A 72,089-nucleotide genomic window follows, 5' to 3' on the forward strand; every position below is an offset into this window, starting at 1 on the left:
AAGAATATGTTAACAACGAAGACTCAGAGGAAGCAGGCTGGAATCAGGATGAAATGGCTTGGCATTTTACAGAGACTCGGTTTAAAAATAGAACTTTTTTTTGATTCTGCAAATACATAACATGTGGCTTCAAAAATGAAGATAAAGATGTGAATATTCTAAAGCAATTGTACAAGGACTGACCCCACCCCTCTAGCTTACTAAGTGATACAAAGCCAACCGCAGTTGTTCTGTCTGTAGAATGGCTTAATGATACCTTGTCTGCTCAAAACACCCACAGGTATTTTAAAGATAAAGATATAACGATAAAGGAATAGCTTTGAAGTTTTCAGAGATGCCAGTTCAAGGTATCATTACAGGGTAGTTTATGAAAAAATATGAGATTAGATGCTACTTGAAAATTTTGTTAAATTATATTTTACCCTTAAGAAGCTCCTATGCATTAAGAAGATTTTAGGATGAGACTTCATTTTTCCGAGTTTTAGGTAAGGTCATTTTTATAAGGAAAAATGAGCAGAAAATAACCTATCTTCTGCTTGAGAATAATAGATTTAATAGATCTGAATTACTTGTCAAAATGGGATGATAGCACTAATTCTATAATTCTTGTGACCCACAGGATGTTCCCTACAGGGTAGATGATAAAAGGTGAGTTCTTGGCTCCTGAGAACACATTTGCCCTGGCTGCTGTTAGACCTCCCTGTTGTCACCTGACTTTTATTTCAGATGCACAGGCTTCAAAGGCTGGTTAGGTAAGTGCTAAAGAGCTGATAATTAAAACAGTCCTGAACCTACAACTTTACCTCCCACCCACAACCGACCCACACCACAACTGCCTTTTATGATCTGTATTTCTTTTTTTTTTAAAGATTTATTTATTTATTTGAAAGTCAGAGTTACACACAGAGAGAAAGAGAGGCAGAGAGAGAGAGAGAGATAGAGAGAGAGAGAGAGAGAGAGAGGGAGAGGTCTTCCATCTGCTGGTTCACTCCCCAGATGGCTGCATCTGCCGGAGCAGTGCAGATCTGAAGCCAGGAGCCAGGATCTTCTTCTGGGTCTCCCATGCAGGTGCAGGGTTCCAAGGACTTGGACCATCTTCTACTGCTTTCCCAGGCCAAAGCAGAGAGCTGCATCAAATTGGAGCAGCTGGGACTCAAACCAGTGCCCATATGGGTTACTGGCAGTGCAGGTAGCAATTTTACCCACTACGCCACATCCCCAGCCCCAATCTGTATTTCTTTACCTTAGGGACTTGGTCTTGGCAGGCATTTAATATTTTATGATGGATTATTTTCCTGGTCACTATTGTTATTTTTCCAAATTATGTATCTTGGCATTTTTATCCAGAATTCAACTTTTTAGTTCATTTCATACACCAGCTCTGGTGCACTAGCAGCTCCCCCCCCCCCCCCCCATATATATTTGACTTGATTTTCTATGTCTTAGCACAAGGTGGAAATTGAGTAACAGGGAGGTCTCCTAAAAGGATTAATTAACTGCTGTAAGTTCATTAACTGTGAATAAATTACTGTTTTTACTTTGAGATAATAGGAAAAGTCATTGTTTTCTTGGAAAAAAATAGATAGAAAGGTGTTATTTGTTTGTTATTAATATGTCTATGTCCTATATTAGAGTGTTTAGGTTTGGGTGCTGGCTCTGGCCCTGATTTCAGCTTCTTGAAAATGCACACCCTGAGAGGACTGGTGATGGCTCAGGTGGTAGGGTCCATTACATAGGAGACTTGGGCTAAGATCCTGGCTCCTGGCTTTATCATATATGTGTATTGAGATATAGAGAGGAAGATGATAGCTTTAAATTTTCAGTGATGAACTGAAATTCTAGCAAGACATAAATACAGTAGTAAGGCTTTAGGAAAGTTATGAAATTGCTCTCATTTTTCTCATCTGCAGAATAAGAATAACAACATGGTTGTGAGAATGACTGAATCAATTCATGTAAATCACTTGGGCTGGCGCCACGGCTCAATAGGCTAATCCTCCACCTGCAGCGGTTGCACACCGGGTTCTAGACCCGGTCAGGGTGCCGAATTCTGTCCCAGTTGCCCCTCTTCCAGGCCAGCTCTCTTCTGTGGCCTGGGGGTGCAATGGAGGATGGCCCAAGTGCGTGGGCCCTGCACCCGTATGGGAGACCAGGAGAAGCACCTGACTCCTGGCTTCGGATCAGCGCAGTGTGCTGGCTGTAGCTGCCATTGGAGGGTGAACCAACGGAAAAGGAAGACCTTTCTCTCTGTCTCTCTCTCACTGTCCACTCTGCCTGTCCAAAAAAAAAAGTAAACTGCTTGGAACACTAACTTCACACTTAACAAATACTAAAAAAATATTAGGTACCATGCTATTTTTGTGACTACAAATGTTATTCTGTTTTCAGGTGAAATAATTACAAAATGCTGAGGTCAATATAAACAGAACAATTTAAGATTGAACAGTTTGTTATTTAAGACACTTTTAAAAATTATTTATTTATTTTAATTTTTTTTGATGGCATAGAAACAGAGAAAGAGAGACCAAGAGACTAGGAGAGATCTTCCATTCTCTGTTTCATTCCCCCAAATGCCCACAACAGCCAGGGCTGGGCCGTACTAAAGCCAGGAGTCTGGAACTCCATAGAGGTCTCTTATCTGGGTGACAGAAACCCAAGTGCTTCAATCATCATCTGCTCCCTCCTAGGATGTGCATTAGCAGGAAGCTAGTTCAGCAGTGGAGTAGCTGGGACTTGAATCAGGCACTCCAATATGAGATGTAGGTACCGTTGGACCAAATCCCTGCATTCCACAAACACATTCATGATAACACATATTGCTGCCTTATCCAGAGGTGCACTGTCTCTTAGTCGTCACACTTGGGAAATGCCCAACCTGGTCCACGTAGTGATATATATTTCTGGAATTTTTTTCCTATTAAAGAAACAATCAGTAATCTTGCTTGGGTTTAGGCTCTTATTCACAAGATTTTTAAATTTATAGGAATACCTAGGTCATATTTAAAACAGAAACACTTCAGAAGGATTATTCCATTGAGTATAGAGGTACTATCCAGTTTGCTTTTTATGTAAAGAACTATTCTTTGGTTTGGCAGACATACAGCAGGGTCCCAGCACACAATGGTTAGAGGTCTTAACCATTTTTTCCTAGTGCACTAAAACTCTGTAATAATGCCCTATTCATGAAATAATACATAGACACATTTCCTTTTGGAAACTCCTAAAAATATACATAAGAAAGGAATGAAAGGAAATAAAGAAGCTCTTTTAAGAATAGATTGTATCAGTTCGTTTCGCTAATTCACTTTTTTAAAAAGATTTATTTATTTGAAAGTTTGAGCCACAGACAGAGAAGGAGAGACATAGAGAGAGGTCTTCTATCTGCTGGTTCACTCCCCACATGGCCTCAGTAGGTAGAGCTAGGCCAGGTTGAAGCCAGGAGCCAGAAATACTTCCAAGTCTCCCAAATGGGTAGCAGGGGCTGAAGCACCTGGGTAGTGTTCCACTGCTTTCTCAGGTGCATTAGCAAGGACCTGGATTGGAAATGGAGCAGCTGGGACAGGAACCAGTGCCCATATAGGATGCCTGCATCGCAGGTGGCCACTTGAGCTGTTATGCCCCAGTGCCAGTCCCCCAGTTGTGTCTTATAAAAACATTGAAATGCATTAGAGAACTGGCACTGTGGCGAAGTAGGTTAAGCCTCCATCTGCAGCACCGGCATCCCACATGGCGGCCAGTTCAAGACCCAGCTGCTCCACTTCCAATCCAGCTCCCTTCTAAAAGGCTGGAAAAAGCACTGGAAGATGGAAGTGTTTGGGCCTCTGCTACCCATGTAGGAGATGTGGAAGAAGTTCCAGGCTCCTAACTTTGGACCAGCCAGAGCTGCTGCCATTTGGGGAGTGAAACAGCAGTTGGAAGACCTCCCTCTCTCTCCCTCTCTCTGTAACTCTAACTCTCAAATAAATAAATAAATCTTTACAGAAAATGCCATCATTGAATTGACAGTGCTCCAAGTCTGGGGGCAGGTTCATAATGCAGTATGTGTTTCTTAAGAATTTTTTGAGGGGCCGGCACCATGGTGCACTAGGTTAATCCTCCGCCTGCGGCGTCAGCATCCCATATGGGTGCCGGTTCTAGTCCCGGTTGCTCCTCTTCCAGTCCAGCTTTCTGCTATGGCCTGGGAGGGCAGTGGAGGATGTCCCAAGTGCTTGGGCCCTGCACCTACAAGGGAGACCAGGAGGAGGCTTCTGGCTCCTGGCTTCGGATCGGCGCAGCTCCAGCCTTTGTGGCCATCTGGGGAGTGAACCAACAGAAGAAAGCCCTTTCTCTCTGTCTCTCTCTCACTGTCTATAACTCTATCTGTCAAATAAATAAATAAATAAATAATCTTTAAAAATAAATAAAAAGAAGTAATGACAGTGATATTTAAAAAAAAAGAATTTTTGAGTTGGGAGTTTTTTTTTTTTTTCCGTGTTTCTCTGCTCCCTTTCTCTGCAAAGGAAGAGTTGCCATTTAATCTTCTAATAGTGCTGTTTCTACCTAAGATTACTAGGCTAAGGGAAAATCATTTTAAATTGCCTTATCTCAGCACTTGAAATGAATGGATACACTTTTTAAAGAAAGAGGCTTCCTGGATTGGAGAAATAATTTTCATTCGCCTGTGAATCTGGTCCTCCTGAATAGCCTTCTTATTCTCTTCTCTTTGTGTTATCTGCTCTACATCTGGTGTCCAATATGAGAGAGAAACAGCGTGTTACCAACCACACATACACAAAAACCCATATGGCTCTTAGAAACCTTGGATCTCATTTATTGTATTATTGAAGGCGTAACTCTGGAGTATCTGAAAAGCTTTAGGTGATTAAAAATGAAATATAAGAATGTGTTGTCCTAGGCAATTATGAAAGAAGAAAAGAAACCTTTTGTGCATTGCTGGGCTGTGGCTATCTCCAAGGACAGCTTGAAATAACAGCAGGAACAGTATGCTGTACACAAGGACTGATTATGTAGGATTGATACACTATTTGGTATTATTTCTTGTTCTAAAAGATTAAATAATGTAAATTTGACATAGTTAAGTATTCTGAACAAAAACACAGAAGCACATTGCTGTTCTGATGCAAACTTTTGAAAAGGGAAAGATTTTGAATAAGTTCCACAGAAATAATCTATGCTGACAAATTTTTAAAAAAATTTTAAAGATTCTATTATTTATTTATTTGAGACATAGAGTCACAAGCAGAGGGAGAGACAAAGAGAAAGTTCTTCTGATTTACTTCCCAAATGGCCGCAATAGCCAGAGTTGGGCTTATCGGAAGCCAGGAGCCAGGAGCTTCTTCTGGGTCTCCAACGTGGGCTCAGGGGGGTCCAAGCACTTAGGTCATCTTCCACTGCTTTCTCAGGCCATTAGCAGAGAGCTGGATTGGAAGAGGAACAGCTGGGACACGAACTGGTGCCCATATGGGATGCCAGAGCTGCAGGCGGAGGGCTAGCCTACCATATCACAGCGCCAGCCCAACAAAATCTAATTTTAAAAATGTGTGTATTTTTTTTTCCAGGATCAGACTAGAATCCTCTAGTGAGCTTTACTTCACACTGACCTCCTCTCATCTCTGTTTTCCTCCTGCTTGCTCTCCTCTTTCTCTTTCCCTAATTGCTACATCTCAGTGCTGTCCAGAAGTACAGGGAGAACCCTGCCATTTATCGCAGCCCCTGACTTAAACCTGCACACAGGGTCCTGGAGGGTTGTGGGGGGTGCCTTACCATGGAAACTTGGTGCCCTCCTTTGGCCAAGACATCCCAGAAAAAGGAAGGACCAGGAATGGGAAGAGTATATAGTTTGCTTGTGTGCTTTCCTGCCCATGCTTGCCACAGATTCACTACTGTGGTTCTTTTGCATTATTGAGGTTGTTTTCCCATATAAAAAGTTTTTTCTTATTTAATATAAAATTTCTTATTATTGTGGAGAAGTATCAGATCTTTGAGGAATAGTCTGCCATCAAGCTAAAATATGAAGGCAGATCCAAAGGTTCATAGAAAAATGGAATTAAAAGTTGTTTATTTTGTTGTGAAAAATTTGAAATCAGCACATATGAGAGGTCTTCAAGAAGTTCATAAAAAGTGTGTATTATGAAAAAACATTTTTGCACCAAAGTAAACTTATCCTTAAATTCCATGTTTCACCCCAGGTTCTAGTCCTAGTTGGGGTGTCGGATTCTGTCCCGGTTGCTCCTCTTCCAGTCCAGCTCTCTCCTGTGGCCCGGGAGTGCAGTGGAGGATGGCCCAAGCCCTTGGGCCCTGCACGCGCATGGGAGACCAGGAGAAGCACCTGGCTCCTGGCTTCGGATCGGTGCAGCGCGCGGGCCGTACCAGCCATTTGGGGGGTGAACCAACAGAAGGAAGACTTTTCTCTCTGTCTCTCTCTGTCTCTCTCTCTCTCACTGTGTAACTCTGCCTCTCAAAAAAAAAAAAATTCCATGTTTCTATGAACATTGAAAATTTTAATGAATTTTTTAATTGTTTGAGATGTAGAGTGATTGAGAGAGAGTTCTAAAATTTTTTAAAACAAAATTATTTCATATTATTTGAAAGACAGAGAGACACAGAGACAGAGACAATTGTCTTCCATCTGCAGGTTCATTCCCCAAATGCCCACAATAGTGAGGCCTGGGCCAAATCCTGTCCAGTAGTTTGGTATCTCGTCTCCCACATGGATGACACCTAATCACTTGATCTATCACTAGCTGCCTCCCAACTTGTACGTCAGTAGGAAGCTGCAATTTGGAGTGGAATTGTGATTTGAACTAGGCACTCTGATACAAAGTGTGGGCATCCCAGCAGTGTTTTAACCACTGAGTAAAACATCTACCCCTCCACCGACTTTTTAAAGTACCGTTGTATTATGGAGTACAGATAATATGCTTTTCCTCATATACTTTTTTAAAAAAGATTTATTTGAAAGACAGAGATACAGAGAGGCAGAGAGAGAGAGAGAGAAAGAGAGAGAGAGAGGGCCTCCATCTACTGATTCACTCCCCAAATAGCTGGAGCTGGGCCCATCCGAAATCAGGAGCCAAGAGCTTCTTCCGGGTCTCCCATATGGGTGCAGGGGCTCAAGGACTTGGGCTATCTTCTGCTTTCCCAGGCCATAGCAGTGAGCTGGATCACAAGTGGAGCTGCTAGTACTTGAACTAGTGCCCATATGAGATGTCGGCACTACAGGCAGTGGCTTTTTCCATTACGCCACAGCATTGGCCCCCTAATATGCTTAATAATAAAATCAGACAACGACAATAAAATTCTCATACATAGGAAGTACCTGCTGATTGAAACTAACAATATTGTCATTAAATATAAGCATACTGTAGAAGCCTAACTTCTTTTTCATTTGCCTGAAAAATATACTCCGAAACCCAAGCATAATCTCATCTTATGCTCTCTCTTCATATTAAGGAGAAAACAGTTTAAGGGCTGCTCACTCATTGTTTTGTTCATGATTTTTCTCTAAGTCAGTATTTCTCAAGGGTTAATTTTGCACCTCCTCCATGAGGACACATGATAATATTTGGAGAATTTTTGGTTGCCGACAGGGGAGGGCGTTGCAGGTGGATGGAGGCCAGCGATGCTGCTGAACATCCTACAGAGCACCCCTTCTTCCCTGCACTTTGCCCTCTGAGGCTCAATAAAGTCAAGAGTTCGCTACAGAATGCCAAGAGTGTGAGGTTGGGAAACCCTGCTCGCAATGTTGACTGCGTCCTGTTACACAGCTCGCCAGTCCCTGTGGGGCAATAGGGAAATGTGTCTGTGGGGCCTGATGCTGACTCACAGATGACAATTGCGCTACCTTTGGGAAAACTGGCTATGCTTGTTAGACTTGATGGGTGTTTATGTGTCTGTCTGACACTTGGTTTGTAATGAAAAGTGAAATGGAGTTTGTTAAGCAGAGACTGGGATGGAGCTCAGTCTATTTAAAGAACTCCAGACTGAGTCAGCTGCCTAGCTCTGCCTTAGCTGACTGTGTGGCCTGGACAAGTCACTTCACCGCTCTTACATTCCAGAAAAAGAGGCCACACTTTGCTGTTTTAATGTTGCTCTTTTGTGATATGTTTTTGTTTTTGTTTTTAGAAAACTGGTTGGCTGAGCCATTTGCTTTTTGGCTCATTTTGAAAGAGTGCTGTGCTGCTGTACCAGTCGTTCACCAGCATGGCTGTTGGCTAGTGCCCCCTTGAAAATGCAGTGTGGGTGGACTCAGGTCTAAGGAGGGCCATTGGCAACTGTGGCCTTATGAATCATGACCTCAGCCCTTACCCTACGCCATCCCTTCTCTGAAAACTTCCTGGGTAGATGGAGCCTTGGTCTGACTCATCATGACTGGAAAGGCTGTGAGAGGACAGGAGAAAAGGAAGCAAAATTCAATGGTTGCTGAATGCTGGACACACACTGTGAGCTTTACAACTGTCACCTGATTCAATCATTGTACACCTGGTGAGGTGGGTACTATTAATATCCCTCCGCTGATGAGAAATTGAGGCTCAAAAAAGCTGATTTATTCATAAGCGATAGAAAATCTGGATCTGGGGGCCCAAGTAGTTAAATGTATGTATCCAATCACATACATGGGAAGTCCTAAGTCCTGCCTCTAAGTTAGAGGCAGAAGTTGAGCTTGGTGCAAAGTTATATTAAATATAACAGTTGCCCCAATTTCTCTCTCTTTGTGTTTTCTGAAGTATAGGTGTTAGGTTTAGACAACATAGTGCCTCCCAGAACCTCTAGGCTCTTGCCCTCAGGAATTCATACCTCACTGATTCTAAGTAGGCTGTGGTTGTCACACAAGCCCCCAGATTCACTTGCTTTCTTTGGCTCCTTTTAAGTCCTATGCTTGTGAACCAATTAGCTTGTGTTGAGGGCAGTTGAGTTGATGGTGGGAAAAACTGATCTATCAGAACCCATTTCCACATGCTAGTGGGTCAAAGATACCAATTAGAAATGCATTGAATTTCTCTAGTTACTGTTGGTAACATAAATTCAAAGAACTAGATATTGAGGTGGAAGCTCAAAAGTCTAGCAATAGGTGAACGAACAAAAGTCTAGAATTTCCAGCACAAAAGTACTTTTTAAGTAAATGAAAACTAATCATTAAATTCAAACATCAAATAAACAGGAAGATCATTGCAAGAAGCTGAACTACTGATCCTTAATTCCCAATTGAATTCTAGAAAGTCTGGAGATACTATATTAGATTTAGAGTTTATTATAGAGTGGTATTTTAAAGTTGGTCTGTAGCTAATGCAAAGAGACTAAACAACAGTCCCACTAATTGTATTTTGTCCACTGTTTATTTTGCTGAACATATTTTTCTCATTGCCTAGTACATCCAAACCTTCCAAACCTCCTGACCATGTTGGAATGGGATAAAAAGAATGAATCTGAATGATTCTTGGGAATCTTGAAATCCATCATGGTATCTTTTTTTTTTAACATTTAACATCTCACCAATTTCCGAAGATGACTCTATTGGGGTTTAGCTGTGATTTATTTCTTCATGGTTAATAATATGACACTTTATATAAAACAATCTGAGTCAATTTCTTATGATTTTAAAACAGTACAACTTAATTTTTCAAAAAAAGGTATTATTGTGGCTGATAAAGATTTTTGTTCTATAATATAATATCCAAAGATCTAAAATAATTCACATGGGCTCAGGTAAATTGAGCAACAATTTAGCACTTACCCTGTAAAACAAAAAGTGTGGAATGTGGACATTAAGTATATTTGTTCTCAAGAATAAATGGATGTCAAAAAACAATATGAAATTATAGGATTTATTTTACTTGGACATTCTGGCATTTTCCTGTAGAAATACATATGAAGTAACAATAAAAACAGGTTCTGGGCAGGCACTGGGTGCACCAATTACAATGCCACTTGAGATGATCTCATCTGATATGGGAAGGGCTGGGTTTGAGTCTGCTTCTGATTCCAGTTTCCTCCTAATGTATGTATCCTGGGAAGCAGCAGGTGATGATTCAAGTATGCCAATCACTACCACCCATGTAGGAGAGCTGACTGAGTTCCAGGCCCTTGCTTCAGCTTCGTTCAGACCCAGCTGTTCATAGTCATTTGGAGAGCGCACCAGTGGGTAAAAGATCTCTGTCTCTCTGTGTATCTGTCTCTGTCTCTACATCTTTCATTTAAATATAAATAAAAATAATTTTAAAAGGTTTCTTTCTATGATATAGCTATCAATTTATGAAAACAGTCTTTCTTTATCTACAGCCCATCTGGACAGAGAATGTATTGCCCTTTAAAAAATTGCTTATTTGGAGTGGGTGTTTGGTACAGCGATTAATGCTGCTTGGGACTCTGGTGTTACACATTAAGAGACAGTCAGGAAACAGAACGAGCCTGAGCAAACATGTTACCATACCCTCTCCCAGGGCTGCTTCTAAAACTCCTCCTGTGGCAGCAACCCTAAATCACTGCTGTAGCAAACCTGCCAGCTGGCATGAGCACTGGCTGAAAAATCCAACATGGCTGCTGACAACGTCCCCAAGATGACCTGCAGCCCATTATAATTTCATTATAATAACATTGTCATGCTGACACTCCCATTCCCACTCCCATCATGCATCTGATGCCATAACACTTTCAAGACTTCCTAAAAAGGCCAGAAATGAGCTGTCACCAAGTTCCTGGAAGTTCCCAACTTTCCCAAACTCCAGCTAAACCATTATCTCTTTTCCCTCCAGTTCACATAAAGGGATGACCCCGATCTCAAGAATTGTAGCTCCCACTAGAGCTTGCCTGAACTCCCCTTTGAGTGCATACTTTTTTTGTTTTAAAGATTGATTTATTTATTTGAAGGTCAGAGTTACACAGAGAGAGGAGAGGCAGAGAGAGAGAGAGAGAGAGAGAGAGAGAGAGAGAGGTCTTCTATACGATGGTTCACTCCCCAGTTGGCCGCAATGGCTGGAGCTGCACCAATCTGAAGCCAGGAGCTAGGAGCTTCTTCCGGGTCTCCCACACAGGTGCAGGATGAGCCATCTTCTGCTTTCCCAGGCCATACCAGGGAGCTGGATTGGAAGCGGAGCAGCCGGGTCTTGAACTGGCGCCCATATGGGATGCCAGCACTTCAAGCCAGGGTGTTAACCTGCTGAGCCACAGTGCCGGCCCCTTGAGTGCATACTTTGAATTTGCCAATAAATCTTATTCCTCTGCTAGCCTTTATCAATGTTTTGTCCTCATCCACAAATTCCTTTGTGCTTGCGAGATAAAAACCTGGCTTCAATCCTCTCCACGGGGAGTACCCGAGTTCAAGTCCTGGCTACACTTTCGATTCCAGCTTCTTCCTGGCATGAACTCTGATAACAACAGGTTATAACTCAAGTAGTTTGGTCCCTTACACCTACATAGTTGACCTGGATTGTGTTCTGGGCTCTTGGTTTCAGCCTGGCCCAGCCCTTGCTGCTGCAGATATTTAAAGAGTGAACCAGCAGATACAATATCTCTGTCTCTCTTTGTCTCTCTGATTTTCAAAGTAAATAAACAATTAATTATTTGTTTTGCTAGTTCAAAAAATCTCATGTTGAACAAAATACGGCTTGTGAAGAAATTAGCACAATCATTTCAAATATTAATTTTCAATTTACCTCAGGCTTTTAGACCCTAAAGGTAGAAATAATTAAAAGCAAAATAAAACAACTCCTTCCTAGCATCATCTTTTAAATCAGAAAGCAGCCCATAGCACTTGCATTGATGAGTAGGCGTGGTAGTCGTTCTTGGAAACACCTGTGAGAGTGGAGGACCTGGGCCAGCCTTAGCCTCCTGCTGCTTAGTCTCATCGTGGGCAGAGTGGTTCAAGGAAATCCAAATCAGAGTGACCAAGACATGGAAGGCACATTCAGAGAAGAGTGACTTCGCTGGTTGTAAGACATCGGAATGTCACTTTGTGAGGGATGGCCCTCAGCCATGGGAAGGTGCCCTGCCGTCTGAGCTTGTTGAAAGCGCTTGGGCGTTTAGCGTAGAAATGACATTTCCAGGTGTGTCAAAAGGTTAACTTGACCTTAGAAAAAACCAGAAGACCTTAGGAAAACCAGAAGTGATGGACAGCGGTGACAGGAATGTGAAATTTAGATCACTTTTAGGAAGACTTTTCAAACAATGAGACGGCTCATGAGAGCGGCTAAGGATACAAATTATAGAGTTGAAAAGTCGTGGGTTTAAAAACATGCTCCACCATGTACTAATTGTGTAAGTTTGGCAAGATGTTTAACCGCTCAGAGCCTCAATTTCCCTGTCTGATAAGTAGGGAAAATAATATCTAATTTTCCAGGTTATTATAACCATCAAATGAGTCAACACATGCCAAGTGCTAAGTGTAGGGCTGGTGTTAACAAGGATTCCACAAATGGATTCTCAATAGTTGTTTCGTAGATCATCATCATACTGTTACTATTATTGTCGGAAGTATTCCATGATAAAAACTCCTGCTTTGGAAATAGTAATTTCAGTCATCATTTGAGGCTTTTGGGTGATGACTTTTTTTTTTTTAAGATTTATTTATTTTACTTGAAAGGTGAACTTACAGAGAGGGAGAGGCAAAGGGGGAGAGAGAGAGAGAGAGAGACAGAGAGACAGAGACAGACAGACAGAAAGGTCTTCTATCCCTTAGTTTACTCCTCAATTGGCTGCAACAGCAGGAGCTGTGCTGATCCTAAGCCAAGAGCCAAGAGCTTCTTCCGGGTCTACCATGTGGGTGCAGGGGCCCAAGCACTTGGGCCATCCTCCACTGCTTTCCCAGGCACATTAGCAGGGAGCTGTATCAGCAGTGGAGCAGCTGGGACTTGAACTGGTGCCCACATGAGATGCTGGTGCTGCAGTTGGCTGCTTAACCCAGTAAGTCACGGCAGTGGCTTCTTTTGTATGGCTTCTTAAGGTGTAAGGAGTATGGGTTTGCAGTCATCTAGTCCGGATTCAGATTTTAGTTCGGACACTTAGCAGCTCTGTTACCTTAGGATTATATCATTCAAAATAAAAATAAATTTATTTTATTTTGAATAATAAATAACATAATCTAAACAGGATTATAATTTCTTGGGCAACTCTTGAGTAGTTAGCACGGCTTTAAATGCTTTACATGGGTTAAAACAATACTTACGATCACATCAGGGGCAGATGTCACTATTATCCCCATTTTACTGATAGGTAAACCAACACAACAAAATCAAATCACGTTTTTAGGGTCACAAATGAGGAAACATGAGACAGGAAGCCTGGCTCCTGGAGCTGTCCTCATGAGCCTACAGTGCAGTACTTGATGTTAAACATGCATTTACTCTTTCCTTCCCCATGCACAGGAAGACCACTTAACCAAGATATGGGGATGATTAAACAAAGGTTCACATTACCATGAGTTCAAACTTATCTGCCTTGAATGCCAATCCAGGAATGAGGGACAAATTGCTGGCATTTAAATGAAAGATCTCTTTGAGAAGTACAGAGTCCAGGGCTCACCTTTGGAAATTATGAATCACTAATCTGAGTTGGAGCCTAGAAATTTGTAGCTTTTCAGGGATCCTGTTGCCCAGCAGGAGCTCATAATATAAACTGTACAAAAATCGATCTTTCAGCTAGAAGCTTCTATGTTCTAGGGAATTTTCAGAATAAAACCAGGCTCCTGAATGGTCTTTTTTTTTTTAAGATTTTATTTATTTTACTTGAAAGTCAGAGTTACACAGAGAAAGAAGGAGAGGCAGAGAGAAAGAGAGAGAGAGAGAGAGAGAGAGAGAGAGAGAGAGAGGTCTTCCATCTGCTGGTTCACTCTCCAAATGGCCACAATGGCTGGAGCTGTGCCAATCAGAAGCCAGGAGCCAGGAGCTTCTTCAGTGTCTCCCATGCAGGTGCAGGGGCCCAAGGACTTGGGCCGTCTTCTACTGCTTTCCCAGGCCAACAACAGAGCTCCAACAAGGTCTCCCACATGGGTGCATGGGCCCATGCACTTGGGCGGTCTTCCACTGCTTTCCAAGGTGCATTAGCTGGAAGAGAGAGAGACATGCAACAACCAAGTGAACAAGTAGCAGAGAGCTGGATTGGAAGTGGAGCAGCCAGGTCTCAAACTGGCGCCCATATGGGATGCTGGTGCTTCAGGCAAGGGCATTAACCCACTGTGCCACAGGCACTGGCCCTGGCTCCTGATTGGTCTTAAGATGTCCAGTTGATAGTCATGGAGACATCCTCCCTCCAGTTGATTAGGGAAGGAGGCTCAAGATAGTGGAATCTGTACCTCTGTTTGCTCTATGGAAAAGCTTCAGGTACCCTTTCCAGAGGGCATGTCTTCCTCGAGCATTGTAGTCTCCTTGCTGGTTACCTGAGATCTTCCTTAGTAGCTGGAAGAGAGAGACATGCAACAACCAAGTGAACAAGTAGCAAACTTGAGGGCAAGTCATTCACTTAGCCTCCGCAGGACAGAATGGGTAACACAAGTTAAAGTAAAAAGGAGCTTAAGCTGTCAAGTATAATGCATTTATCCAGTAATTGGGTGTGGAAAGTCTACCTCCACCTCTGGCCTGCAACACTGTGCTATTTGGAAAGAGCAGGTAGGACAACAACTGGGTCCAAGGAAGGCATTGTCTGTGAGAAACATCATAATTATAGTTCATGTGCAGTAGGAAAAGCAGGAGTTTTCACCCCGGGGCAAATCCTCAGGAAAGTAAAACAACTGCTTAGGAAAATGGACCAGACCCTGATACAAGTTCTTTGCAGCCAGAAGAATATATAGCTCAGTTTCTACATTTGGAACTCTGTGATATTGGGTGTGTATGTGTGTGTGTGTGTGTGTGTGACATAATAGGGTGTTTGTATGACTTAATGTAAAATGGAATTGAAAGATTATTGTGTTGTGGCCGGCGCCTCTGCTCAATAGGCTAATCCTCCGCCTGTGGTGCCGGCACCCTGGGTTCGAGTCCCGGTCGGGGTGCCAGATTCTGTCCCGGTTGCTCCTCTTCCAGTCCAGCTCTCTGCTGTGGCCCGGGAGTGCAGTGGAGGATGGCCCAAGTGCTTGGGCCCTGCACCTGCTTGGGGGACCAGGAGAAGCACCTGGCTCCTGGCTTCTGGCTCCTGGCTCTTGGCTCTTGGCTCGTGGCTTCGGATCAGCGCGGTGCACCGGCCGCAGCGGCCATTGGAGGGTGAACCAACGGCAAAGGAAGACCTTTCTCTCTGTCTCTCTCTCTCACTGTCCACTCTGCTTGTCAAAACAAACAAACAAACAAAAAACATGTATTTGAAAGAGGAAGACAGAGAGGGAGAGAAGGCTTGATCTTCTGTTTGCTGGTTCACTACCCAAATGGCCACAACAGCAAGGGCTGGATCAGGTGAAAGCCAGGAGCCAGGAGCTCCAACAAGGTCTCCTGCATGGGTGCACTGGCCCATGCACTTGGGCGGTCTTCCACTGCTTTCCAAGGTGCATTAGCGTAGAGTCGCATTGGAAGCACCACAGCTTAGCAGGCAGCTTAACCTCCTGAGCCACAATGCTGGCTCCAACTTATCTTTTATTTCCATTTTCCAGGAATTTTTTGAAGTAGGCTTATATGGATATATGTACTCATATAGGAATACACATCTGCTTACTTTCACACACATGAACACATGCATATTTTAGGATTATGCTGAAAAAATAACTTCAATAAATCATCAGTATATTACGTCTCAATTTCTTATGTGAACAGAGGTGTTTTCTCAAGTCGTAGTACAGAATAAGGGGGGAGATGGGTAATGTTTGTTATTCTTTAGTTGGAATTTGACTCACAGCCAAAATAAGTTCTGAGTTTTTCTCCTTTCCAAAACAGAGCTTGGAAAATGACAAATCTTTTTCCATGAAAGCATGCGCACATATTTTGGTTCCCTAGACTTTCTCATGGCATAAACATCTAAAGGAGATAGAAATGTTGTGAAATTCCAAAGTAGCTGGCAGGCAGAGTGCCAAGGGAGAGTTTTCAGGACACATTTTTGACAGCAAGTGGTGGCAGGATGCTGAGCAGGGAGTGCAGGGATGACATTTAGCTAATTCTCCAAGGAAGGGAATGGGTCAAGTGTTTTTTAAAACAGCACGGCAGTGCATGTATCAGAATCAGGAAAGAGCAAGATAAATAATCGTTGTGGAAAGGAATAGAAAACTGACCTATAGTGAAGGAAAGGCCTTCACAAAGTTTTAGTGGGTCTGAAACGACTATTTTTAACACTTCTTGTGAGATTCGAGTGATAATGAAAAATGTCTGTATATATTTGCCCAAATGGATAAATAGAAACCTAGCAGAGTGCAGGGACCTTGGCCCTTCCACACCATGGAGAGCTATTATAGTAGATTCTGTGGGCGCCATCTAGTGATCTAGCAGAGGTAGGCAACTAAAAGATTTAATTTGTTTTTCTTCCATAAGGAAATTTAAAATGAAACAGTGGACTGTCAGAGATAGGGCATTAGTTTAAAACTTATTGAGGAAATCAATATTTATTGTTTTAAGCAAGGTTACTTGGAGAAAGCATGGACTTTTGCCACTCAGTTTTTGTTCAATCTCCAATATTTGCAATGACAACTTTTTGGTGTATAAATTTCATGTGAGCTTGTTTGAAACAAAAGGACACCCTGAAGACAAAAATTAGTTTTTTTGTGAATACTATACCCATACATGTGTGTAAATGTATATATGTGAGTATATCGCATCGCTTTATATTTTTAATAAGATGGTGCAATTTTACAAATCATTTTATTTAAGAAAATTAGAATTCTTCAAACTAAAGTGTTGCCATTACTTCAGATTCCTCAAAGTCATGTTAAGAATTCTTTGCAGAGCTTGAAACAGAATGTCAGTTCTAGGACATTTAAGCTCTAAAATTTCCATTGTTGTGCTTTATCTGCATATTTATTTATTTGTTGTTCACATTTGCAGAGAAAGAGGGTGTATTAAAATATATTGCATCCCCTGACATGCTAGGTCCATTGTTAAAGATTTTATACCTTTGCTGTTAATATGCAATGCTTGTACAATTTCAAGGAGTACAGTGCAATACTTCAACACGTGAACACAGAACAAACTGATGAAATCAGGCAATTAGCATTTCCATTCCCTTATCTTTTCCTTATTTTCGGAGCCTTCCTGCTCCTTTCTTCTGCTCCTTTATACAGTGTATAACAACTTACTGTGAAGCTAGTGCATTATTTATATAATTATATATTAATTTATGTAATCTTCACAAGGAAGATGATTGGATGGCTTATAAAAAAGACCCTAACTAATGCTCAGATGTTTGGTTCATATAGTCATAAAATCCAACGACGCTTTCTGATTTTAAATCCCATAATCATCAGGCATGTATGAGTGTTTTCTTTTTATTTGTGTCTTTTCTATGGTCTAATGTGGCCCATCCATTTTTCATATGGCTCTTTGCCTAAGCTTGTTATTTATTACCATTGCTTGGGATCAAGGTATTGATAGGGTTGGACATATAACCCAATAATGGCCAATGAGACAAAGAAGAAGTCTTTTAGAAAAGTTTCTTCTTCTGAATAAAAAAGAACAAAAGGAAGAAATGCCCCCCTTTCCTTCCTCTTGACATTTGTGTTTGAAAATGTGATATCTAGAACTCTTGCAGCCATCTTGTGAATATGAGGTGAATGATGACAAAGGATGACAAAGTAAACACATGGGAAGATGAGCATTCATGACATTGTTGGAAGATAAAATCAACCAACCATAGCTTCTCAACCTTGGATTTTTAAATCATATACATATATATATATATATATATATATAAAAGAAAAGCTTTCTTTTTCAAAGTCATCTGGTGGTGCTGGGATTATGGTGTAGTGAGTTAAGCTTCTGCCTGCAGTGCTGGCAACCCATATGGGTGCTGGATCGAGTCCCGGCTGCTCCACTTCCAATCCAGCTCCCTACTACTATATCTGGGAAAGCAGTACAGCATGGCCCAAATCTTTGGGCCTATGCCCCACAATGGGAGACCCAGAAGAAGATCCAGGCTCCTGGCTTCTGCCTGACCCAGCCACAGCCATTGCAGCCATTTGGAGAGTGAGACAACAGATGGAAGACTCTCTCCCTCTCTCTCTCTGTCCCTCTGTTTCTCTCTGTAACTCTGTCTTTCAAATAAATAAAAGAAATATTTTTTAAAAAGTTGTTTAGGCTCACTTGGCTAATCCTCTGCCTGTGGCACCAGCACCCTGGGTTCTAGTCCCGGTTGGGGCACCGGATTCTGTCCCGGTTGCTCCTCTTCTAGTCCAGCTCTCTGCTGTGGCCCGGGAAGGCAGTGGAGGATGACCCAAGACCTTGGGCCCTGCACCCGCATGGGAGACCAGGAGAAGCACCTGGCTCCTGGCTTCGGATGAGTGCAGTGCGCTGGCAGCAGCATGCCTGCCATAACGGCCATTTGGGGGGTGAACCAAGGGAAAAGGAAGATCTTTCTCTCTGCCTCTCTCTCTCTCACTGTCCACTCTGCCTGTCAAAAAAAAAAAAAAAAAAAGTCGTTTAGTCATGATGCTTCTGAAAAAGTCAACTAAAACATGTAATTGGAATATAAGAAATAATCAGAAATATTTGCTTAATACACTATTAGGAAAAAGAATTGAATCTGGAAATGAGTCTTTTTTTCTTAAAGAAATAAAATAAGTAACTGCATTTTATTAAATCAACAAATGACATTGGAAAAAAGTCTGAGAAAATGTGTTTGGTCAACTTTAAATTGAAAAAAGGAGGAGCTTAATTCCATAGGCTGAGAAGAAAATTGAAATTCTGCTTATCATTCATGAGCAGCATAATTTAATAGACTCTTAGAAAACAAGCTATAATAACTTTTCCAAATGCTTTATTATGCAAATGGAAAACAGGTAAGCTGAATTTCAGCACACAGGGTCTATGTTGGACAGAACTCACTGGCTACCACAAGTGGTACTCTTATAAATTCAAATCACAGGAGCCTGTGTAGTGTTGCAGCCAGTTATACTGACACTGGCAAAGCAGGGATACTACACTGGACACTGGAGATGCTCCATTTCTGAGCCAATTCCCTGATCATGCACCTGGGAAGGCAGCAGAAGATGGCCCAAGTGCTCGAATCCCTGTGACCCATGGAGGAGACCTGGAGGGAGTTCTGGACTGCTGTCTGGTTTGGCCCAGCCTGGGGCTCCTTGTGGACATTTTGGGAGTGAATCAGTGGAAAGATCTCTCTGTCTCTTCCTTTCTCTTTCTGACACTCTGCCTTTCAAACAAATAAAATGAATAAAAAATTTTTAAAAAGATTTACAAAATCAAATTACGAAGCATGTTTCACTTACAAAATATATGAATCTGCATTTTCTCTTCATAATTTCTGGAAACAGAATAAGAAGTAAACACGAAACTTCAGAGGCAGAATTTGGTCTAACACTTAAGCTGTCAGTTAAGATGCTCTTTACCACATTGGAGTACCTGGCTTTGATTCCTGGTTCTGTCTCCTGGCCACAGCTTCCTGCTAATGTAGACCCTGGGGGGAAATGGTGATGCTTCGAGTAATTGGGTTCCCCCTCTCACTCATGTGGGAGGCCTGGGATTGAGTTCCTGGGCTCCTGGCTTTAGCTGCCTCCCACTCCCAACCTTGCTGTTCCTCCCAGGGCTTGGCAGGTATTTGGGGAGTGAACCAGATATTAGGAACTCTGTATCTGTCTCTATGTCTTTCAAGAAAATTTAAAGAAATATGTAAATGAAGTATACAACTCAGTGTTTTTAAAAAACTTAATATTGAAGCAGAAACTTGAAATAGCTCATCTTTACAAATTCAAAGAAAAGATGGAAAATAATGGAAACATTTTCAAACTTAGAGGTTGAACCCTAGCTATGAAGTTATTCAGATTAAATTTACATAGCAAGTCTTGGAACTTGTAGCTTTTTGCATTGTATTATTTTTAGTATACACTCGGCAAAATAAGCAGAAATGACAGCTCCAATTACAATTCTGATCACTACTATTTATTCTGCAATGATGGTTTTTGATTAAAGTTTTAAAAACAACCACTTTATTCTTCTCTTTGCCTTTCTTTATAGGTATTAATTGATGGAGGGGAGTTGATCAACTGATAACACTATTAGTTGTTGTATTATCTTTCATTGCTTCCCTTCCATCATCAGTGTCCATCCATTCAGCTCTTTTTTAATCTCCTCCCTCCCTCCCTCCCTTCCTTCCTTCCTTCCTTTCCTTCTTTCTTTTTCTTTCTTTCTGAAAGGCAGACAGACAGAAATAGGACAGACACAGAGAGATCCTCTTTCTGCTAGTTGAATCCCCAAATGTCTGCAATAGCCAGGGCTATTAATTAGCTCATTAAAAACATAGGGCTGGCATTGAGGTGTCGTGGTTAAGCCATCTCTTTTGATGGCAGTAATATATATTAGAAGATTGGTTAAAGTCTTGGCTGTTCTACTTCTGGTCCAGATTCCTGTTAATGTGCCTGGAAAGGCAGTGGAAGACGGCCCAAGTACTGGGCTCTCATGTGGGAGACTTGGATGGACCTGGCCATTGCAACCATCCAAGAGTGAACCAGCTCATGGAAGATCTTCCTCTCCCTCCCTCTCTCTTACCTCCCTCTGTCTGCCTGCTTTTCAAACCAATCAATAAATCTTAAAAAATATATTTCAGAATGGATTACTCAGGGCTTTCTGATGGGAAAACCAATGGCAGAGCCATTCTAGCAAATAATTTAGAAATTTATCATTAACTTATACATGCAGTTACCATATAGCCAGTGTGAAAACTCATGTTCATGCAAAAGCCTGTAAATCGATTCTTATAGCGACTTTATTTATAATAGCCCCAACTTGGAAACAACCCGGAAATTCTTCAACAGGTAATGGTTTAAAAGAACTGGCACATTCATACCCTGGAAAACTACACAGCATAAAAAGGAATGACTTGTTCACACACACGACAACTCGGATAGATCACAAAGGAAGTATGTTGAGTGATAAAAGCTGTTCCTAAACATCAGGTTCTGTTTTCAGTTGCAGCACACAGTTGAGTTGATGAAACTATAAAGTAGGGAACAGATTAGTGACTGTCCACGGTAAGGGGTGAGGTAACTGGGCAGGAAGACAGTAGATGTGCTTATGAAAGCACAAAAGCAAAGATTTTCATGGTGATCCTGATGTTCTGTTTCACTCCTGTGCTGAGGGACTCACACACCCACACCTGGGAGGGATTAAAAGGAGCTCAATGCTCGCCCAGCTCACTGTGAGCAAAGCTGGGGAAATCTGGTGCACAGGCATGGAGTGCATCAGTGAGGATGTCCTGCTGATGAGACTGCAGCATGTTTTTGCAAGATGTCCTATTTGTAGGGAAAGCACCTTAGAGTCCAGGGGATCCCTCTGTGTTCTATCTTCCATCTGCACCTGAATCTACCATTATCTCAAAATAAAATGTTTCCCTAAAAATTCTTGTAGGTAATGCTGTTATACTCATGAATCATAGTTATTTTTATATGTATTCAGAAAATGTGGGCTAAAATTTCTGTACGTATTTTCAGACATAAAGTAAGATTCAAAAATAAGACTTCATTCACCAAATTAAGCACCCCCCACCTCATCCGCTGGGGCAGTGTTTTCATTGTTAGTAGTGCAGCGACTAACAAGTGATTCCATGTTCCTGTGTCTTTGTGCTACATGGACATGCATTATGCAATGGTTTTTCCAAGTGTGGAAAGAAACCCCTTACCAGTACAGCTTTCTTCTTGTGTTAATTTATTACTTGAGCCTGTGCAGATACTCTTGTTTTCTTTTTCATTGTAGGGTTATTGTCAAAGAAATTGATTTATTAAAATATTTTCTCATTTATCAAGCTCACTGATTTATAAAATATACCGAGGCTGTTTATTTTTCCTTTTAAAAAAGGCATAATGGTTTGTTCTGCCTTTGATTTGAATAGGAAGGAAAGGAAATATCTTTGGGGAAAAAATTAGATTTGAAACTGATTTTTTCAAGCACAATACTAATGAGCCAAGGCTCAGTTACACAGCTTCTGGTTTGGGCTGTCATTTTTTTTACTCTCTCCAAATTCCCCCACCTTCTGCTCCCCAGACATTTTTGTTCAACCTGTCCCAGCTGTTGCTGTTGATATAATACACACAAAGCAAGATTTGCCTTTATGGTTTCCATGGAGATGCTGCTTATTAAAAAAAAAAGGCCTCCTGAAAGGAATGATCACATTATGCATTTGGCCGGGTCTGTAAGCGAGTTTTCTACATTCTGAACTTGAACATTTAATAAAGTAATCATGCTGAAAAATTAATCTCTGAGATTTATCGTCTCTTCCAGAGACTTTGCACCATTTCCCAAGATACACTAGTGTTCTTAAAAAAGTTTGTGGAAAATAGAATGAAAAGATAAGTATGTTTTGGTACAAATTTTTTTTGAAACACTTGCATCTTCAAAAAGTGCATGGAAAATGCATATTATGAAAAAAAATGATACATGGATAGGTGGTTGTAATTTTATCTCCTGCGATCTAAGAAGATTGGGAGACCAGAAATCATAGGATGAAATAAAGGCATGGGGTGGGGCAGAAAGAATCTTCAACCTTTGAAAGGAAGGAAGAAAAAAAGCCTTGACCAGCATCTGGAGTTATAGTCAGACAGAGTTACCAATTTAAGAGGAATTGTCTTGCACCCATGGCTTATGTTAATTTTCTCAATGATACAGTGCTTGGACCTGCATTTATCTTCGATAGTATCCTTGGGTAAGCTCAGAGTCACCTGCACTCTAATGTTTGGGGACCTCTACAGCAGCAGGACTACCAGGGACAACCGCTCTCTCTCTGCTGCTTTCCTGTTTTACAGCGGTCAGCTTTTATCAGACAACAGCCAGTAGATCCACTTCCTCTTTGGAAAAAAGAAAGTCACAGCTGTCAGGGTTCTAAGGATGGGATAGGGGATCATACAGGACAGACAGTTCCCGGGTAGGGTGCTACTCTCAGAGGCAGCAGGTGAAAAGATGTCCTATGTGAGATATGCAGGCCAGCCTGACTTAGCTCTAAATTGGGGTCTCCCCTGGTCCAGCTGTGCATCCCTTGAGAAGGCAAGTATGAAGAAAGAACACACACACACTCACATAAAGAAAAGAAAAAGAATCCAATTAACTAAACAAACAAAACAAGCAAAAAACATGGAAGTAAATAACTTCCCATAAAATTATCCTGAAAATCAAAATTCCAAAGTACATCCAAAATATTATAATTGAAAAGATAACCAAGAAAATTAAACACTGGGAAATTCAATTGCTTTGGATAAAATGGAAAAAATAAGCTACCTGAAAGCATTAGAAGAAATGTGCTTAATATTTTAACAAGATTTTGCAGAGAGATAACATAAAGAAAATATGTTCCAAGAATATAAAGAATATGAAAAATAAACACAATAGCAGTGAAAAGGAATCAAGTAAAATGTTAGAAAGTAAAAACTATTATTATTGAAGAGATAAGCAGGATTAATTTAAGACTAAGTACAATTGAAGAGAAATTTGAAACTATAAGGAAAAAGGTAATGAAAAAATATATGGAATCAAGCACAAGGAGGTAAACGCTTCAAAATTCATCATGAAATATTAGTTTACAGACATGAATCTATGACTGAATGAATGCTCTGAAATTTCCTTACTGGTTTTCTGAAAAAGAAAATGGAAGAGCTGAGAAGCAACAAAAACTCTAATAGTTTAGAATTAAACAGAAATGAAAAGATTAAAATTTCACACTGAAAATAATATGCTTAATACAGAGTAGGATATATTTAAAAATAAATCTATTATTTATTCTAATGTGAAGATTCTCCTAAAAAACTTTTTGTTTATTGCAAAAGTGTGAACTTTTTTGTTTATTCCAAAAGTGTGAACTCTAAGGTTGTGTATGAAGCAGTGAATTGGTAAAATTTAATCTAATAGATATTACTTTAGTCACCCCATGTTTAAATTACATATGATCTAAATATAGTAATTTAGAAATATTATCTTTCCCCAACTACACTTAAGAAAATTATTCATCCTCTTTGATGCATCTTTGACATCAACCTCTTTAGCATCACTTTGTCAGTGTTGTCCAAGTTACAGCACTTTGGGATTATGCATGTTGTTGACACTGGAGGCTACCACTGACATATATTGGTACAACTTATTGTCACTTTTATATTTCCTCTAGGTTTATAATCCTAATGCTAATATTGTAATCTCTGTTGATAATGGTCTCCAACACTTGGAAATGGGATTGGAAAACCAAGGAATAAGCCTAAACTTGTCAACCTTTTTTGCCTTCTTTTATATTAACTTTAGCAGATGATGTTTACAAACACCAAAATGAGTATCAATTCGAATAAAAACAGACTGTGGGTTAATTTCTGGCTAATGCTATCCTAGGCTGCATTTGATGGCTTACAAAAGTTACTCATAAGCCATGAGAGATTTTGAAGGATTCTGACATTCCTTTTATAGGAATTTTTCCCCAATAAAACTTTTATTTAAGAAATACAAACTTCATGCATTTCATAAGTACAACTTTAGGAATATAGTGATTCTTCCTACAATACTTGCCCTCCCACCCACACTCCCAGCCCCATTCTCCATAAGAGCCATTTTCAATTAACTTTATAGACAGAAGACCAACTCCATACTAAGCAAAGTTCAAGAATTTGCACACACACACGCACACACACAAAATTGTTTCTCAACAGTCAAGACAAGGGCTGTTCAAAGTCATTGCATCGCAAAGTTAATTTTATTTCTTTTTTCTTAAGAAACCTAATTAACTTTAAAGAATCCAAAATACTGTTAGATATTAAATTCATGGTCTTTCCAGAAAACTTTGCTTTATTTCCTTAAATTTACATTATCTAGTTTCAGATAATGGAGACACTTCTATTACTTTCTGACTTACTCAATAGCAATTCATTAACTTCTCAATTTCTCCCTTACAGTCTATTCATGTTAGTCTTAGAATTGTCTTTTTTTCCTACACTATGACTGAAAAAAAACACATGTATCCATTAATGCTACTTTCATTTATTTTGGTTCCTTACAGACTTTCATATATTTACATTTGAAATTTTCTCACAGTACTTCCTATAAAACATGATTTTGCAATCAACTGCATCTTTTTAAAGTGCAGAAGATAAAAAGGCATTAAGTAGCAATTTGTTAAGTTTTCTTTTAGCCTCAAAAGTAGGTCTTTGATAAAATGTTTTCAAGCCTGGGATATCAGAATGAGTTGATACCAAATAACTCACAGGCATTTTAAATTGTGTTTGAAAGTATAACCATTGTATCATCCAAGTATACCAGTAAGGATGGACAATAAAGTTTTCATGGAAAAACATTTAAGGAACAACTTAGATAATTACAAGTGCAGTACACACACACACACACATGCCGTTGTGTGCTGCCTGGAGCAAGGCCAAGCAGCTGCTGGGGTGGGTGGAATCAGACAGCTGAAGATGCCTTTCTGTCTCCTAGAACAGCCGGTGGTGGGAGACACACTGGCAGGGATGCAGGTGAGGAATCCAGTTCCTGCTGCCAGGCTTTATCCTGAAAATAGTGACAACACCCACTATGTTCCGCTTAAATGTTACGAAAATGGCGACTACAGAAAGAGAAACCATGACACTTGGGCCAGGTCTAAAGTAAGGTGAGTGAGATATCTAGGATGCAAAACATAAGGTGACGTTCACTCTCAGCTGTTGACTATGCACTTCCATCACCTTGAGAGTGAGTGCCACTTTAAAAAGGCATTATTCCTTGCTTGTCTCATGTGAGCCCCTGCTGCAGTTCTGCAAGTTTTAATACCTGTCAGCCACCTCTAAACAGAAAAAAACCAGGTGACAAAGAAATACCACTGAGAAAGCCTGGGTGGTTTTCTTCCATTTAAAGCATCTGGGAGAATAGTAGATTTTATATTAGACTAGCACAAGTAGAGAGTTTTAAATACAGGGTTGTTCTAGGTTAATGAACTTTTTTTTAAAAAAAATTACTTATTTATTTTAAAGGGGAGTTAGAGAAAGGGAGGGAAAGAGAGAGTGATCAAGAGATCTTCTATCTGCTGATTCACTTCCCAATTGGCAGCAATACCTATGGCTGGGCCAGGCTGAAATCAGGAGCTGAGGACTCCATCTAGGTCTTCCATATGGGTGCAAGGGTCCAAGTACTTGGACCATCTTCCCCTACTTTTCTAGGTGCATTAGAAAGGAGAAAGATAGAAAGTGGAGCAGCCGGGACTCCAACCGGTGCCCACTTTGGGTAATGGCACTGCAGGCTGAGGCTTAACCCACTGTACTGCAACATGGGACACAGGATGGCCCAAGTGCTTGGGCCTCTGCCACCCACCTGGGAGACCCATATGGAGTCCCTGTTGCCTGGCCCCAGCCTGGCGGGGCCCTGCCTTTTGCAGCCATTTGGAGAGTTAACCAATGGATGGAAGATTCTCTCTCTCTCTCTCTCTCTCTCTCTCTCTAACTCTGCCTTTGAAATAAATAAAATGAATCTTTTTTTTTAAAGAGTCAAATAAAAATGAAAACTTGGAGCCAAAAAGAAACATTTTCACAGTTGGGCTAAAAGTCCATACAGGAGGTAAGCTGGTATAAGTCAGAAGCTTTCCCCGGGAAGACAGAAGTAGCAAAACTTCAATTTCTTGGAGAAACAAACACTAAAAATCAACTCCCAACAAGCCTGCGAGGAGGATTTAAGTGTGGTGTCGGAGTCTCACTTACGCCTTCAGGAGAGATCAATGAAAAAAGATCTTTTACCACAATTAAGGGTTGTGACATTTTAAACTGAAAAGAAAATTGCCAGGGTAAACAAAGGTGACACTGAGGCAGGAGAAATGCTGAATAAATGGAAGGTTCTGCTAGACTCATACCATTCCACATTAACTGCTAAATAAATTTAACTGAATCACTTGGAGTCTTGAGCTGTGAATGCAAACATCATAGGCGAATTGTTGAAAGCCCTATACATTTCATTTACTTTGAAAAGTAAAACTCAAAAGCTGAAATGTTCTGCAATAAATCTTTTAAATGAAAATTTTTAAAAAATCACTCCTTCATTCCAACATTTCCTAATGAAAAGTCATGGTATTATGTATAAATTACTAGCTAGTATATGAACTGAAATATATAAGGGCCAAAGGCACAATTTCAGAAAAATTACATGATCAAGTGAATGCCAACCATGATTAAATTATCCTTAGTTTGACGTCTGATTATATTCTTCAATTAAAATTGCACCTGCCTTTAACCAGGACATGGGCAGAAAAATGGAAAACAATGAAGAAGGATTTGTCTTGGAGGGCCATATTTCTGGGTAATATGAAAACCCAATTGCTCTCAAGATAGAACTTGAAAAACAGCTCTTCCTCAAAGGTGATTACTTGATAAATGATAGAAATGGTCTGGAGCCACCTTGTGGCCATTGTCTGTAATTGGTCATGATTTTTAAAGAATGGTTTAAACAGATTTTAAAATAAAGGAAAGATGTTTTGTAGCTGTAAAATGATCTTATTTCTTGCAGAACACTAACTATGCAAACATAAATAACATATGTATGCAGCAGAAGTTCCAGATGAAAATATTTGTAACTGAAAGTACTAATAATGCTGATAATAATAATTGGTTCAGTGCTTTCTGTGGCCTGGCACTGGACTTTGAGTTTAGTGTGCATTCGGTTCCTGGATGCAGAACACTCTGGAGAAACCAGCACACACTAATTCAGTCTGTTGCCTATGGCCAAAAAGATTTAGTAAGGATTGGACCTGGGATTTAAAAGCCAGATCTAAATACAGAACCATAGTAAGTACTACCCTTTATAAAATACCTATTATATATAAACATATACATGTATATATAATGTAAGATATATATTTCTATATTACAAGAATCTCATTAAGTACTTTATATTTCTTACATAATCATGAAATATTAGTGCATCCATTATACAAATGAGAAGACTCAGAAGGAGTACATAACTTGCCCAGAGTTACTTAGCTGCAACTGACAAAGCTTGAACTTGAAACTAGGAATAATTAACCCTAAAGTCCACACTCCTGTGCAATCATTCATTCATTCACTCACTCATTTATTCATCACACACACAGTAGGGGGTGCTGGGGTAAAAGAGAGGGAGCTGTTAAGACACCGTCTGTTAAACTTGAGGCTCAAAAGTCCAACTGATAAGTTCTAGGAATATTTTGTTTTATTCTGACTGGAAAATCAGTTTAATGTGGCTTTAAACTATTTTTGAAGAAAGAATAAACACAAATTTCTTATATATATATATATATATATATATATATATATGGAGGGTCTTCAAAGAGTTTATGAAAAATGTGAATTATCTTTTAGTTTTTTCAATTTAATTTTTTTATAAATTTATTTTCATTTTATTTGAAAGAGAATGAGGGAGAGTGGGAGAGAGAGAGAGAGAGAGAGAGAAAGAGAGAGAGAGATGTTCCATCTACTGGTTTATTCTCCAAATGCCTGCAAGAGCCAGGGGCTGGATCTGTCTCCCGTGTATGTTGCAGAGGCATAAGTACTCGATCCATCACCTGCTATCTCCTGGGGTGCACATTAGCTGGTACCTGGACTTGGAAGCGGAACCAGGCGATCTAAAATGAGACGTGGGCGTCCTAAGCACTTTACCTGCTGCACCAAACACCCATCTCCATTTTTCCCGTTTTTTGATGTACTCTCATATAAATGTTTTAAAAAATTATTTCATATATTTGAAAGGAAGAATGATTTAGAGAAGGAGAGACAGACGGACAGAGAGACAAATCTTCCATCCACTGGCTCAATCCCCAAATGCCTGCATCAGCCAGGTGTAGGCCAGGCTGAAGCCAGAAGCCATGAACTCCATCCAGGTCTTTGACGTGGGTGGAAGGGGCCCAAGCAGTAAGGAATCTTAAGCGGTTTTCCCAGGTGCATTAGCAGGGAACTGGAACAGAGAGCAGCCAGGACTCCAACCGGCTCTCCAACTGCACTCCAATATGGGAAGCTACTCTGACAAGCAGCTGCTGGACCGGCTGTGCCACAGTGCTGACCCATAAAGCTGGTTATTTCAAAGAGTGCTAGTCTCAGTTTCTAGTACGCAGACACACACCCTGGGCCTCAGTATAATTTTTCCTTCAACTGGGATATTCTCTTCTTCTTCCATTGGATACTTCTTATTCTTTTCTCATCAATCAACCTGGAATATCAATTGCCTGAGAAACTTCTTTCCTGATCTCTGTCTCTGGACCAAGTGCCCAAGTAGCTTGCTTGCTTGCTTTCTTTCTCCTCCTCCTCCTCCTCCCCCTTCTTCTTTTTCTTTTTCTGCTTCTTTTTAAGATTTATTTATTTATGTGAAAGTCAGAGACACACAGAGAGAGGAGAAGCAGAGAGAGGGAGAGGTCTTCCATCTGATGGTTCACTCCCCAATTGGCCGCCATGGCCGGAGCTGGGCCAATCTGAAGCCAGGACCTTGGAGCTTCTTCAGGGTCTCCCATGCAGGTGCAGGGGCCTGAGCACTTGGGCCTGCTGGATCAGAAGTATAACAGCCAGGACCTGAACCGGCATCCGTATCATATCCTGGCACTGCAGGCAGCAACTTTTCCTGCTACCCAACAGTGTGGGTCCCCAAGTAGCTTTCACAAGACTGATTTCTTTGCCTTTCACAGCACCTAGCACACTTCCCTGGGGTTGCATTTTCTTGTGTCTTTGCTAGACTCCAAACTCCTTGGATCTCCACACTTGTTCCTCCATCAGGGGATCTCCTCTAGCATTCCATCCAAACTGATTCCTGATAAACTAAGATGTTACTCAAAATTACAATCTAGGTCACCAAGATAATATTTTAAGTACCGCAAGTGCAAGACTCCAAGGACAAAAAGGCAATTTTATCTGAGGAAGAAAAGGGTGGACTTTTTAAAGCAGACAGTATTTGATCTGTGGAGGAGTAGATGGAAAGGAGAGAGGGATCATCCTAAGAAATGGGATGTGGCCTTGAAATATTAATGCACATGAAAAATAACTCACACAGAGAATTTGTTAAAATGCAAATTCTTGGGCCAAATGCCTAGGCATTACACTTCAGTGCAAACCTGGAGTTGAAATTTCTAAAAATCTCTCCTGCCAATGCCAAGGCAGATGGGTTAGACCGTGTTTTCAGGAAACCAGAAATCATGAAAAAGCAAAATCAGGCAAGAAGGCCAAGGTGGCTGGAGATTTGAGAAGCAGGGGAAGTGTTGGAAGCTGTGACTTGGAAGTCAGTGGAGACCAGATTATGGAGAGACTTGTATGTCCGGTCAAAGAATTTAACTCCTTTTCTGTAATACAATGGAGTTAATAATGATTTAAAAGTAGAGAAGTAATAGAATCAGATATGATTTGATTTCACTACAGAGTATGGAATTCATGTGACAGATGGTACACCCACCAAACCTGCCCATCCTCCTCTCATGCATTGCCTTAACACATATAATCAGTGTTTTGCAAATCCCTCAAGTATCCTGACATATGAAGGCACTTCCAAAAGCTCATGGAAAAATAAAAACAAAGCACGGGCTTATTTTGATAAAAAAAAATTGACATCCATGAACAATTTTCTCATAATATGGATTTTCCACAAACTTTTTATATTCTTATGCTCTGTATGTTCTCTCTAGCATGTGTTTTCATGTCTATGATAGTTGTAGATAAATGCTCTTTTCCCAAGTCATTCATTGGTTGCTTAATAACCAAAACTGCTGTAAATGTTCTACTGTTTGCCTTTGTGCTTCTCTTGGCATTAAGTCTGTGGGAACCAGCCAGGCAGCTGAATGTGGCAGGAGAGAGCATGGATGCTAGTTCCAGGCTGTATGGATTTAAATCCCACCTGCCAGTAACTGGGTGAATACTTTCAGGCACGTCAGACACGTCTGGTGCTCAGTTTTCTTTCCTATACAACAGAGACGGTAGCAGTACCACAAAGGGACATTGTGAGGACTAAATAGGATGTTGCCAATGTTGGGGATAGAAGAATGTGTGGTCCAGGGTGAGGACTGCATGAGTCTCAGTGGCATTCTGTTAGAAGCCTCTCCCGAGCCACCAGGCTTTGCATCACTGCCATATTCACCGTGACTTCAGCAACTGCCTCACACAGCCACCAACTACTTCCAAAGTATAAGCCATGTGTCGCGAGGCTTGCTGACATGGGTTACTCAAGAGTTTGCTTTACCACAACACTGTTAGAGCAGGAGCCCCTCAAGGTCGTGACAGAGTTTGTGGCTCAGATTCCGATGTAGAGGGCACACACATTTCTATCTTGACTTTGTTTACATGACAGACTTCCCAGTGTCATTCATGGCTCCACGGTGGACACAAGGTGGAGCTAGTTAAGGTACCAAATGTTATCATCCTCTTCCCTGGATCTGAAGACTCCAGATGTTTCCTTTATTGTCTCTGCTCCCATATCTGGGGATGGTGGAAATTTGTAGGATAAGGAACTTGGGCAGCTGAGATTTTGTGAGGGTGAGAATGTGTCAGAGGTTAAGTATCATGGATTTGAACAGACACTTGGAAAAATGCTCAGGACCACTAGCCATCAGGGAAATGCAAATCAAAACCACAGTGAGGTTTCACCTCACCCCAGTTAGAATGGCTCTCATACAGAAATCAACAAACAGCAAATGGTGGCAAGGATGTGGGGAAAAAGATACCTAATCCACTGCTGGTAGGAATGTAAACTGATCCAGCCACTGTGGAAGACAGTGTGGAGCTACCTCAGAAATCTGAATATAGACCTACCATATGATCCAGTCATCCTGCTCCGGGGAATTTATCCAAACCAACAGAAATCAGCATATTTAAGAGTTATCTGTACTCCCATGCTCATTGCAGCTCAATTCACAATAGCTAAGATATGGAATCAACCCAGATATCCATCAATTGTTGACTAGATAAAGAAATTATGGTATATATACACTATGGAGTACTACTCAGCTGTAAAAAAAATAAAATGAAATCCTGTCTTTTGCAACAAAATGAATGCAACTGAAAACCATTATACTTAGTGAAACAAGCCAGTTCCAAAAAGACAGATATCATGTGTTTCCCCTGATCAGTGGTAACTAATGTTACTTAAATGTAATGTATTGGAGTAAAATGGACGTTTTGAGATTCGATGATTGTTTATAGCCTCATCTCTTCTGTTAAGGAGCAGTTTTGTTTTCCTCCATACTATTTTTTGAACTCTTTTACTTAGTGTAAACCTTAAGTAAACTGAAAGTATATGTCTAAAAATTAAGAGTAGGAATGGGAGTGAGAGGAGGAAGAAGGGAAGTATCACTATGTTCCTAAATCTGTATATATGAAATACATGAAACTTGTATAACTTAAATAAAATTTTAAAAATACACACATAAGGCCGGTGTCGTGGCTTAACAGGCTAATCCTCCGCCTTGCGGTGCCAGCACACCGGGTTCTAGTCCCAGTCGGGGTGCCGGATTCTATCCCGGTTGCCCCTCTTCCAGGCTAGCTCTCTGCTATGGCCCAGGAAGGCAGTGGAGGATGGCCCAAGTGCTTGGGCCCTGCACCCCATGGGAGACCAGGAGAAGCACCTGGCTCCTGGCTTCGGATCAGATGGTAGTAAGTAATAGCACTGTGTGTCAATAAGACATTACTAAAGGTTATGTACATTCCCACTAAAGATCTAAAGAGGCCGGCGCTGTGGCTCACTAGGCTAATCCTCCACCTGAGGTGCCGGCACCCTGGGTTCTAGTCCCGGTTGGGGCACCAGATTCTGTCCTGGTTGCTCCTCTTCCAGTCCAGCTCTCTGCTGTGGCCCAAGAGTGCAGTGGAGGATGACCCAAGTCCTTGGGCCCTGCACCCGCATGGGAGACCAGGAGAAGCACCTAGCTCCTGGCTTCGGATCAGCGAGATGCGCCTGCCGCAGCGGCCACTGGAGGGTGAACCAACGGCAAAAAGGAAGACCTTTCTCTCTGTCTCTCTCTCACTATCCACTCTGCCTGTCAAAAAATTTAAAACACACACACACACACATAAAAGGAAAATAAAGAAAAGAAGTCTAAGCACAAAAAAAAAATTCATCTCCATAAATATTTGCTAAATCTGTTTTCTCACCCTGTCTAAACAAGGATGTTAGTGTCCAAATAAACATTTTATATTTCAAATGTAAAAAAAAAAAATAGATTGAGTCTCTGTCTTAAAAGAATTGCTGGTCTCTCGTGTCCACTCTGTCCGGTCCAGCCACTTAATCCTATGGGCTACTTAGAAGGGTATAGAGCAGATGTGTTGTATGGAATTCTTGAACCAACATGGAATGACAAGAAAAACACATTGTTATTAGCCAACCAAATACACATAAAATCATGAAGAATGTTCTACTGGTATGATACTCTGTGATCAAAGGTATGTAATAACTTATTCTGAATTCTCCTGGTGACAAAGGATCAGGATTGGTTTCTTTGTCTTCTTCAGTTCACTCCTGGCCAGAAGCTTTAGCCTTGGATTTGTGGCACATTCTTCAGAGCCTGCCCTTCATTGTCACGTCAGCAGGAGGCGTCTCTCCAGGACACTCTTCCCTCCTCCTGGCTTCCTCCAAAGTCTCATTTTTTTCCAAAAAAAAAAAAAAATTACTTATCTGAAGGGGAGGGAAAACAAGAGAGAAAGGAAGAATGGGACATCGATAATTCATCTAATGGTTCATTCCCAAAGACCTGCAACAATTAGGCTTGGGCCCAGCTGAAGTTAGGAGCTAGGAACTCAATACAGGTCCCTCATATGGCAGGGGTTGGGGATAGACTAACAACTTGCGCTATTACCTACTGTCTCCTAGGGTACACTTTAACAGGAAGCTAGAATGGAAAGCAGAGTGGGGACACAAACCCAGGCACTCTGATATGGGATGCAGATGCTCCACGTGATATCTTATTTATTTTTTTTTTTATAGGCAGAGTGGACAGTGTGAGAGAGAGACAGAGAGAAAGGTCTTTCTTTTCCATTGATTCACCCCACAATGGCCGCTGCGGCCAGTGCAATGTGCTGATCTGAAGCCAGGAGCCAGGAGCCAGGAGCCAGGTGCTTCTCCTGGTCTCCCATGTGGGTGCAGGACCCAAGGACTTGGGCCATCCTCCACGTACTTTCGGGCCACAGCAGAGAGCTGGACTGGAAGAGGGGCAACCGGGACAGAATCCGGCGCCCCGACTGGGACTAGAACCCGGTGTGCCGGCACCACAGGTGGAGGATTAGCCTAGTGAGCCGCGGCACCGGCCGCCACATGATATCTTAATCTATTCCGAATGCAGCTTCTCCTGGTTTTGTTGGGTAGGACAGGACTCACTGAGGACCTGCCTAAAAATCTGCTGTATTTCTTGCCTGTGTGTGTTGGTGTCAGTGGTCCAGGGTTGAAGTTGCCCTTTATATAAGTGGTACTCACGTCCAGTGACACCTTTCAAACTGGCTGAAATCTTCCCCATTTCACAGCCAAATTTTAGGTTCTCATCACAGTTCTCTTATAATTTCCTACAACACTAACATTCTATGAGGGAGAGGGAGACTTCATTCTGAGGTTTTTATTATTATTTGTTTAATCCTAGTTTCAGATGCAGGGAGGTGGTATTTTTATAATTAAAAATTTGTTAAAAAATTCCTAAGTTTTTGTGTCATTTTTTACCCCCTTATAACCAAAACAGTGAAAAGCCTCTGTGGCTCTTGGCCAAATGTCAAAAAATAAGAACTGGTAGGGGGTTATCAATTGTAAGGCCTAGGAAGTCAATTTATTTTTTTAGTTCCATTGCCGTTTCAACTCTGGTGTAGAGTTCCCAGCAATTTCTACTTAGTCTCCTTGGTGGGAACTTCCTTGAGAGTGATAACTCTTTTGTTCTTTAACTGAAATGCACTGTGGAGCAACTAGGTTCCCAGATTTTTTCCTTTGATGGGCTCAAGCGTGACAACTCAGGTGTTCTAGTCCCCATGGACTGACTTTGAAGTAGGACCCAACCAGAGCATTCGCCACAGGCAGGCTGTTTAGATCAAGACTCTCTGGTAGTAGTCACATTCTAGAGATTTGCTAGTTTCTGTGAGCTTCTGTCATACTACCACTGCGGGAAATATTTCCCACTGAGCACCTCAGTCATGTCTGGTTAGTGTAGCAGAGTTGAGAGTGGGATTTGGGGAAGTTTCCATGCTTAATTCTGGTCCTAAGCCTACTGGCTACTCTTTAGGAATCTAAAACATCTTGACTCTAAGTCACATTGCTTATCAGAGTCTAATAATTTACATGTCTCCTGATTTTCTAAATTTCTATTCTAGTATCATGGTAAGTCATCACATGGAACACAAATAAATCTCCAGTAAGAAGAAATTTATTGTGATCTCTTGAATCGTTATGTGCTTTGAAAGAGCTAGCCTTCTGGAATGCTTCTGTGAAAATCGGCATTCCTGAAAAACCATTTTCTGCTATTTTTCTGTGTCCAGTTTTATTTTGTTCCTTTCTCTCCTAGATTACAGCATTTGTTTTCTATATTCTTCCACTCTCCATGCAGTTCAGTTGAGGTGAGTCAGCTGCACTTGTTTCCCTTGTATGTTCTCTCTGATGGAGAATACTCATCATAGGTCCTGTCCTTGGAGCTGCAACAGGTAAGAGGAATTAAATGCTTAGAAGAGACTAGGGTGATGCTGACTAGCATAGCTGCTCCAGCTTAACACTTGAGGTCTGAACTGATCCCCACAGCACTGCTTACAATCTCTACCCCACACCCTCCTCTAGAAGTCACTGACTCAACATGTTACAACTGAAGACACTCCCAGCACCTAAGACTGGGAGACCTAAACTCAGGCCCTCTTAGGGCATGGGCTAGAAATCTTTCAGCTTTGAAAGGAAGTGGCCAAGTGGCCTTCCATTACTGTGTAACGTGGTTCTCCATCTATCTTCTTTGCCCATGAATTAACATCTTCAGAGGAGTGGCCTGGTGTTAATAAATGGACATTTAACAAAAGAATTTGTTTATTTAAGAAGGAGAGAGAGAGAAAGAGAGAGAGAGAGAGATAGAGAGATCCGTTGGTTCACTCCTCAAATACCCTCAATGGCCAGGACTAGGACTTATCAAAGCCAGAAGCTAGGGGCAAAATCCAGGTCTCCCACACAGAGGGTAGGGATGCAATTATTTGAAACTTTATTGCTGCTCCCTGGGCTCTGCATTGGCAGCAAGCCAGAATCAAAAGCAGGAACTCCTAGTGTGAAATACAGAAATTAGGACTGTTGTTTTAACTAGGCCAAATGCCTGCCCCAGTGAGTAGCCATTATTGAGAAGAGTCTAGAAGAATGAATAAAGTTGAACCTAATAACAGAAGGGCATTACTGGTCCAACCTATGGATCGGAACACTTTATTCCTCTGGTTTAGAATTTTCTCCTGTAAGAAGAATATTGCTTACTTATAGGGTTTATCTTACACCAAGCCCTGTTCTAAGTTTTTACATACATAACCTCAAGCATCTTAATGTCCACACTAAAAATAGATTTATGAGGGCACAAAATTTCAGTTCCAGAATCCTATGAATCATAGAATTTAAAAAATCCCGAGTCAAGGTATGTAGGGTAATACACCAGTTTCAATTGCTTATTTCTCTTGGCATTTTTATAAGACAATTCTTGTCCAAACTAGCTCCATAAGTAGCCCAGATCTGGTGTTGATTGAATGGTGACTGTTGTAGTCCTGGGCACCTCTCTCATGTCCTCTTTCCCTTACAGAGTGTCTTGTACAATTTACCATTCATGTTGTTGTGTGCACCTGTTGTAGTACCATCAGCTATGGTTGGGCACCGTAATAGAACATTAATTACCTCTGAACTACATAAACCACACAATTCATGTAAAACAGAACATTATCAAAAATAGCTCAACAGTTGCAAAGAGTAACTTTTCAAAAATGTAACTACACTTCACTAAATGAAACTTAGGGGAAAAATGGCCTACCTCCTTTCCTATTTTTGAATGATGTTACAAAATTCATTTTCTATTACTTTTAAACTCATTTTAAAAATCCTCTGCAATCAATTCAAATAAATCCATGACAATATATCCCAGGAAGTCTTCTGTCCCACATACCCAGCAGTGTGGATGCCATTTTAAGCTCAGCTGGTATTCTGCATCTACAGACACGTTCAGCAGTTAGTTGAAGGAGAATAGTGATGTGTGTAGAAGTGAAACAGTTCCTCCCTTTGATTAGGTATCCTATAGCTTACTTAAGATGTAGCATTGCTTTTCTTGCCCTCTTTGTCCTTATCAACATGAACATTTTTGTGTTTATTCATGCAAGCAGTCTAGAATCTGTGGATTTCAACACACAAGGAATATTTCTCTTACTAAACAATACATATTTTGTCTTTGTTTCTTTTGAAGATGCAATACAATTCCATCATTTCTTCAGCTAGGCTGCTTTTACACCAGTTAATAGAAAACTTGGACTAGGTTAAGCAGTAAAGATGATTTAATGGTTCATATAAAATAAAATAAAAAATTTGCTTGAGCCCTAGATAAGACTTGATCCAGCAGCTCAGCGATGTAATGTGTGATTTGTTGCTTCTTTATCCTAAAGTGTTACTAATGGTTTATGAACATTTCCACTGGCCAACCTTACACCATTTCAGTTAGACAAAATTACTCTGTGTATTTTTGGCCAAAGGAAGACCTGTCCCCAAAAGATCCCAGCATACATTTTCATGTGAAATCCATGTGCAACTGAGCTACACACTCCTCTCCAGGCAATCAGTTTTGGTTAATGGATGGTATATTTGCTGATTAGCTTCGTCAAAAGACACAGTTACCTCAAATTTAAATAAAGATTGTTGGCTTTTGATTCTAGAAGCAGGCAACACCTTAGTCTCTAAAATAAAGGAGAACATATGGTCTTATAAGCTGAGGTGAGGTGTTTGGCTTTATAGGTAGAAAAAAAGGCAGAAGGAAATAGAACAAAAAGCATATTTGTCATTCAAAGACATTTTCCTTATAGAGTTAAAACAGAAGAGCCTTTACCTGCTGGCTTGGGAAAAGTTAGCCTTTTCTGATTGGTTGAGGATCTCCTGACTATAGAAAACAGATCTTTTTCAGAGCTCAGTTGATTACATGGCACTTAGCACAGATGACACTGACGTGGTTTAATCCTGTCTGCTGGGCCTAGTGCAGGATCTCAGTTCAAAATAATGGGCTCCGATAAATGCGGTTTAAAAGCTTGCTCTGATCAGGGTCCACTTCTGGAGATGGGGCTGCCCTCGGTTTGGTCAGTCACAGAGGCTGCATTGAGAGCAGTACATTCACCAGCAGGAGGGAAGAGTTGAATTTATCAAACTACCTGCAAATAACCACATTTCTATCATTAATCTTATCTCACTAATACCCAAGGAAGCCTGTAGAGTGTTATTTATGAACTTCAGTAACTCCTGTTTCAAATGTATTTTGTTCATTTCCCATGTTCTTTGCATTGATATGCACTGATAGCTGAGGCCTTAAGCATTCTTTGTGGGTCCCTTCTCAATCATGTTGTGTGAAAAACTGGATCCTGAACCAAAGGGCTTTCCATCCTTAAGTGTTAGAATTTCACAAGAGCCCTATGCAGTTGGTGCCATCAGCTTCTTCTGCAAAAAAGGTTGACTAATTAGTTAAGTGACAGACCAAGGATCTGAACCATGGTAGTCTCTTTTTAAAGTCTGTAGTTTGAAGAACCGTATCATAACAACATTCTTCTCCCTGGGGAGCTGGGACTTAGCAAAAGAGCTAGGACATTCACTTGCACTATTTTAGTCATGTGCAAGAAATTGAGAAAGCAAGTTATAATCCATTTCTTAGAACAAATAATTCAGTGTTCGGAAATGACAAAGAGAAAGTAGAACTCTGTTATTTTTACATTGCTTTTCATCTTTTCTGTCACGAAGAGCAATCATAAGCTTGAAAGATTGGCTCGGCTGCTAGCAGTAGGGAACAGACTTTGAAGATAGGTACAGATATCATGGGAGAACACCTAGCCACTACCTTGAGTTTATGTCCTTTTGCCCAGATGAAAGAAATGCTAGGAATTGAGAGCAGCTGTGATTGATTCAGTCTGCTGGAGCAATGACAGTGACCTGTGACAATGGGAACTATTCCTGAAGGTTGGAAAGTGTAATAGAAAAATAAAGAAGAAAGAAAGCAATAGCAGTTTCATGACTATCTAAATATTTGTACCAAAGACTGAGGAGGTTCCTGTTGATTATGGGCAAGCTTCAAAGTAGCTTACAAAAAATATAATTCACTAGTGTTTAGAAAAGGAAACAGGCCTGCTAAGTAAAAATGGTCAACTGAAAATAGATGTTTATAAGATTCAAATGCATAAACTGCATGTATAAAGGGACCTATAGTGTTGAAGTTAAGATATAATGCAGGGGCTGGTGCTATGGCATAGCAGGTAAAGCCACCGCCTGCAGAGCTGGAATTCCATATGGGGCCTGTTTGAGTCTCTGCTGCTCCACTTCTGATCCAGCTCTCTGCTATTGCCTGGGAAAGCAATAGAAGAATGCACAAGTCCTTGGGCCCCGGCACCCATGTGGGAGACTGGAAGAAGCTCCTGGCTCCTGGCTTCAGATGGGCTCATCTCTGGCCATTGCAGCTATCTTAGGGAACCAGTGGATGGAAGACATCTTTCTCTTTTTCTCTGCCTCTACCTCTCCCTGTAACTCCGTCTTTCAAATAAATGAAATAAAAATCTTAACAAAAAAGATGTATTATATGTATGGCCACTGAGCTACAAACCACATACGCTACAATAAAGCTTGTAATAGAACAGGGATATCAAAAAGAAATAAGTCATCCAGCATAAACCTGAGAAAGCTTGGGGAAAGGATGCCTGGGCAGAGGCAATTTCCAAGCATCAGGAGCTTAGGTACAAGTTTTGAGGGATCCTTTTTCCTGCTCAGATTATAAACCATGGTATCCAACCCCACAGCAACCTAACTTCAACAATCCATGATAGTGAAGTATTCTCTGGACAAGATGACCTCTTCCAGAGAAAAGACTGCTGGTAATGACAATCAGAGATCTCAAATTTAAATGATCATCCTGGATGAATGCCTGCCACTTGGCAAGGAGCTTCACCTTCAACCCAAAGATCATCCAGACAGCTCTCTTTTCTTCCATTTTTTAAAAATTTATTTTTTAGGCCAGCGCCGCGGCTCACCAGGCTAATCCTCCGCCTTGCAGCGCCGGCACACCGGGTTCTAGTCCCAGTTGGGGCACCGATCCTGTCCCGGTTGCCCCTCTTCCAGGTCAGCTCTCTGCTGTGGCCAGGGAGTGCAGTGGAGGATGGCCCAAATCCTTGGGCCCTGTACCCCATGGGAGACCAGGATAAGCACCTGGCTCCTGCCATCGGATCAGTGCGGTGTGCCGGCCGCAGCGCGCTACCGCGGCGGCCATTGGAGGGTGAACCAACGGCAAAAAGGAAGACCTTTCTCTCTGTCTCTCTCTCACTGTCCACTCTGCCTGTCAAAAAAATTATTTTTTAAGGAATAAAAATTTCAATAGTACAATTTTAGTTATTTTTCCCACCACACCTACCCTCCCACCCACTCCCAACCCTCCTCCTTCTCCCTCTCCCCTGCCAGTCCCATTCTCCATTAAGATTCATTTTCAATTAACTTTGTACACAGAAAACCAACTCTATACTAAGTAAAGATTTCAATAATTTGCACACACACACACAAACTGTTTGAGAACTAGTTTTGCAGTTGACTCTCCTAATACATTGAGGACAGAGGTCCTGCATGGGAAGTTAGTGCTCAGTGACTCTTGTTAATTTAACAATTAACACTCTTATATATGACTTCAGTGACCACCTGAGGCACTTGACATGAACTTTCTAGGCTATGGAAGCTTTTTGAGTCCACAAACTCCATCAGTATTTGGGCAAAGCCATAAGCATAGTGGAAGTTCTCTCCTCCTTTAGAGAAAAGTAGATCCTTTTTTGATGGTCCCTTCCTTCCACTAGGGTCTCACTCACAGAGATCCTTCATGTAGAACATTTTTTGCCACAGTGTCTTGGTTTTCCATGCCTGAAATGCTCTCATGGGCTTTTCAACCAGACCAGGAAGCCTTAAGGGCTGATTCTGAGGCCAGAGTATTACTAAAAGCAATCAGACAGTTCTCTTAACGCCCCCCTCCCCCCCCTCCAGTAAGTAAAGCTGTTACATGATGTCCTTTCTGTCACCCCCATTATCTGGAATGTCCTCACCTTTCATGTCTGTTTGGTGGACTCCTCTTCATTCTATAGGACTCAGCCAGCTCTTTATTTGATAAGATGAGCATTTTTACTATCTGACTTCAAAAAATTCTCTTTGAAACCTGAGGTGCTATGGCTAGAAAACAAAAATGTAATTTCTTAAGAAATTATGAAGTATGTATACAATGGAATGTGACCTATTTCAGAAAATGGGACTCAATCATGAATGGCACTGGTATAAATCTAATATAGCTGCTGGCTTTGTGGCACAGCAGGTGAAACTGTCACTAGAGTAGTTTTGAATTCCTTTTTCAAGTCCCTTTTTCAAGCAGCTACTCTGCTTCTGATCCAGATTCCTGCTAACACAGAAGGGAAACAGCAGATTATGGCTCAACTACTTGATTCCCTCACACCCATGTGAGAGATGTGAGTGGAGTTCTTGGCTCCTGGTTTGAGCCTAGACTAGTTCGGGTTGCTGTTGGCATTTGTGGTGTGAAACAGCGGATGGAAGATCTTTCCCTCTCTCTCTCTCTCTCACTCTGCCTTTCAAATGAATGAATTAATTAATAATAAATAATCTGCAGAAAATCCAGTATAGGAATACCTGAAGAAAATATTCTGTCACTTCCTTGAAATTTTTTATTACTTGTTCTCCATTACTGTGATTTTTTCCCTCTTTTCTCCACGCTGTTCACTACTTCCTTCCCACTTAGAGGTTGTATGATTCTGTTCTGTACATATGTTGGGTATTATGCATTATCTATGACTCTCAGTTCTTTACAAACCACAGGTTAACCACTCCTTGTATTTAGGGTTGGAGACTTTTCATTGGATAGGTTTTGTGACGAACTTTAGGGAACTGTTAAGATATATTGAACCATGTTTCTGTAGTTTGCTTTCTAACACACAGAGGGCTTGCTGTATGTTACAGTAGAGGTGAAACTCTTTTTATTTATTATGGTGGATGAAACTGCAAAATAGAACTTGATATCTACGCAATCCCATATACTTGTCTGGATAATTATGTTGATTTTGGAGACAATACCACAATATTACAAGACTTTTGAAAAGAAGCAATTACAAATAACACATTTTTTTAAATGGAAATTTTATGAGGGCATGAAAGGAGTCTATCAGGTAACTTACTTCATCTCTAATATCTACTACAAAACAGTAACATGTAGTAAATGACCAGCAATATTTGTTAAATAAATGAAATATATAATAATAATAATCTTTCATTATATCCTTAGGTATAATTTCTATGATTCTGTTCTAATTGTTGAACAAAATCAAATATTTTTATGAGCTTCATCATGATAAAAAATTTGCTTCCTATGAGGCCAAGCTTACAGTTAACACAATATTTAGCATAATTTAACATAATAAAATGGTACAATTTTGAAAAGTATAGATAAAATTATGCAATTGGAGTGTCATACAGTCTACTTCATAAATAATTACAATTACCAAGTGTCAATAAATAATTTTAAAAATTAAAAAATAACAGTGATGTTTGAGAACAACCTGAATTTGAGTGTTTCTACTCTAAGACTGGTTATAGTTTTGAGTGAAGACTGATTTATTTTTTCTATTCATATTTTCTTCTAAAATTTTATTTACCTCTTTATTTGAAGGGGTAAGAGAGAGAGGGAGAGAGGTAGAAAGAGCCAGAGACAGACAGACTGACAGAAACAGAAATTTTCCATCTTCTGATTTATTTCTAAAATGCCCTGAATGGTCCTGGCTGGGCTAGGTTAAAGCTGGGAGCCGAGAATTCAGTCCAGGTCTCATATGTGGGTGTAAGGAGCACAGCCACTTTAGCCATCACCTCCTGTCTCCCAGGATACACATTAGCAGGAAGCTGGAGTCAGGTGTTGAGGCTGAGACTTGAACCTGGTCTTTTTAATGACTATGGAGATATTTATGTAATTTTTTGTTCTTAGAGATAATAATATAGAGAATTATATTACTTATGTCATACACTTCTTTTGGGCCCAATATATTTTTCTTGCTGAGTTGGTGGATTCTAGTTTGTAACATTTTCTTTAAAAATAAAATTATTTATTTATTTGAAAAACATAGCAACAGAGAAAAAGGGGGAGAGAGAGGGATTGAGATCTTCCATCTGCTGGTTCATTCCACAAATGGCTACAACAGCTAGGGTTGGGCTAGGCTAAAGCTGGGAGCCAGAAACCTCATCCTGGTCTCCCACATGGGTGCAGGGGCCCAGGTACTTGGAGCACCTTCTGCTGCTGTCCCAGGTTCATTAGCAGGGAGTTGGATTAGAATTGAAATAATTGGGAATTGAATCAATGTTCTGATGTGAAATGCCAGTGTCACAAGTGGCAGCTTTACTGCTACACCACAGCACTGGCCCCTGTGATATATTCTTTAGGATCTTTGCATTGCTATTCTTAGTGGGATAAATTTGTAGTCCCTTCTTTCTTTTTTCCTTCCTTCACTCCTTCCTTCTACATTTCTGAATTTCTTCCTTCCTATTCTCTCTCTTCTTGCTTCTTTGCTTCCTCCTTAAATATTTTTCTAGCTTAGATTTGAATCTGATTTATCAAAAATAATTGCAGAACATTCCTTCCTTTTTGTTGCTATAGGAATTTATTTTTTTCTTTAAAATTTAGATAAGACAGATATTTGGCACAGCAGTTAGCTCCCAGTTAACATCCAAGATACCACTTGGATTGCCTGTATCCGTATCCCACATTGGAATGCCCGAGTTCCTGTCCTGGCCACTCCATTTCTGAGTCTGCTTCCTGATAACGCATTAACTTGGAAAACAGCAGATGATAGCTAAAGCACTTGGTCCCTGTTTCTCAAGTGGGAAACCCAGATTGAGTTCTGGGTTCCTGGCCTGCTCTGACTCAAACTTGGCCATTGCAGTCATTTAGGAAGTGAACTAGCAGATGGAAGATCTCTCTCCGCCATATTAAACCATATTTTCGTATTGTATTAATTTTAAAACATTATACATTGGATACATTATATATTATAAGTCAAATATAAAATTGTTGTACTCTTTCAGTCCTGAGCTCCTAATTTGCTAGAGATAATAAATATATATAATGTTAACTTGGATAAATTATGGGTATGAGTAAATGACAAATTAATCCTGACTAGGGAATTAAAAGAGACTCATTGAGGAAATGTGGATGGGGAAGAGAAGTTACTTGAGAAGCAGACTCAAGGGCAAGGTCTCTTAAGAGATCCTTGAGTTTGGGGTCTGTTGAGAGTCTGGTGAGCAGCTAGCATGGCCAGCAGGCAGAACTTGAGGTGGAGTTGTGTAGCATGAGTGAAGCCATGATTAGCAGACTTAAGATTTTTGAACTTTTTGAAAATGAAGAAACTGAGGGCAAGAGAAGTTAACTGATTCCCCTAATATCTCAGAATTATTGAAGACTGTGCTAGGACTCAAACCATGGACTCCTAACTCTTGTGTCAGTGCTTTCCCAATCCATGCTCTTCTTTGAGAAGGCAACAGTCAAAAAGATGGCCTTGAACGCCAGGGAAGAAAAGTAGAAAGGAACCAGGAAAAATCCATCAGCTATTTGAATATATTTGATGGGGAAGGAGATACAAGAAAGGAGACTAATCAGGCCAAATCTGGGTTTTCTTAGGAAACGTCTACATTAACATTTTGAGGTCTCACAATACCCTGGACAACTAGAATGTTTGCCTAAATATTTATCCACCACTCAAGTTTAGGAAAAAGTCTATAGCTATGCAGGGAAACAAAAGTGATTTTATCTGTGCTTGGTCTTTTGGGGCATTTGCACAAATAACAGAATGGACACAGGCGTATCTAGCATGTGGGTTCAGCTTTGCCTTCTGGAGTCATTCCGGCAATGTCACTTATATTATCCCTTCTCTTTGAATACTAGTCCAAAAGGTCACTCCTCCCAAGATGTCCCCTTGGAAACGGAACAGCAATCGAAAGCAAATGAGTACTTTATACAGACATAACACTAACACATGTAATTTACTAATCAGATTGAAAGTCGTTGCTGTGGGCTTCATTCAATATCAGAACATAAACACAGCCTTTCATATTTATAACTTTTTTCTCCCCCATCAAGAGTTGAATATGTTTCAGGTTCATCTTTTGTCTAAGAAATCAATTCTCAGGAAAACTGGCTGTCAAGCCTACAGCTTGAAGAAAATAAAGAGAAGACTATCAATAAGCTTCCCGCTGCTATGTCCTTTATAAGTAGTCAGTTATGCCTTGGAAGCCTGCTACCTATTTTCTGAAGCTAGGAATTTTGCCTCCAGAAGGGAAAAAAGCCCAGGAATCATCTACTTTACAAATCTTGGCATTTATCTCTGGGACTAGCTAATTGTTTTTTTGGGTTTTCTCATTTGAATGAAATTCAAATTAGAATTTCAACAGTATGACCATGTTCAATGGCTTTATGTTTCTGATTTTGTTAAGGCTTAAGTCTTGTTTGATGTATTGACTTCAAGCTGAACAGCCAACAAGTGGGATGCACAGCTGACAGGATAGAGTGATTATGCGAATACAACTACTTCATAATTGTGTTTTTATATTCACTGCTAATTACCATGTACCACAAGGGTTACAGTTAGAAAATAATTAATATTATGTCCACAGTTAGGAGGTTTTCAATTAAATGTGGATAAAATTTTCTACCAGTTGCAGCTATGTGTTGATTCCAGTCACAGTGAGTTTAGTGATAATTAACATAACTTTGCATTATAGTCAAATAATTACCTTTGAGATCTGATTCAAAACTATAATCCAGTCGGTTTTCGTCATGCTCTAAGTAAAAACCACTCACATGCTTTTGAAACAAACAAAAAAATGTACTTTCATTGAGAGATCAAAATTTTAAGGCTTCAGAAAACATAGGATCTGGTCAAGCCCTAATCTGAAAATAAACTGAATCCTTTTGAATTTCAAAGTTTGGTGAAACTGAAAAATGTGAACTCCACTAATTGATTGACTTCCCAGTAAATTGAATAAAAGAAAAGAGATCATAGTGACTACATTATCTTCATTCAGACAGTTTAAAACAGTATGCAAATCAGATAGTTCTATAGCAGCTGCTTTTTGTAATGGATCAATCATTGAAGAAAGTTATGGAAATGTGCATAATAATAAATTGAGAGAGTTAAAGAAAATGTCATCTTCAAAGGCTTTAGAAAATCAAATACTTTTTCATAAGTATTCATTCGAACCAAGAAAATCATAGGTGACTCTAAGAAGGTAGATTCTGATTAGGAAGAGCAATCAAAGCCATGTGATTAATTCTCTCTAGTTCTCTGGTATACCCTTCATTGCTTAAACTCTGCATCAACTTGAATAAGTGATTCAGTTTTCCAAGTCTAAATCTACCTTTCTTTCTTTTTTTTTTTTTGACAGGCAGAGTGGACAGTGAGAGAGAGACAGAGAGAAAGGTCTTCCTTTTTTTTGCCGTTGGTTCACCCTCCAATGGCCGCCGCGGTAGTGCGCTGCGGCCGGCGCACCGCGCTGATCCGATGGCAGGAGCCAGGTGCTTCTCCTGGTCTCCCATGGGGTGCAGGGCCCAAGCACTTGGGCCATCCTCCACTGCCTTCCCGGGCCACAGCAGAGAGCTGGCCTGGAAGAGGGGCAACCGGGACAGGATCGGTGCCCCGACCAGGACTAGAACCCGGTGTGCCGGCGCCGCAAGGCGGAGGATTAGCCTAGTGAGCCGCGGCGCCGGCCCTAAATCTACCTTTCTACATGAGGAGGCAATAAAACGGCTTAGGTACAGGAGGAAACCCAGGGTACAGTGGGTAGCTCAGAAGACCGCTGTGTTTGTGTTAAAGGTAAGTTTAAGGTCCCAGGTGTGGGCCCCTGACAAAGCAGAAACAAGTGGCCTGCTGCTGCCCTCCGAGTAAGTCTCATGCTTCATAGTTGAGAATCACAACTTTGGGGGTGGATAGTGAACATTAGCCAATCAGAAATCTTATTCTACAAAACAAAAATAAACATCCTCCAGAAATAGTGCTTTAGCACTGAGTGACTTTATCACTGAAAGATTGATGAAATTGTGCCTAAAATGTTTGAATTATTATTTTGAAAGAAAGACTATATTCTCCATTCTATTTTCATCTTGTTTGTTCATTTACAACTTGACATATTGCACTAATTCAGTGACTGCGACCTATGATTAAAACTGCCATTTCAGGCCGGCACCGCGGCTCACTTGGTTAATCATCTGCCTGCAGCGCCAGCATCCCATATGGGCGCCGGGTTCTAGTCCTGGTTGCTCCTCTTCCAGTCCAGCTCTCTGCTGCGGCCCGGGAAGGTAGTATAAGATGGCCCAAGTGCTTGGGCCCCTGCACCCGCATGGGAGACCAGGAATGGCTTCAGATTGGCGTAGCTCCGGCCGTAGCGGCCATTTGAGGAGTGAACCAACGGAAGTAAGACTTTTCTGTCTCTCTCTCTCACTGTCTAACTCTATCTGTCAAATAAAACAAACAAACAAAAACTGCCATTTAACAATCACAAAACATATCTTATATGTCTTCTAAAGTTATACTGTATAGCTGTGTCTCCATGAATTCAACACTTTCACTGCCCATATCATAAATTTAAATCTTTATTGCCTGTGAACTTATACAGCCCAGGTGAGTGGAAAGATTTGAGATACATATGTAAAATAAGAAAAAATTACACTTGTAAAGAATGTCCAGAATTTTTTTTTCATTCTTTCTGAAGAATAATGAATTCACAGACAAAGTGCAGGCCAGCGCCGCAGCTCACTAGGCTAATCCTCCTCCTGCGGCGCTGGCACCCCGGGTTCTAGTCCCGGTCGGGGCGCTGGTTCTGTCCCGGTTGCCCCTCTTCCAGTCCAGTTCTCTGCTGTGGCCTGGGAGTGCAGTGGAGGATGGCCCAAGAGCTTGGGCCCTGTACCCGCATGGGAGACCAGGAGAAGCACCTGGCTCCTGGCTTCAGATCAGCGTGGTGCGCTGGCTGCAGCGCACCAGCCGCTGCAGCCATTGGGGGGTAAACCAATGGAAAAAAGGAAGACCTTTCTCTCTGTCTCTCTCTGTCTCTCACTGTCCACTCTGCTTGTCAAAAAAAAAAAAAAAAAAAAAGACAAAGTGCAAATAACTTATAAAACATTAAAATAATCCATTAAATTACAGTTAACTCAAGAGTAAAAGCAATGTTTCATTAAAATAAAGTAACGCTTCTTTAAATATCAAGAAACTAAGCACAAAAAATGGAAACGATACATTCATTAAATGCTAGAGGTAGGACTGGAATCTATATGTCTTTATTTCCAAACTTGTGCTCCCTTGGAAAGGCTCTAAGGTTTTCTCAGAAATGATGAATTATTGATAGATGTCATGCTATTGTTGACTCTTCTGAGCAAGAGATTTAAAATTCAATTCAGGTTTGCACAAAGGCTTTGGAATTAATTGTAGATGCCTGTCAATTTCTTTGCTTTGTCTCTTTTCCAAGAAGATGATCGCTGAACCTTTGTCACTCCTGACCAGGGTCCGAATTCACTCATCAGAGCAGGCCTTTAATCCTCCTACAGCCCAGAGGCTGAAAACTTGGAATCAAACCACACTTAGGGAAATAGGAACTCTGAAGTTTCAACGATACAACTGATCTTGGTATTTTAAAATCCCTGATTCATTCATTTAGAACCCTGCTGTTGCTGCCACCATTCTGAAGCCTATAAATATTGGAAAAGACCAAATGCTTTTCAGAAATATCAATATTATCTACTAAGTAAATTATTTACATAGTAATCAATATTAAGCCACAGGGATTGTAAAGAGAGAGGGAATCTTCAGAACAGAAATAAGTCACAGTGGAAATAACCTGGGCCATCGGCTTGGAGTAGGCTCAGTGAAGAGACTGATGGAGTGCTACAGATGGAGAGGAGCAGGAGGCGACACTTCAGTTCTGTCTTTACGGCATCCCCTTTTCTCTCCCCTGTAACTTCATAACAGCTTTCAGCCCCCCCTTTTTTTAAACAATATTTATTTATTTTTCATTCATTCATTCAAAAAACAGAGTGACAGAGACAGAATATGTGTGTGTGTGTGTGTGTTTGAAAGCGAGGGAGAGAGATATTTTCCATTTGTTGGGTCAAATGGCCACATCAGACAGGTTGGGGCCAGGTTCAATTCAGGAGCCAGGAATTCCTTCTGGTCTCCCACGTGGTTGGCGGTGACTCAGCTTCTTGGGCCATCATACTATGGCTTTCCAAAGAGCATTAGTAGAGAGCTGGATCCAAGCAGAACAGCCAGGAATCAAACTGGCTATCTGATATGGCCTGATGGTGACATAAGCCGTTCTTGTCCCTATTTCATACATCTGTGTCTTCTGATAACTTATTTTCTTTTTGTAGTGAAATCATATTAACTGCATTGTTATCAAATAGCCAATGTTTGATTCTATTGTTTCCTATGCTGAGTACTTAAGGTGCATGAGTTGGGTGGATTCTTGATTAGTGACAGATAAAATGATCTACGTGATATATGGGAAACCTACATAGATCTGATATGATAAAATAGCACAAAAAGCCCAATCTGGGAAAATTTCGCATGTAAACAGAAGATCATGAGTAGCAAGTTGACATACATGGCCTAGGTGGGCACCAAAAACCCAGAACTGATTCAAGAGGAAAGGCAATTTTACTATTAAGTATATTATCCACATATACTTCATTGAGTAGGAACTGTACCACAGAATGCTTACATAATCCCTGGTTATTATAAGTGTATATTTGTGCGTTCACATCAGTCTTAGGAAGAGATGATGAACCAATGGTCAGAGGGCAAATATAAGCCACATTTTGGGATGAGTTAAAGAAAAAGACACATGTGAATGCCTGTGGGAAGACTGAGAGGGCTCAGAACAGAGAGAACAACTTAGTGTGCTTTTGCTACTATAAGGAGTCTTTAGAAGTGCACAGAAAATGCTGATTATATAAAAAACTCTGCATGGATTTCACATTTTTGCACTAAAATAAGCTCATACTTTAATTCTATTTTTCCTTAAACTTTTGAAGCCCTTTCATAAAAGTGAATAAATTACAAGAGGAAATAAGAGAAGAAGGAGGAGGAAGGGTGATAGTGTGGGTGGGAGGGATGTTAGGATGCAAAGTATCACTGTGTTCCTAAGTCTGTATATATGAAATATAAAATTTGGTTACCTTAAACAAAATAAAATATAAAAAACCCAAAGAATATGCTGAAGTACAGCTTTGCTTAATTGCTGATATTGTAATGAACATTTTAATATTAAGTCAACATTTTTGAGGCCCCGATAAAGTAATGTGTCCAGTGACTTGTGACTCTGGTCTTGAAATAATTGAAACCCATATCTCAACAATTTATTGAGTAACTTTATGAGGTAGTTTTAGATCCTTCAAAAAAATGTCATCATAATCCTTGAGGGGATGGAACCAGGATTGCTATCTTTGGTGGTATTGGAAAACTGAAATTGAAATTCTTTGACATTCCCCCACTGAGATAAGGAAGCCTTTGATCCTGGGCTCTGTGACTGCTTGACCAAGAAAATATGGTCTGGGTGACACTGTTCCAGTATCAGGCTCCAAGTCTTAAGAAACTGGTAGCTTCCACTACCTGGAAGTCACTAGTGTCTCTTGGGGTGGTGGTGCTTCCCACCTAGCCACCTGTGGCTGTGAGAGGCCCAGCATCATAGGGGAGAGGCCAGGTATACAGATCCTAGCTGGTAATCCCAGTTGAAGCTCCAACAAACAGCCAGGATTAACTCCCAAATAAATGACACAACACTTTGGATGATTTTTACCTAACAATTTTTCAGCCACAACAGCTAACCAGGCATGAGTTCTGTCCACACTACAAATTGATGAGCAAAATGACTAATTGTTGCTTTAATCCAGTAAATTGGACTTGTTTGTGTCAGGGCAGTAGAACACATCACATATTTCTGGTGACTACAGAAATCCATCCAGCTTTATCTTTCACCTGTGGGTACTGGATTTCTTTGAGTGAGAAACAGTTTGCTCTGTGTCTCTCAGAGGAAAATCTGGGAGATTCTGCAAATCTCTTTTAAGATTATAATAGTTCAGTTTGGTTATTGGAAGTATTTTCTTAATTAATGTACTTAAGATAGAATGATATAAAATAAAATGCTTTCCTGATTCATTGGGTATGTCAGAGCAGAAATTAGTGGACTTTTCAGGGTTTAGATTTTCAACCATCATGTAACTATGTTTTTCCTTCCTCCTTATAGAGCAATCTCTCAATAATTCATCATTTTCCCCCCAAAACACCTTGACCTATTGTCTACACTGTTGTATTAAAAAAAGACTGTCACATTAATAGACTTTCTTTCTTTCTTTCTTTCTTTCTTTCTTTCTTTCTTTCTTTCTTTCTTTCTTTCTTTCTTTCTTTCTTTCTTTCTTTCTTTCTTTTTTTTGACAGGCAGAGTGGATAGTGAGAGAGAGAGACAGAGAGAAAGGTCTTCCTTTTTGCCGCTGGTTCACCCTCCAATGTCCGCAGCGGCCGGCACATCTCGCTGATCCGAAGCCAGGAGCCAGGTGCTTCTCCTGGTCTCCCATGTGGGTGCAGGGCCCAAGGACTTGGGCCATCCTCCACTGCCTTCCCCGGGCCATAGCAGAGAGCTGGCCTGGAAGAGGGGCAACCGGGATAGAATCTGGCACCCCAACCGGGACTAGAACCCAGGGTGCCGGCGCCGCAAGGCAGAGGATTAGCCTGTTGAGCCACGGCGCCGGCCAATAGACTTTCTGTTTGTCTCCAAGCACCACCAGCATATTTTCTCTACACATCTCCACATCTTATCTCTGAAAAGTATGGGATAATTAAAAATATCCCTGGTATATATATAACTGAATTAATCAATAAATTTGTTTTTGTGCAAAAAATGACTGAAATCCGGGGTCTGCATTGTGCATAGCCATTCAAGCCACCACTTGCAATGCTGACAACCCACATGGGTGTGATTTGTGTCCTGGCTGCTCCACTTATGATCCAGCTGCTTATTAATGACCTGGGAAAAGCAGCAGAAGACGGCTCAAGGACTTGTGCCTCTGCCACCCTATGTGGTAGACCTGGATGAAGTTCCTTGTTCCTGACTTCAGCTTGGTCAGTCCGAGCCATTGTGGCCACTTAGGGAGTGAATCAAGGGATGAAGGACCTCTCTCTCTCTGACTCTCCCTCTCTCTCTCTCTCTGTAACTTTGATTTTCAAACAAATAAATAGATCTTTAAAAAATATGTAAAGGGTTTAGAGCTGTGGTGTAGTAGGCATAGCTTCTCCCATGGTACCAGCGTTCCATATGGGCGCCAGTTCATGTCCAGGCTGTTCTTCCTCTGATCCAGCTCTCCGCTAATGGCCTGGGAAAACAGTGGAAGAGGGCCCAAGTGCTTGGGGCCCTGCACCCACGTGGGAGATCCAGAAGAAACTCCTGGCTCCTGGCTTTGGATTCATCCAGCTTCATTTGTTGCTGCCATTTGGGGAGTGAACCAGCAGATGGAAGACCTTTCTTTTTGTCTCCCCATCTCTCTGTCTGTAACTCTACTTCTCAAGCAAATAAATAAAAAATATATAAAATTATTGAAATCATGCATATAGTAGTCTTCAAAAAGTTTATGGAAAATGTGTATTCTGAAAATCTATGTATGGTTTTCAAAATTTTTGTATAAAAATAAGCTCATCATTTAATCTCATTTTCCCACAAACTTTCCTTAAAAATACACATTTATTTATTTGAAAGGCAGAGTGATAGAGACAGAGGGAAAGACAGAGAAAGATCTTCTACCCACTGGTTCACTCCCCAAAAGGCCACAACAATGGTGCTGGTCCACCAGAAAGCCAGGAGCCAGGAAATTTATCCCAGTCTCTTATGTGGGTGGCAGAGTCTCAAGTACTTGAACCATCATTAAATGCTTCCTAGGCTCATTAGCAGGGTGCTGGATAGGATGTTGAGTATTCAAGACTCCAACCAGCAACCCAATATGGAATTCCAGCATCTAAAAGGGTGGCTTAACCCACTGCACCAAGATGCTTGTTTTTCTATAAACTTTTTGAAATGCCCTTGTACATTTGATTTCTGTATACATGGAGTTGACTGTTCTGTGAGTCCCCAATTAGAACTCATTTTGACTTGATGCTAGAATTGATTAAGAAGAATTTTGAACTTAGTGAAAATTATACATCAGGAAGATTTGTGACTTTACTATAGAACTTGAGTCTTAGGTACTAGAATGTCAAATATTTGTTTGGATAAATTATTTATTACTCAGCCTTTATGTATTTCCTTATGTCATTCATTTTCTTCCTTATTTTAAACTTTCTTGGAATTGTAGAAACCAAGGAACTCATAGTACTGGCCTAATTAATGAAGGCAGACCAAATCATGGAGTTACGCAGTTCATAATGACATTTACATAAAAGTACATAAAATTGAGGGCAGCTAACAAACATTCCAGTTATCAGTTCTCTCAATATTTATTATACCTGTAAAAAATTGAATATATTTCCACAGTGACTTATTTTCATTCTTTCACATTAATATTTTCAGATGTCTATAACATAGCTTAATTGAAGAACACATTCATTTAGGTATATTATTTAAATAATGTGTATGCTGTGAGAGAACTTCAGAAAGTTCATGGGAAAGGGAATTAAAAGATAAATTGATTTTGTTGCAAATTTTTTGGAATACATACATACATATATTCTTTATTCAAATCTTGATTTTTTAGGAAAAATTATAAAATTCATATTGTAAAAAGTGTAAGCAATGGTAAAAGCATGATTTTTAACAATACTTTTTGATTCACTAATCATGCCCAATTGCAAAATCTTTTTCAGTTTGTTGTTTTTTTATTCCTACTTGCTGCCTGGAAACCACCCACCAAATTAGGTCTTCACTGTGGAGAATTTATGAGTCACATTTTACATTACCCCTTTGACATTCCCTAATAAAATAAACATAGCAAGCATTTAGAATCAATTTGAAAAAAATTTATTTTGCTTCATAATTATTTGCTTTGTGACACACAGTATTAACTATCTTTTTAACTGGAATTGAATCTCGTCTCTTTTCTGATGTCAATGTCAATAGAACAAACTTTTCTGGGCTTTGTAGTAGTGTAAGAATACTTAAAAATATATGCAAGATCTTTATATCCACTCTTTTTTAATTGTCTTAGTACAGTTAAGTGTTTATATCCTCAGATTTAGGATCCTCAGATCCAAAATAGAAAAATAATTACTCTGTGCTAAACATGAACAGAGTTTTTCTTTTTTCTTGTCATTATTGTCAGAACAATAAAGCACAACAGCTAGTTACATAGTACTTGCATTGTGTTAAGAATTCTAAGTAATCTGGAGATAATTTAAGTATAAGAGAGGATGTGCTTATGTTATACAAATACTACAGCATTTTATGTGAAGAACTTGAGAAACCGCAGATTTTGATGTCTGAGTGGGGTCCTAGCAACAATTCCCCATGGTTACCGAGGGATGGCTGTAATTTATTCTGAAGAAATGGCCACTGTTATTTTACATATGATAAATTGGGTGCTCAAAACTTGAGCTAGTTTTTGCACGTATCTACACAGATCAGAGAATGGAAGAAACCCAGAGCTTCATAGTTTTTCCAGGTCTGTGCTGCCCGGCCACAGTGATTAAGTGGAAGTTACCACTGGAGAATTCAGGTAACTGCAGTGTGAATAACTTTGCTCTAATTCTGTCTGTTGTAATTAAATGCTGCTTGTTATTCCCAGAGTAAAAACTGCCCCCTCTTGAACTCTTTTCCCTAAGAGATGAAAGACAAAATGGAGCAAAACCTGAATTCACATTTTGTCACAAGTAGTTTCTGCTTTAATTTAACCCATGGGCTTCTATTTCAGAATTTCCCATAGGTGATGTAAATAATTAGGAATGCTTTCTTCAGATAACATTCCACTGGCATCAGAAAATAGATGAGATTCAATTCAATTCCAGTTACAGATACAGCAGGGAGCAAGCGAGATGGCCTCTCAGCTCTCTAGTAGCCTGTCTCCCTGTGAAGGGAAGCACAGAGAAAGCAACCAAATCAACAAACTTGATCATTATGTGTAGTGAGATAATGACGCGTATAAATAAGTACTGATTGATGAAATAGGCAGGGGACTGGAAGTGGATTGGCTGGAGAAGGTTTCTCTGTAGGTGAGAGCTGAATGATAACTGAAGAAGGACAAGACCAGCCCTAAAGAGAGCCCTGGAGAAGCACTGGGGCCGAGCGAATCCAGATCTGATTTTGGACATCTGTGTATACCATTATCATCCGCAGTCTACATTCTTGTTTTTGGATGCATTGTTTCCTCTCTGTTTTTCCGTGAACCAATTTTGTTTACCAACTATCTCATTTTCTGTCAGTGATCCTATAATTCACTTACAGTGAGCACAAAATGATGAACAGAATGATAGTAGCTAAGCTGTTTTCTCCTATAGGTTAGCTCAAGGATAGACTTGATTACTGAGCACTAACTTCCCAGTAAAAAAGTAGAGTTAAAAAACAGATCCTTCTCTCCCAGGAAGGCTTCATAGACCACCAGCTTGGGCTAAGTGTTTCTTATCTGAGCTCAGATAGCTCTTCATTTAAGTCCTTTTCAATCACATTCAAGATCAGGCCAGAAGTTTTTCAAAGACAGGGCCAGCACCTTATTCATTGTGTGTACACCGTTCATGACACCATGTAAGTGCTCAGTACATGTTGAACTAAACTGCATTCACCCAACTGCCATTGTGTTCTCAGTTTCTGTGTTCTGGGCACAATTTCTATCTGTTGAAGCATCCTAGAAGGAGACTTCGGGGAAATCCCAGTAAAACCATGTGACCTTTTACATTGTTGTGAGATATTACAAGCAAAAGAAAGATAGAAATTAAAAGCTTGGGGACATATTTTTACCCCATCTTCTAGATAAAAGACTAATGTCTCTAGTTTATGAGACAGTCTTAGTGACAAGAAAAGACCAACAGTTACAGTAGAAAATGGGCAAAAGACATGGATAGATAGTTCACAAAACATAAAATATAGGGGCTGGGGCTGTGGCGCAGTGGGTTAATGTCCTGGCCTGAAGCGCCGGCATCCCAAATAGGCGCCGGTTCGAGACTCGGCTGCTCTACTTCCTGTCCAGCTCTCTGCTGTGGCCCAGGAGAGCAGTGGAGAATGGCCCAAGTCCTTGGGCCCCTGCACCCAAGTGGGAGACCTGGAAGAAGCTCCTGGCTCCTGGCTTCAGATCGGCACAGCTCTGGCCATTGCGGCCATCTGGGGAGTGAGTGAACCATTGGATGGAAGTCCTCTCTCTCTCTCTCTTTCTCTGCCTCTCCTTCTTTCTGTGTAACTCTGACTTTCAAATAAATAAATAAATCTTTTTAAAAAAAACCCATAAAATACAAATTACCCTTAATCCTATGAAAAACTGTTCAAAAAAGAGCACTCACTAACAACAAGAGAAATGTGAAACCCACATAGAAATCATTCTTTAAGCCACTTCATTGTGAAAAATCCCAGTATTTGAGAGCACCCTTTTCCATTGAGCTTGTGGAGAAGCAGAATTCATATTTCTATTCTTATTTTTCTATTGTCCATAGAAATGTAAAATGATGCCACTTCCTTAGAAAATAAAGCAAAAATATGAATTTGAAAATTTAATTTGATTTAGCCATCTTAAAATCTATGCCATAAATACAGCCACACAGCCATGAAATTACACACGTTTACATTACTGGAAATAACATTATTTTTAATTACAGAAGATCAGAACAAAACTGTTGTATATTAATATAACACTAGTCAAATTGCCACACAGAAACATTTTAGAGTGTTAAAAACTATAAGAAAGAGTGGAGGAGACATCTTGTGATTGATATAAGATGATTTCTAGGACTGATAAATAATGACAATGGCATGTGAAATGTATTTAGTGTAAGCAGGATGTGCTATATTATTCATATGTGGATAAAAGACAAAGGTCAATACTGGCATCATGACACAGTGGGTTAGGTGGTTGTCTGCCACATCAGCATCCCATATGGACACTGGTCTGGATCTGGGCAGTTCCATTTCTGATCCAGTCCCCTGCTCATGTGCCTGGGAAACAGTGGAAGATGACCCATGCATTCACGCCAGAATCACAGAGTTCTAGGCTCCTGGTACTGCGATCATTTGGAAAGTGAACCAGTGGGTAGAAGACCTCTGTCTCTCCCTCTCTATAACTTAATTTTCAAATTGTTAAATCATTTTTAAAGAACGAGGATGAGGACAAGCTTTTTCTGCCTCTACTTTATTGTTTTGATTGTGAATCATGTAACTCAATTAAAATTATTCATTAAAGAAACCACTATCTTTCCCAAAAGAACAGGACTGTGAATATTAGCTATGTGTATACATCCTATGTTCATATTTATTCAGATATGACCAAAGTTAAACATGTAGATATAAGTGTCACAATATCTGAGCGTACAAATCAAAGAGCTTAATATGGTGGGGAAAGCATAATTTTAGAACCAGAGGCATCTGGTTCAAATTATAGCTTTCCTATATAATTAAGAATTCAACGTTAGTTTCTTTCATTTTTAATATTCCTCATCTGTCAAATGAAGCTAATAACATTAGCTTTCTAAGGTTCTTCTAAGGGTCAAATAATAGAAGGTATTTAAGATTCTCAGTCTATCATCTGACTCATCAGTAACACAGTCAACAGATGTGGACTCTGGAATTTGGTCTAGGCTGCCTGCTCCCTGCAGGCTCTCCTGCTTGCATGCACACATAACCTGTAACATTCTGATTATTGAAAGTAGTCGTTCTTCTCTCTCATGGTCATCCTGGAACTCTGTGGAAACTTAGCCAGAATCTTAATTCCCCCATGAAGACTCTTTCTGAGGGAGTGTATTTTACTTCTAGTTAGCATTATAAACTTTTTGAGTTGCATATTTAATTTTTATTTCCTAAGAATGATGTTCTTTGTATCCCCTTCCTCATTTTTAAGACAACAACTAAGCACATTATCATCAACATTCAATCTGTTTTTCCTCAGTATGCCACAAAATACACAGCAATGAAGTCTAGCCCAAGTCTAGAGTATCAGATATTACTTTATTTGCCTAATAACTTTTTAACTAATACCCTTTTTAAGTTTGCTAAATGTAATTAAGTTTCTCTGTACATTTCACTATTGCAATTATTGAGATCATTTAAAACAGTGTTCTAGGTACAATATTATTTCACTTTTTTCCACTGTCAGGTTTCCTGGTATCATAAACCAAATGATATCACCATCAAAAGTGACATTTATGAAAATGGCAATCTTTCACAGTTTTATATTTGGCTAGTTTTCAACATGTATTTTTTATATTTTAGGTTTAGTCATTCTAGTGCATGAGGAAATACTAGGTTAGTCTGTGGAAAATAACATATTTTCAAAAATATGACAGAGGCTTGAGCATCGTTGAGCATCATTGTCTATGAAAATTCTACATCCTTTCTACAGTTCTAAGTCTTAGAGTTCTGTGTTTCTTGTTTGGCAATTTAGTAATATCAGAACATTTTCCTTGGCAAAGTTGGATTTATGTTACTATGAATAGCATAAATTTATAGTGCAATTGAAAGAAAACTTAGGAAATAATTTAAACTAGAAAATAATATTCATTTTGTATAAAAGCTGATTTGGTTTACCTTTGCTTCATCAATGGAGCTCAAAATCAGGGTGAAAACTGGCAAATGACCATGGGATCCAGAATTGAAGCTACACCACAAGATTCCTTTGATTTTTATCCATTTTAATCACAGCCACACATACACACATGTATATATGGATTGCAACTTTATTTTTTAAAATTTATTTGGCAGATAGATGTGTGAGAGAGAGACAGAGAGAAAGGTCTTCCTTCCATTGGTTCACTCCCCAAATGTCCACCACAACTGGAGCTGTGCCAATCCGAAGCCAGGAGCCAGGTGCTTCTTCCTGGTCTCTCATGTGGGGCCAAGCACCTGGGCCATCCTCCACTGCCTTCCTGTGCCACGGCAGACAGCTGGACTGGAAGAGGAGCAACCAGGCCTAGATCCTGGTGCCTATACAGGATGCCAGTGCCACAGGCAGAGGATTAACCAAGTGAGCCATGGCACCAGCCCTGGATTGCATCTTTAAACATGGAGACCTGATCATATATAATTTGTTTTCTTATATTAGTATCCACTTTTTGTTAAAATAAAATTTCTCACATTTTAGCCTGCTAATAAAAATATTTATATTTACTGTTTATTTACTGTGTGTAAAATTCTAAGATAAACTTGAAAAAAATCCAAGAAGGCTTAATAAGGAAAGACATGTTGATTTTGATCACAGGAAGAATGACGGAAGTGGAGTAACTACATTCCTAGGGGAAAGTTGGAGAGAAGTTTGCCAAGAAAATTCTACAGAAAGAAAAGAGAGTCAGCGGAGCAGTGTGGACAACACAAACCCACAGCAGTGAGTGTGGACACTACTGTTGACTCCCACAGCCAGGAGCTGGAGGAGACCCCATCTTCTTGGAGCAAACATAGACCTATAGATATCTGTGGTGGAATGAGAAGGCCATGCCAAGATGGCCACTGGCAAGTGAGTGTCAGTTACTCAAGAATGGCTTCGGAAACCACATGGCAACGGAGCCTGCCTGGCAGCAGGCTGTGATTGGTTAGGGCATAAACCACCCCTTGACCATTTATAAGCTGCTGTTCCAACTGAAATAAATGAGTCTGCAGGCTGTTCGCTTCTGGCCTGCTTTCACCTGACTCCCTGTGTTTGTGTGGTGACTCTGTGCCTCTTGCCCCCACCACACTCCTCCTCTCAGAACGAATCCACAGCAACAGATATCCACTGAAAGATAGTCCACTAAGCCATAGAGGCTTATTTCAAAGATAAAAGTCAACAGAGAAGACAACCACAAGTGTTTCCACAAGTGCCTAAAAATACATGTAGAAATATAAATAGCATGATAAAGGACAAAAATGTCACTCCCCAAAGGAATACAACAGAACACGAAGATAAAGATTGATGAAATTCCCAAAAAGGAGTTGAAAATAATGATCATAAGGTTTCTCAAAAACACAGAGAAGAAAATATAAGAGTTAAAGAAATCCATACAAGACATGGATGAAAAATTTTGCCAGGAAATAGAGATACTGAAGGGAAACAAAGAATTCAATATGTCAAACAAAAATACAGTCAAAAGCCTTTACAACAGATTTTGTGAGGCAGAAGAAAGAATATATAAACTAGGAGGCAAATCTTCTGAAATATCTCAGTCAAAGAAAAAAAGAAAAAATTATGAAAACTGAAAATAGTGTTCAAGATTTAAGGTATACCATCAAGCAACCTAACATAAATGTCTTATGAGATCCTGAAGGTGTTGAGAGAATGGACTAGAAGATCTGTTCAGTGAAATAACAGCAGAAAATTTCCCTAATTTGGATAAAGATAAGGACATCCAAATAAAGAAAGCCCAAATAATTACTAATAGACATGACCAGAAAAGATCTATACCACGACATATTGCAGTCAAACTTTCAACAGTAAAACTTAAAGATTCCAAACTGTGCTCAAGATAAACATCAGATTACTTTCAGAGGATCTGTAATTAGACTCATAACTTATTTCTTATCAAAAACACATAGGCTAGGAGAGAATGGAGAGACATAGTCAAGCACTAAAAGAAAAGAACTGGCAACCCGGATTACTGTACCCAGAAAAGCTCTCATTTATAAGTGAAGGTGAAATAAAGACTTTCCAAAACAAATATAAGTTGTAAGAATTTGTCACCACTTGTTCAGTCTTACAAATGATACTTAAGAATGTGCTACACACAGAAAGAAAGAAAGTCACCATTATGAAAAATGTGGAGGCAAAAATCTCCCAGTAAAAGTACAAAGGAATTTTAAAGCAAGCAATACAGATATTTTTAGAAAAATGGCAGGGCGGAGGCCAGCGCTGTGGCATAGTAGGAAAAGCTACTGCCTGCAGTGCTGGCACCCTATATGGGTGCTGGTTGAAGTCCTGGCTGCTCCACTTCTGATTCAGCTCTCTGCTATGGCCTGAGAAACCAGTAAAAGATATCCTAAGTCCTTGGGCCCCTGCACCTGTGTGGGAGACTGGAAGAAGCTCCTGGATCCTGGCTTCTGATCAATGAAGCTCCTGCCATTGCAGCTGATTGGGGAGTGAACCAGCACATGGAAGACCTCTCTCTCTCTCTGCCTCTCCTCTCTCTGTGTAACTCTGACCTTCAAATAAGTAAATAAATCTTTAAAAACTAATGGTAGGGCCAAGTCGTTACTTATCAGTAATAACCCTGAGTATAAATGGCCTAACTTCTCCAATTAAAAGATACATACTGACTGAATAGATTTACAAAAATGACCCATCTATTTGCTGCCTACAAGAAACACACTTCACAAACAATGATGCATGTTTGAAAAGATAAAGGGTGGAAAAGGTATCCTCTGCTAATGGAAAGTAAAAATAAGCATGAGTAGCCACCATAATACCAGACAAAAATATATCTTAACACAAAAAATGTTAACAGAGATAAAGAAGGGCATTATATAATGAATAAGAGATCAATTCAACAGGAAGATGTGATGATGATAAGTCACCCAGGGCACCTGGCTATTTAAAAGCAATGCTAATGGATCTAAAGAGAGACATAGACCCCAATACAATAATAATGGGAGACTTCAAGATGCTACCTTTATCAAAGGACAAATCACCTCAACAAAAAATCAACAAAGAAAAAACTGTTAATCTATACTATGGACCAAATAGACTTAATTGATATTTACAAAATATTTCATCAAACAGCTGAAGAATACATACTCTTTCCATAAGTGCATGGAACTTTCTTTAGGAAAGTCCATATGCTAGGCAATAAAGCAAGTCTCAATGAATTAAAAAAAATAAATCATGTCATGTATCTTTTCTGAATACAGTGAAATGAAGTTGTAAATTAACAATTTAAGAAACTATAGAAAACATACAAACAGAACATGCTCCTGAACAACATGCTCCTGAATGAACAGTGGATTAGAAGAAATCAAAAGGGAAACCAAAAATTTCTAGAAACAAATGAAGATGACAATACATCATGTCAAAACTTATGGAATACAGCAAAGGCAATGTTAAGGGGGAGGGGGTCCACAGCAATTACTACCTACATTGAGAAATTGGAAAGGCATCAAATAAATGAGCTATCATTATACCTCAGTGACTTCAATTAAATTTATGGCAATCCAGTACCAAATTTAATAAGTGTGAAGATTATATCCATTTTAGGAATGAGAAAATAACATGAAGAGCAGTTAGAAAACTTGCCCAATAGCTCCCACATTTAACAGGTGATAGAGGGAACCTATTCAGACTGGTTCTGAGGTCAGTAATCTGGCCAGCTAACTATACTAATTTGGTATAGGTAGCGTGTATTTGGTGGTTAAAAACTTCAGGAGGGGCAGGTGCCTTGGTGCAGTAAGTTAATCCTCCACCTGCAGTGCCGGCATCCCATATGGGCGCCAGTTCTAGTCCCAGCTGCTCCTCTTCCAATCCGGCTCTCTGCTATGGCCTGGGAAAGCAGTAGAAGGTGGCCCAAGTCCCTGGGCCCCTGCACCTGCATGGGAGAAGGGGAAGAAGCACCTGGCTCCTGGCTTCGGATCGGCGCAGCTCTGGCCATTGCATCCATCTGGGGAGTGAACCAACAGACAGAAGACCTTTCTCTCTGTCTCTCCCTCTCACTGTCTGTAACTCTATCTCTCAAATAAATAAATAAAAAATATTTGAAAAAAATTAAAAAAATAAAAACTTCAGGAACCTTTTTTGTGCTTTCAATTGAGGTGACATGATTATCATTAGCTTATGTAGTTTCTTAGTTCTGATTTGATACTTTAAAGTGCTCATTTTTCCATGAAACAAACCAGAAAAGATAGACCATCAGAAGGAACTCATTGGATCTGTTAAGTAATCTATATATAGCACTTTGACTCACTAAGAATGTGAATCAAATATTTGCTGTGTCATCATGTGTTGATGATATAGTTAGTATAACACTAAACTGAAATCATTAAATTTTACTTAAATGATTAACTAGGACTTTCAAGCTATTGAATTAATTAATCTTCCTTCTAATTAGAAACATCATTGTTTTTCTTCCTTTTTAATCAAATAAATTCTATACAAAACATTCATGAAATGAGAGAGATTTTTGTATGAGGAAGTTGAATACAAACTTTCACATGAAGTAGTTTAAATAAAGTTAAGTGGAATCTGTCTTTTATCTTTTCCCCAAATTAATAGCATCTAGGAGAAGTTGTTTGAACCTAAATGCCTCAAAAATATTTGCATTATAAATTATTAGGATTTTGAAATTTAAGCCCTATTTTAATTTTTTAATAAGTTTATTCTATGTATTTCAGAAAACATTGTGCATTGGAAGTAAATGAAGAAGTAATCATGAGTTTTTATTGGTAGTCACCACTCTTCCAAAGGAATATTTATATTAATAAATAAATTAATATATTACAAGTTAATTCTGGATATTAATTAAGTTATTCTCACTATGTATTAACCTCCAGAATTGTGAGAAAAATTGCTGATTTATAAGTCACCATCTGTGGTACTCTGTTAGGGCAGCCCTAGCTAACTGATATACTTAGCAAGTACTAGTAGATCAAATTAATGGATGGGACAGAGTGATGGAAAGCGTACCTTGGAATAGATGTCCAAAAACATTGTTTTTTAAAAGATTTTATTTATTTATTTGAGTGTAGTGTTATAGATAGAGAGAGGGAGAGACAGAGAGAAAGGTCTTCCATCCTTTGGTTAACTCCTCATATGGCCACAATTGCCAGAACCAGGTTGATCTGAAGCCAGGAGCCACGTGGCACTTGGCTCCCACATGGGCACAGGGACCCAAGCACTTGGGCCATTCTCCACTGCTTTCATAGGCCATAAGCAGGGAGCTGGAATGAAAGCGAAGCATCTGGGACACAAACCAGTGCCCACATGGGATGCCAACGCCAGGGGTGGAGACAACCAACCTATGCTACAGTGCCAGCCCCCAGACCATATTATTCTTCAAGAAGGAGATATTTGAACAGAGAGGTAAGTGACAAGAAGAAGATATCTATAGCATCTCGGAAAGAAGATGGTCTAGCAGAAGGAGTAGACATAGAGACATTTCTGTGGTTCAAATAGCCAGAGAATGGAAGGCATTAGATTTGACTGAAAATGATAAGAAATGGGCTTGCATTCCTAAACTGAATTTGGATCACATTGAGGTTAGGAAGCAGGGAAAGGAGTTTGATTTTAGTGCAATGGAAAGCCACACATTTAAACTATAGAAGTGATATTATTGGATACTTGGTTTAAAAAAAAACAATCCTGATGCTAGGTAGAGGATAGATTTAGGGGAAAGAGATACAAAGGGGGCAGGTAGGAGGGTTTCATTTTCATCCAGGGAAGAGAAGTAGTGGCTTGGGCTGACTGGTTGTTGTAGCGGTGGAAAGAACTGGTTGGATGATCAGTGTGTTTTTAAGGTAGAGACCACAGTTCTTATTGCCATATTGTGTAGTGATGAAGAGAAATAGTTTAATATATATATATATATATATATATATATATATATATATATATTTGCAATGAAGTAGCTCAGTGAGGTGGGGAAGCTTCAAGAAGCAGCAGATTTGGGGGAAGATCTCTTAGGAATTCTACTTTGGCTGTGTGATTCTGAAAATCTTAATCAGGCAGTTGGAGGTCAAAGTCTGAATATATAATATGGACTGCTACTCAGCCATCAAAAAGAATGAAATCTTTGGCCGGTGCTGCAGCTCACTAGGCTAATCCTCTGCCTGCGGTGCCGGTACCCCTGGTTTGAGTCCCAGCTGCTCCACTTCCAATCCAGCTCTCTGCTATGGCCTGGGAGAGCAGTGGAAGATGGTACAAGTGCTTGGGCCCCTGCACCCGCGTGGGAGACCAGGAAGAAGCTCCTGGCTCCTGTCTTCGGACCAGTGCAGCTCTGGCCATTGTGGCTAATTGGGAGTGAACCAGCTGGTAGAAGACTATCTCTCTTCCCCTCTCTCTCTCTCTCTCTGCGTCTCCTTTTTCTGTGTAACTCTGACTTTCAAGTAAATAAATAAACCTTTTAAAAAAAGAAAATGTCTTGATTTTATTTGCTTAAAGTTTTATAAAATATTGAAAAAATAATTTATAAAGCTTATACATACACACATGCAAAGAGTCTAAATTTCTGAAGTGCATAAGGGCTGGTTGATGGGAAGTTGGAAGTCACATACATAGAGATATAGCCAGAGGTTTGCATGAGCTCACTAGAGAGGGTATAAAAGACAACAAAGCATACCTTTTCTCACCAGGGAGAAGCCACTGGGAATGATACATGTGGCTAGGACTCAGCATTAACTTTTGTATATTTTTTGGAATAAATGGTGCATTTGATGCTTGTGTAAAAATTAAGTCTGGTCTAGGTACAAGGAGAGTGTCATATGCATTGTAATCTGTTTCTGTACCTTCAGTGAGATGTAGTGCACTATCCATTTTAAAACTCAAACAACTTAGGATATCTTTTTCTCATTTGTGATTTTATTCTAAGTCCTCTCAATAATACACAGAGCTGTCTTCTTAATGCTTTTCTGCTGCTTCTAGGGAGCATCATTCATATGAAATCTCATGTGAGATCTCTGGCAAAAATGAAAATGAGATCAAGTCAGTTCACAAATTATAGACTGCCTCCTCTTAATATCATCCAGTTCTCCATTTTTTTAAAAGAAATATTCATTTTATTTATTTGAAAGCCTAAAGACACAGAGAGGGGGAAAGACAGAAAGTGAGATCTTCCACCTGCTGATTCTTTATCCAAATGGCTACAAAGAAGCCAGGAGCTGGCAACTCCATCTGGGTCTCCCACGTGGGTGGCAGGAGGCCCAAATATTTGAGCCATTTTCTTCTGCGTTCTCAGGTTCATTAGCTAGCAGGGAACTGGATGGGAAGTCCCAGAAGCTGGGACTTGAACAGGCAATCTGGGATGCCAAGGTTGCAAGCAGTGGCTTAACCTGCTGCACTACAATGCCAACCTTTAGTTTCCTCTTCTGGAGATGATAAATGGGATGAAAACCATAGTCATAATGACCCAGTGAATTAAAGGCAGGAGAAAATGATGTATGGCTCACAATTGCCCCACGAAGATATCAGAAAATCGAGTGAAACTCAGAACATGGTCTTGACATATAGAAGTGGTTCAAGCAAAAGGTGTTTTTAATGACTGCAAATGTAACAACTTCATTTACTCACTCAACATTGAGTGGCAAGCAAGTATCATTTAAGTCGCCCCTTGCCAGCCAAAGAGGTGTGGGAAAATGAAAGCTTTAGTCTGAATCTTGAATCTGGGGATAATGAAATTGAGACTTCTTTCTCCAGTGGTTCCTGCAATGAAACACTTATTTTTCCCACTGTACTTGATTCTATGATACCATCTTGTTCTTACTATTTCCAAATCTTACTTTATTGACCACCATTGAGTTAATGGTCCTTTGCTGGACATCTTATAAATCCCTTTTCTGCTATAGAGAATGAGGTCAATATTAGTGTTTTGCAAGCAGAAACTCTGGTTGTATTTGTTGTAGTTAGACAGAGACAGAGGCTTAAATAAAAGAGTGAATAAAAATTAACAATTAAAAAGACTAAATACATATGTATTTCAAAAGGCTATATGCATAGGATGAAGGCCAACTTTCTACATGAAACTATATACTGATTCAAGATATGTAGAAGACAAACTTGGGTTAGTATCCAACTATTTCTTAGGTTAGGTATATTTTACTGAATCTTAGAATAGCAAATTATTTCTTACTATCCATCTTGCCACAGCTGAAGAATGGAAATTTGGGCAAAAGGATGGGGACAAGTAAAACTAATTGTTAGGTCAAGCAAAGAAAATTAGATGCAATTTCTAAGTGCTATTAATAGAAACTTGAGGTTGTAGACCTAAATGCCAAAGAAAATAAACGTTGAATTGGTCCAGTCATTTCTAATTTGATGGCCAAGAAATGAAAACACTTGGGGGAGTCTGCTCACAAGCTCAGAATACATCTAATTCTCTCTCTTTGTCAGATCTTCAGGGTAGACTGTGGGCTCTAAAACCAGAAGTGATAGCAAGTCATTCTACAGTGGGCAGAAATGGAAGCATGATGAGGCATGAGCACCCAGTTTTCTTATTAGGCTTCTGGGTGGAAAAGATAAAGAAAACCAGTAAAGAAAATGACAGTATCTTTTTCCAGCAGCCAAAGGCACCTTAGCTTTTTTGCTCTTAAAATTCTGGTGAAATGTCACCAGAAGGCATTTGTTTAAGAGAGGAAAAAAAGGGTACTTTGTAACTTTCACTGGAAGTTAGAAATAAAAGAATTTTGCTTTGCAACTTTCTCAGAATGTTGAAATAACTCTGAGTAATGAACACTTTCCAACCAATGAAAGTCATATATTTGTGTATGTTTTCTAGGATAGACCATAAATTAGGCAATAAATCTACTCTCAGTGATGTAAAAAAGATAGAAATCATACCATATGTCTTCTTAGACTAAAAAGAAATAAAACTAGAAATCAACAACAAGAAAAATAGAAGATTTACGAGTGCATGGCAATTAAGCAATACGCTACTGAATGACCAAAGGTTAATTAAAGAAATTTTATAATTTTAACTTCTTTTGCAACCAAAATAAAATCTGAAATATGAAGTAATTCTTAAGGGATGCAATAAAGTTAATATTAACTCCATATTAAAGGTGAAAATTCTCATACTTTGAAAACTTAAACCATCCTTAATACCCATGAAAGGAACTCTGGAGCCCATATCAGAAGCTGAATCTTCATGATAATAACATTTTCATAAAACAATGCTGATTTTAGCTTACATTACCAGAGATAAAGTAATTTGATAAAATATAGACAAAAATCATAATAACTTCAGAGGAGAACAAATGCAGCAGTGCCAACATTAGATCTCCATTTCTGGCCCAAAGACCACATGGGTTAAGAACTCTGCATGTTTTCCAGATTCATCCATTTTGTTGCAAATGACCAGATTTCATTTCTTTTTTTACTACTTTGTAGTATTCCATAGAGTATATATCCCACAATTTCTTTATCCAGTCTTCAGTTCATGGGCATTTAGGTTAATTTCATGTCTTAGCTATTGTGAATTGAGCTGCAATAAACATGGGGGTGCAAATAATTCTTTTATTTGCTGATTTCATGTCCCTTGTGTAAATTCCCAGGAGTGGGATGGCTGGGTCATATGGTAGGTCTATACTCAGATTTCTGATGTATCTTCATAGTCACTTTCATAGTGGCTTTATCAGATTACATTCTCACCAACAGTGGGTTAGGGAAACTTTTTCTCCAAATCCTTGGCAGCATCTGTTGTTTGTTGATTTCTGTGTGAAAGCCTTTCTAACTGGGCTGAGGTGGAATCTCATTGTGGTTTTGATTTGCATTTCCCTAATGGATAGTGATCCTGGGCATTTTTTCATGTGTCTGTTGGCCATTTGGATTTCATCTTTTGAAATATGTCTATTTAAGTCTTTTTCTCATTTCTCAACTGGGTAATTTTGTTGTTGTGGAATTTCTTGATCTCTCTCTATATTTAGTGGTTATTAATCTTTTATCAGTTGCATGGTTTGCAAATAATTTCTCCCATTCTGTTGATTGCCCCTTCACTATCCTGAATGTTTTTTTTTTTTTTTATAGTACAGAAGCTTCTCACTTTGATGTAATCCCATTTGTTAATCTTGGCTTTTATTGCTTGAGCCTCTGGGGTCTTTTCCAAGAACTCTTTGCCTGTGTCAATGTCTTTCAGGGTTTCCACAATGAACTCTAATAATTTGATGGTTATCAGTTTGTAGATTTAGTTCTTTAATCCATTTTGAATTGATTTCTATGTAAGGTGTAAGGTAGGGTTCCTGCTTCATAATTCTGCATTTGGAAATCCAGTTTTCCCAGCACCATTTGTGAAGAGACTGTCCTGGCTCCAAGGATTGGTTTGGTTTTAGCTCCTTGGTCAAATATAAGTTGCTTGTAGATGCTTGGATTAATTTCAGGCATTTCTACTCTGTTCCATTAGTCTAGACATCTGTTTTTGTACCAGTATCAGGATGTTTTGATTATAACTGCCCTGTAGTATGTCTTGAAATCTGGTACTGTGATGCCCCTGGCTTTGTTTTTGTTGTATAAGATTGCTTTAGCTATTTGAGGTTTCCTGTGCCTTCCTATGAATTTCAGCATCATTTTTTCTAGATCTGAGAATGTCTTTGGTATTTTGATTGGTACTGCATTGAATCTGTAAATTGCTTTTGGAAAAGTGGACATTTTGATGATATTGATTCTTCCAATCCATGACCATGGAAGATTTTTCAATATTTTTGTATCTTTTATTTCTATAATTTTTTTATCTCATTGTAGAGAGCTTTGACATCTTTGGTTAAATTTAGTCTAAGGTATTTGATTTTTTTTTTAGGTACCTATTGTGAATGGGATTGGTTTTAGAAGTTCTTTCTTAGCCTTGGTACTTTCTGTGTATACAAAATCTGTTGGTTTTTGTGTACTGATTTTAAATTCTGCTACTTTACCAAACTCTTCTATGAGTCCCAACAGTCTCTTGGTGGTCTTTTGTATCCCCTATATATAGAATCATGTCATATGCAAATAGGGATAGTTGACTACTCTTTCCCAATTTGGATTCCTTTAATTTCTTTTTCTTGCCTAATGGCTCTGTCTAAAGCTTCCAGGACTGTATTGAATAGCATGGTAAGAGAGGGCATTCTTGTCTGCTACCAGATCTTAGTGGGACTGCTTCCAAATTTTTCCCTTTCAATAGGCTGCTCGTAGTGGGTTTGTCATAAATCACCTTGATTGTGCTGAAGAATGTTCCTTCTATACCCAGTTTGCTTAGGGTTTTCAACATGACAGGGTGTTGTGTTTTATCAAATGCTTTCTCTGCATCTATTGAGATAATCTTATGGTTTTTGTTTTTCAGTTTGTTAATGTGATGTATCATATTGTTTGATTTGCAAATGTTGAACCATCCCTGCATACCAGTCATAAATCCCAATTGGTCCGGATGAATGATATTTCTGATGTGTTGTTGGATTCAGTTGGCCAGAATTTTGTTGAGTTTGATTTTTGTGTGTATACATTCATCAGGGAAATTGGTCTGTAGTTCTCTTTCTCTGTTGTGTCTTTTCTGGATTTAGGGATTAAGGTGATGCTGGCTTCATAGAAAGGGTTTGGAAGGATTCCCTCTCTTTCAATTGTTTTGAAAACTTGAGAAGAATTGGAGTTATTTCTTCTTTAAATGTCTGGTAAATATACTTAATGAAATATGCCAATCCCAAAGGGACAAACACCACATGTTCTCCCTGATCTGTGATAACTAGCAGAGCACCTAAAAGGAAATCTGCAGTTCTGTCCAAGGCCAAGGCCAAGGCTGAATCTATTGTATCCTGGCTGCAGCTCTGACACAACATAAGGGAGATGCAGCAGCTTCACTAGCTGTGGCCAAGCAGTATGTCAACGCATTCTCCAAACTGGCCAAGGACTCGAATACTATCCTGCTGCCTTCCAAACCCGGTGACGTCACCAGCATTGTAGCTCAGGTCATGGGTGTGTACGGTGCCCTCACCACATTGAAGGCCGACTTCCAGGTCCCTTCCGACTCTAGAACTGAGGCCCGTTTTCGCCGCTCTGCCTCTACCTGCATCTGCATGGACTCTCACCTGGGGAGGCATATGGATATCCTTGATCTCATAACGGAGGCAGCAGATGCTCCAGCGGTCCACAGCCTGGTTGATGGTATCCACAATGTTGGCATTCAGAGACTCCTGCTCCCAAAAGACTTAGTGCAGGGAGAGTCTGCAAAGCTCTGATCTCATGGTTGTCTAGCTAGCTGGGTGACAGCATATTCGGGATGCTCCACATCATAGCTTGCCTTGTAAGGGTCCATGATGCACAGGTACAGGACCCCGTCAATTGCAGAGTTACATTGTCTGCACCCTCACCAAGAGCCACAGCCGACTGCTTCAGCACGTTGATGACAATTCCTTGCGACTCTGCACGAATCGGATCCGGTCTAACACAGGGATGAGGATGTTCAGGCCAGGCTCCAGGCTCCTGTGGAATCGTCCCATTCACTCCACCACCCAGGCCTCCTGCTAAGGCACAAACAATACCATGGTGTTTCGGGGCAATCCAGAGGAGGCGCGGCGCGGAGCTTGGACAGACACCTGCACAGAGCCCCTTAGCAAAAGGGCTCCAGTGCCCAGTGCCACACGCACCAACATGTCCCACCGCAGCCAGCGACCTCTGGAACCAACCGAATAAGATTATTTGTTTTAAAAGATTTCAACTGTCCTCTTGACAATATTATTCTCTCACTGCCAGTAAGATTTACAAGAGTTATTTACAGTAGAAATGACATGCATTGAATCATTTGCTATCTGTGTCCTGATCCAGCCAAAAAAAGACAGCCGGAGATGATACTTCTGCTTTTGGTCTGGTCAGTGATATTTTTAAAGAATGGTTGCTCAATATTCAAGTAGCCTACATCTCCTAGAGAATGAACTGCCATGTTCATATTTAATATTTACATATTTGATTTTTCAATATTTATGTTAAAGTCAGAATATGGCATATGAGATGCCAGCATTGCAGGTGGTGGCTTAACCTGTTACACCACAACACTGACCTCATATTTCATTTTTAAAAAG

General features: G+C 40.0%; 1 pseudogene; it reads right to left on the reverse strand.

Moving 5' to 3' along the window:
* Positions 1-70,975: 70,975 nt before the first annotated feature.
* On the reverse strand, positions 70,976-71,663 carry LOC133751697 (stomatin-like protein 2, mitochondrial; annotated as a pseudogene).
* Between the last annotated feature and the right edge of the window lie 426 nt (positions 71,664-72,089).

This window comes from Lepus europaeus, chromosome 2, assembly GCF_033115175.1.
Source record: "Lepus europaeus isolate LE1 chromosome 2, mLepTim1.pri, whole genome shotgun sequence".
NCBI lineage: Eukaryota > Metazoa > Chordata > Mammalia > Lagomorpha > Leporidae > Lepus > Lepus europaeus.